Source organism: Hyla sarda, chromosome 6, assembly GCF_029499605.1.
Source record: "Hyla sarda isolate aHylSar1 chromosome 6, aHylSar1.hap1, whole genome shotgun sequence".
In the NCBI taxonomy this organism is placed as follows: Eukaryota; Metazoa; Chordata; class Amphibia; order Anura; family Hylidae; genus Hyla; species Hyla sarda.
Window position 1 is genome coordinate 139,215,198 of NC_079194.1, and position 72,089 is coordinate 139,287,286.

The 72,089-nt window shown below is 45.9% G+C and overlaps 1 protein-coding gene across 1 annotated transcript; it reads left to right on the forward strand.

Moving 5' to 3' along the window:
- The first annotated feature begins 5,392 nt into the window (after positions 1-5,392).
- On the forward strand, positions 5,393-52,629 carry LOC130276200 (inositol hexakisphosphate kinase 1-like). The gene is made up of 6 exons (XM_056525226.1): positions 5,393-6,072; positions 47,280-47,621; positions 48,698-48,905; positions 49,442-49,623; positions 49,717-49,892; positions 50,270-52,629. The coding sequence occupies exons 2-6, from the start codon at positions 47,399-47,401 to the stop codon at positions 50,699-50,701; spliced, it is 1,221 nt and encodes a 406-aa protein (XP_056381201.1). The 5' UTR covers positions 5,393-6,072; positions 47,280-47,398; the 3' UTR covers positions 50,702-52,629.
- The last annotated feature ends 19,460 nt before the right edge of the window (positions 52,630-72,089 follow it).

Below are 72,089 nucleotides of genomic sequence, written 5' to 3' on the forward strand. Positions count from 1 at the left end.
ATCTAGATCTCTGGAGATGGACTTGTAACTTTGAGATTGTTGATATTTTCCCACAATTTTGGTTCTCAAGTCCTCAGACAGTTCTCTTCTCCTCTTTCTGTTGTCCATGCTTAGTGTGGCACACATAGACACACAATGCAAAGACTAAGTGAATTTCTCTCCTTTTTATCTGCTTACATGTGCAATTTTTATATTGCCCACACCTGTTACTTGCCCCAGGTGAGTTTAAAGGAGACTCCCATGCTTGAAACAATCTTATTTATCCACAATTTTGATAGGGTGGCAATAATTTTGTCCAGCCCATTTTTGGAGTTTGGTGTGACATTATGTTCAATTAGCTTTTTTTCCTCCTTTTTTTTTTGTTTAATTCCAATACACACAGAGAATAAACATGTGTATAGCAAAGCATGTGTAACTGCAATCCTTTTCTGTGAGAAATACTTAATTTTCTTGAAAAATTTCAGGGCCATGACTGTATATAGTGTGATACTGTGGCAAGGAAAGGGCGTATTTCCTTGGCTCACCCTGGAGAAACCTCCACCTGTGGCCTAATGAATGAGGCAGCAGAGAGGGGAGGTGTTTATAAGGAAGAGATTCAGAGTAATCTTGGCTCTCCCTAGGAAATAGCAGTCTGGTTGTAAGGGGGAGACACGGGCCCTGTTGAGAAAAAACACAATCGGAGCTGTGAATGGTCCAAGAAGTGGTGTGAACTGTGAGTAGCAGGTTGCAGGAGGCACATGTTTAACTGGCTGAGGGTAGCTCACCAGTTAGTAGTCAGGGCATGCTGATATGTGTAGTCAGTGACCAGTAGGTCTAGGATTTTATTTTGTTTGTGCGTTATCTTAGTTTTTTCCTGTAACCTGTCTAAATATAGCTGGCAAGGTGCCAGACTTGCATGAATAACCGTTGCCTGCCGATTTATTGAGAGGAAACGTGTCCCGTGGCAGTGTCCAGGACGATCCCAGAGCTATTCCCAAGGAGGAATCCTTACAATATATATATGTATACAGTGGGGCAAAAAATAATTTAGTCAGCCACCAATTGTGCAAGTTCTCACACTTAAAAAGATGAGAGAGGCCTGTAGTTTTCATCATAAGTATACCTAAACTATGAGAGACATAATGAGAAAAAAAATCCATAAAATCACATTGTCTGATTTTTTTAAGAATTTATTTGCAAATTATGGTGGAAAATAAGTATTTGGTCACCTACAAACAAGCAAGATTTCTGGCTCTCAGAGATCTGTAACTTCTTCTTTAACCACTTAGGGACCACGGGCGTACAGGTATGCCCTGACACCCTGGTACTTAAGGACCAAGGACGTACCTGTACGCCCGTGGGAATATCTGTCCCCACCGCGCGGGGACCGGAGGGGGATCCCTGCTGAAATCATTCAGCAGGCATCCCTTGACAATGCCTAGGGGGGTCCCGAGACTCCCCCATGAATTCACACCTGCGGTTCCGATCATACGGTAGTACACACTGCTAATCACTTCCAGTAGCTAGGGGGAGGTGGCAATCCCGTCACTCCCCCAGGAGCGCTGCTGCTTAATGTCCCCTTCTCTCAGCTCTGCTCCCCCACCGCGTTCAGTCAGTGGGCAGAGCTGTGAGAAAGAGCCAGGGGGACCCCCCCCTCTTCTGAGATCTGTGCCTCTCAGGGCTGAAGAACTGTCCTCCTGTGTCCAGTAGTTCAGGGTAAGTTTTTTCTGCAGGGACAGGTAGGAGTTGAGTAAAAAAAAGTTAAAAAAAAAGAAAACAGGCCCTGGGCCACCATTTTTTTTTTTTTTTTTTTTGGGCCGCAGCATTTTTTTTTAGTATAATGGTGTGTGACTTATAATCACACACCTTTATATAAAGTATACACCAAGCACATACACTACATACTTCCCCGCTTCCCCTCAACCACCTGTGGGGTGTAAATGCTCACTGTACCCCTTGTTACGTTCCTTGAAGGGTGTAGTTTCCAAAATAGTATGCCATGTGTTTTTTTTTTGTTTTTTTTGCTGTTCTGGCACCATAGAGGCTTCCTAAATGTGACGCCCCCCCAAAAAAAACATTTCAGCAAAATTCACTCTCCAAAATCCCATTGTCGCTCCTTCCCTTCTGAGATCTCTACTGCGCCCGCCGAACACTTTACATCCACATATGAGGTATTTCCTTACTCGAGAAAAATTGGGTTACAAATTTTGGGGGAATTTCCCTCCTTTACCCCTTGTAAAAATTCAAAAACTGCGAATATAAAAAATGAAGATTTTGAATTCTCTCCTTCACTTTGCTGCTATTCCTGTGAAACACCTAAAGGGTTAACGCACTTACTGAATGTCATTTTGAATACTTTGAGGGGTGCAGTTTTTATAATGGGGTCATTTATGGGGTATTTATAATATGAAGGCCCTTCAAATCCACTTCAAAACTGAACTGGTCCCTGAAAAATTCTGATTTAGAAAATTTTGTGAAAAATTGGAAAATTGCTGCTGAACTTTGAAGCCCTCTGATGTCTTCCAAAACTAAAAACATGTCAACTTTATGATGCCAACATAAAGTAGACATATTGTATATGTGAATCAATATATAGTTTATTTGGTATGTCTATTTCCCTTTCAAGCAGAGAGCTTCAAAGTTAGAAAAATGCTAAATTTTCACCAACAAATGATGCAAGTATCGGCGAAAATTTACCACTATGTTAAAGTAGAATATGTCACGAAAAAACAATCTTGGAATTAGAATGAAAAGTAAAAGCATCCCAGAGTTATTAATGCTTAAAAATTGACAGTTGTCAGATGTGCAAAAAACACTCTGGTCCTTAAAGGGGTACTCCGGGATAAGACATCTTATCCCCTTTTCGCCGCTGGGGACCCCCGTGATCTTGCACGCAGCACCCCGTTAGAATCAGTCCCCGGAGCGTGTCCCGAGCGGCAGGACCCCCTCGATCAGGCATCTTATCCCCTATCCTTTGGAGTACCCCTTTAAGGTGAAAATGGGCTTGGTCCTTAAGGGGTTAAGAGTCTCCTCTTTCCTCCACTCGTTACCTGTATTAATGGCACCTGTTTGAACTTGTTATCAGTATAAAAGACACCTGTCCACAACCTCAAACAGTCACACTCCGAACTCCACTATGGCCAAGACCAAAAATAAATGTGTAAAAATATTTTTTAAATCACCCCCATGTTCAAAATAAAAAACACTGTAATAAAAAAAAAAGCAGAAATAAACATATTTGGTATTGCTGCCTGCATTATTGTTCAAACAGTTATGACATTACTTTTCCTGCACGGTGAAATGCAAAAATATTCCAAACGCCAAAATTACTGATTTTTGGTCACATGGCATTGAACAACCTTTTTTTTTTTCTTTTTCAAGTTACCATGAATCGAAAGAAAAAAAAATCCAAGTTTGGCATCACTGGAATCATACTGACCGATACAACAAAAAAGGGAGGGGATAGAAAACCTCAAAATGTAGATGTGCGACCATGTCTGTTTTCTCTACTTGAATTCACATTGTGTTTTCTATCCCCTCCTTTTTTTGTTTTCACTTGGTCTGCACTCTGCCCCACCCCCTCAGCCCAACTCTATATAAAGTAGCAGGTAGCTACACAGGGCCCTTTAATTTCTGGCAGCCTCCCAGTCTGACTGGGAGAGCATGGTAAGTGAGCCATTACACCTTGTTCACACTGGTGTGGTGCTGTGCGGTGTCCGTTGCTGCCGTGGCGCCGTGTCTGCGGGTGGGTGCGGTCCATAGACTGGTTTGATTGGCATTGGGGCCGCTCTGCAGTGGGTCGTTCCCCCTGTGGGCACTGGTGTTGCAGCTGTGGTGGTCGCTGCCCAGTGCTACGCCATTTTATGCTAGGGACCGACTCTAAATAGGTGGCCTTGACGTGGCGAGTGGGCTTGTACCTTTTGATCAAAATGTATACTAACAACCTGTTAGTTTTTTAATTTATGGTGAGAAGCAATTAGATCAAAATGTAGATGTGCAACCATAATACACCTGGGGCGTAAAAACCCTCGGGCAGAATATAGAATATTTGACACAACCCTGACCTCAGTATCTGAGGAAAGGGATTTAGGAGTAATTATTTAAGAAGACTTAAAGGGGTATTCCGGGAAAAAACTTCTTATCCCCTATCAAAAGGATAGGGGATAAGATGTCTGATCGCGGGGGGTCCCAGCGGAGGCCGTTACGCCCCCTCCCATAGAAATGAATGAAGGGGGCGTGGCGTGACATCACGTCCCCATCTTGGAAGCCCGGCGGTTTCCGAAACTGCAGACGCAGCTGCGCATAGAATGCGGGCTGCTGCAAGGAGATCGTGGGGGGTCCCAGCGGTGGACCCCCTGCGATCAGACATCTTATCCCCTATCCTTTCGATAGGGGAGAAGATGTTTTTGCCCGGAATACCCCTTTAAAGGTAGGAAGACAATGTAATAGAGCAGCAGGAAACACTAGCAGAATGCTTGGATGTATGGGGAGAGGTATAAGCAGTAGAAAGAGAGAAGTGCTCATGCCGCTGTACAGAACACTGGTGAGACCTCACTTGGAGTATTGTGTGTAGTACTAGAGGCCGTATCTCCAAAAGGATATAGATACTCTAGAGAGAGTTCAGAGAAGAGCTACTAAACTAGTACATGGATTACAGGATAAAACTTACCAGGAAAGGTTAAAGGACCTTAACATGTATAGCTTGGAAGAAAGAAGAGACAGAGGGGATATGATAGAGACTTTTACATACATAAAGGGAATCAACACGATAAAGGAGGAGAGCATATTTAAAAGAAGAAAAACTACCACAAAGGACATAGTTTTAAATTAGAGGGGCAAAGGTTTCTGCAGTAATACCAGGAAGCATTACTTTACTGAGAGAGTAGTGGATGCATGGAATAGCCTTCCTGCAGAAGTGGTCGCTGCAAATACAGTGAAGGAGTTTAAGCATGCATGGGATAAGCATAAGGCTATCCTTCATATAAGATAGGGCCAGGGACTATTGATAGGATTCAGATTATTGGGCAGACTAGATGGGCCAAATGGTTCTTATCTGCTGACACTTTCTATGCTTCTATCAATGCTATGCTATAAAATAACATTGTACAACAGTGTTAGTAATTGAATGATTGCTTGTAATAGTGCCCTTCAGTGACCTCAAAAATGTGAATAAAATTATTTAAAAAAATAAGTCCTGCCCTTAACAAATTTGAAATCTCTGCCTTTTTTCATTTTCCAAAAAAAAATATGTAAGAAAAAAAAAAAAAACATACATTTTTGGTATCACAGCAAATATCATAACTACAGTATTAATATAACGTTAATAAAATCGCATGGCAAATGGCGTAAACATTAAAAAAAATAAAGCGCCAGAATTAGTGATTTTTGGTCAATTCATAAATACATTTTTTTTTTAATTAAAAGTAATCAAAAAGTCCCATCTAAATAAAAGTGATACTGATAAAGTATAGATGACATCACAACAAATGATTCCTCACTACCACGTATACAGAAAACATAAGTTACAGGAGTCAGAATAAGGCAATTTTAGGTCTTTTTAAAGAAGACCACCCCCTCTGAAGACCACTTCTTAATTCAATTTTGGATGGTCTACGGCGCACAGAGGTTTCCCTGTATATCACTTACATGGTCCACCAACAGGAGGAGCCAGAACCTAATTCGGGGCGTAATCTCATAGCCCGCAGTCTTCCTCTTCATCCATTCGTAAGGCACAAACCTACATCACGTGACTGTGACCATGAGAAAGGATCTGTCAGCGAGTGACAGCAGGTCTAGTGGGTGGAGCAATTGAAAGTGATTGACACAAACTCCATCAAATCAGAGGCGGCCTCACTGTTGTGGGAGAACCTATACATTGCTATGATTGGCGCAGCGGAGAAGAGGGGCAGGGAAGGTAAACCGTGTTGCCATGACAGCGAGTACCCGAGCCGCCTCTTTCCCGGCTGGCCGCCATCTTGTTGTTGATTGGAACAGGTCAGTAGCGGGTGAGAAGAGCCGGCTCTGGGAGGAGACACCCGCGGGCTGCCGCCCCCCAAGTCCCGACCGGGAGCAGTGCCCGGGAGGTGGTGACAGGTGAGGAGATGTGCTGGATGAGTAGGATTCGGCAGTGGTGAGGAAAGATGGAGGCAGCTCCAGTCACAGCGGTCCCGGCTATAGTCATGGCTGCCAAGGGGTCTTACCAAGGGCGAGCGGCCTGAGGAGGGGCTGATAAAATCGGCTGGGCTGAGTATGGGAGGAGGTGACCGCAATGGGGAGGGGCTTGTGAAATGGGAGGAGTCTGTACATTGGGAGGAGCTAATGAAAGGATGTCAGGGAGGGGCTTAGTAAGTAAATGAGTAACGATGATTTGGGGAAGCTTTATTTGTAGGGGAGGTGCTCTGTGTGGGGCAACATAAGAAAAGTGGGTGATGATGGGGTGTATGATAATCATGGTGGGAGTCATGTGCCGCCATACAGTCACACAGACAGCGGAATAGGCCTTGGGCTGGACATATGGCACAGGTTCCTGAATACATTCCCATTCTCCATTAGCGATGGATGAGTTATCTGGAGTCAGAGGCGCAGAACATGTGACCTAGTGACACATTGTTAACGTATGAGGACACGGCTATTTTTTGTTCAGTTCGTTTTCAGGACAGTTCTGTCTTTCCGTTCAGTTTTTAATGTCGACCTTTATTTCACCATAAAACGTAACACAAAAGAAAAAGTTGTCAAAAGGCAATTTATACACTAACACACATATATATATGCCCTGGATGGTGCCTGCATAGCTCAGTGTGGAGAGGTGCACCTCACTATGGTCAGTTCGGTGCCCAGCAAATTCCGTGCACGAGCATTGAGGGGGCGGGGTGTGATGAGGGGGTAGTGCTGTGACATCACGATACTCCGTCCCCTGAAAAATGAGGGTTCTGCAGGAGAGATTGCGAGGTCCCCAGCAGGGGGATCCCTGCGATCTTACCTCTTATCCCCTATTCCTTTTGATAGGGGATGAGATGTTTAGCACTGGAGTACCCCTTTAAGGGAAGTCACTTACTCCAAGTGCTCCCTCCCACGTGACTGCGCTGCACAGTAGAGCAAAGCAACAACACCAGAGAGTGTGCAGACTATACTATACCAGGCCAGGAGAGTGTGCAGACTATACCAGGCCAGGAGAGTGTGCAGACTACACTATACCAGGCCAGGAGAGTGTGCAGACTATACTATACCAGGCCAGGAGAGTGTGCAGACTATACTATACCAGGCCAGGAGAGTGTGCAGACTATACTATACCAGGCCAGGAGAGTGTGCAGACTATACTATACCAGGCCAGGAAAGTGTGCAGACTATACTATACCAGGCCAGGAGAGTGTGCAGACTATACTATACCAGGCCAGGAGAGTGTGCAGACTATACTATACCAGGCCAGGAGAGTGTGCAGACTATACTATACCAGGCCAGGAGAGTGTGCAGACTATACTATACCAGGCCAGGAGAGTGTGCAGACTATACTATACCAGGCCAGGAGAGTGTGCAGACTATACTATACCAGGCCAGGAGAGTGTGCAGACTATACTATACCAGGCCAGGAGAGTGTGCAGACTATACTATACCAGGCCAGGAGAGTGTGCAGACTATACTATACCAGGCCAGGAGAGTGTGCAGACTACACTATACCAGGCCAGGAGAATGTGCAGACTACACTATACCAGGCCAGGAGAGTGTGCAGACTACACTATACCAGGCCAGGAGAATGTGCAGACTATACTATACCAGGCCAGGAGAGTGTGCAGACTACACTATACCAGGCCAGGAGAGTGTGCAGACTATACTATACCAGGCCAGGAGAGTGTGCAGACTATACTATACCAGGCCAGGAGAGTGTGCAGACTACACTATACCAGGCCAGGAGAATGTGCAGACTATACTATACCAGGCCAGGAGAGTGTGCAGCCTATACTATACCAGGCCAGGAGAGTGTGCAGCCTATACTATACCAGGCCAGGAGAGTGTGCAGACTATACTATACCAGGCCAGGAGAATGTGCAGACTATACTATACCAGGCCAGGAGAGTGTGCAGCCTATACTATACCAGGCCAGGAGAGTGTGCAGCCTATACTATACCAGGCCAGGAGAGTGTGCAGACTATACTATACCAGGCCAGGAGAGTGTGCAGCCTATACTATACCAGGCCAGGAGAGTGTGCAGACTATACTATACCAGGCCAGGAGAGTGTGCAGACTATACCAAGCCAGGAGAGTGTGCAGACTATACCAGGCCAGGAGAGTGTGCAGACTATACTATACCAGGCCAGGAGAGTGTGCAGACTATACTATACCAGGCCAGGAGAGTGTGCAGCCTATACTATACCAGGCCAGGAGAGTGTGCAGACTATACTATACCAGGCCAGGAGAGTGTGCAGACTATACTATACCAGGCCAGGAGAGTGTGCAGACTATACTATACCAGGCCAGGAGAGTGTGCAGACTATACTATACCAGGCCAGGAGAGTGTGCAGACTATACTATACCAGGCCAGGAGAGTGTGCAGACTATACTATACCAGGCCAGGAGAGTGTGCAGACTATACTATACCAGGCCAGGAGAGTGTGCAGCCTATACTATACCAGGCCAGGAGAGTGTGCAGACTATACTATACCAGGCCAGGAGAGTGTGCAGACTATACTATACCAGGCCAGGAGAGTGTGCAGACTACACTATACCAGGCCAGGAGAGTGTGCAGACTATACCAGGCCAGGAGAGTGTGCAGACTATACTATACCAGGCCAGGAGAGTGTGCAGCCTATACTATACCAGGCCAGGAGAGTGTGCAGCCTATACTATACCAGGCCAGGAGAGTGTGCAGACTATACTATACCAGGCCAGGAGAGTGTGCAGACTATACTATACCAGGCCAGGAGAGTGTGCAGCCTATACTATACCAGGCCAGGAGAGTGTGCAGACTATACTATACCAGGCCAGGAGAGTGTGCAGACTATACTATACCAGGCCAGGAGAGTGTACAGACTATACTATACCAGGCCAGGAGAGTGTGCAGACTATACTATACCAGGCCAGGAGAGTGTGCAGCCTATACTATACCAGGCCAGGAGAGTGTGCAGACTATACTATACCAGGCCAGGAGAGTGTGCAGACTATACTATACCAGGCCAGGAGAGTGTGCAGACTATACTATACCAGGAGAGTGTGCAGACTATACTATACCAGGCCAGGAGAGTGTGCAGCCTATACTATACCAGGCCAGGAGAGTGTGCAGACTATACTATACCAGGCCAGGAGAGTGTGCAGACTATACTATACCAGGCCAGGAGAGTGTGCAGACTATACTATACCAGGCCAGGAGAGTGTGCAGACTATACTATACCAGGCCAGGAGAGTGTGCAGACTATACTATACCAGGCCAGGAGAGTGTGCAGACTATACTATACCAGGCCAGGAGAGTGTGCAGACTATACTATACCAGGCCAGGAGAGTGTGCAGACTATACTATACCAGGCCAGGAGAGTGTGCAGCCTATACTATACCAGGCCAGGAGAGTGTGCAGCCTATACTATACCAGGCCAGGAGAGTGTGCAGCCAATACTATACCAGGCCAGGAGAGTGTGCAGACTATACCAAGCCAGGAGAGTGTGCAGCCTATATGATACCAGGCCAGGAGAGTGTGCAGACTATACTATACCAGGCCAGGAGAGTGTGCAGACTATACTATACCAGGCCAGGAGAGTGTGCAGACTATACTATACCAGGCCAGGAGAGTGTGCAGCCTATACTATACCAGGCCAGGAGAGTGTGCAGACTATACTATACCAGGCCAGGAGAGTGTGCAGCCTATACTATACCAGGCCAGGAGAGTGTGCAGCCAATACTATACCAGGCAAGGAGAGTGTGCAGACTATACCAAGCCAGGAGAGTGTGCAGACTATATGATACCAGGCCAGGAGAGTGTGCAGACTATACCAAGCCAGGAGAGTGTGCAGCCTATATGATACCAGGCCAGGAGAGTGTGCAGACTATACTATACCAGGCCAGGAGAATGTGCAGACTATACTATACCAGGCCAGGAGAGTGTGCAGACTATACTATACCAGGCCAGGAGAGTGTGCAGACTATACTATACCAGGCCAGGAGAGTGTGCAGACTATACTATACCAGGCCAGGAGAGTGTGCAGACTATACTATACCAGGCCAGGAGAGTGTGCAGACTATACCAAGCCAGGAGAGTGTGCAGCCTATATGATACCAGGCCAGGAGAGTGTGCAGACTATACTATACCAGGCCAGGAGAATGTGCAGACTATACTATACCAGGCCAGGAGAGTGTGCAGACTATACTATACCAGGCCAGGAGAGTGTGCAGACTATACCAGGCCAGGAGAGTGTGCAGACTATACCAGGCCAGGAGAGTGTGCAGACTATACTATACCAGGCCAGGAGAGTGTGCAGACTATAGTATACCAGGCCAGGAGAGTGTGCAGACTATACTGTACCAGGCCAGGAGAGTGTGCAGCCTATACTATACCAGGCCAGGAGAGTTTGCAGCCTATACTATACCAGGCCAGGAGAGTGTGCAGACTATACCAGGCCAGGAGAGTGTGCAGACTATACCAGGCCAGGAGAGTGTGCAGACTATACCAGGCCAGGAGAGTGTGCAGACTATACCAGGCCAGGAGAGTGTGCAGACTATACCAGGCCAGCAGAGTGTGCAGCCTATACGATACCAGGCCAGGAGAGTGTGCAGACTATACGATACCAGGCCAGGAGAATGTGCAGACTATACTATACCAGGCCAGGAGAGTGTGCAGACTATACTATACCAGGCCAGGAGAGTGTGCAGACTATACTATACTATACCAGGCCAGGAGAGTGTGCAGACTATACTATACCAGGCCAGGAGAGTGTGCAGACTATACTATACCAGGCCAGGAGAGTGTGCAGACTATACTATACCAGGCCAGGAGAGTGTGCAGACTATACTATACCAGGCCAGGAGAGTGTGCAGCCTATACTATACCAGGCCAGGAGAGTGTGCAGCCTATACTATACCAGGCCAGGAGAGTGTGCAGCCTATACTATACCAGGCCAGGAGAGTGTGCAGCCTATACTATACCAGGCCAGGAGAGTGTGCAGACTATACTATACCAGGCCAGGAGAGTGTGCAGCCTATACTATAGCAGGCCAGGAGAGTGTGCAGCCAATACTATACCAGGCCAGGAGAGTGTGCAGCCTATACTATACCAGGCCAGGAGAGTGTGCAGACTATACCAGGCCAGGAGAGTGTGCAGACTATACCAGGCCAGGAGAGTGTGCAGACTACACCAGGCCAGGAGAGTGTGCAGACTATACCAGGCCAGGAGAGTGTGCAGACTATACCAGGCCAGGAGAGTGTGCAGACTATACTATACCAGGCCAGGAGAGTGTGCAGACTATACTATACCAGGCCAGGAGAGTGTGCAGACTATACTATACCAGGCCAGGAGAGTGTGTAGACTATACTATACCAGGCCAGGAGAGTGTGCAGACTATACTATACCAGGCCAGGAGAGTGTGCAGACTATACTATACCAGGCCAGGAGAGTGTGCAGACTATACTATACCAGGCCAGGAGAGTGTGCAGCCAATACTATACCAGGCCAGGAGAGTGTGCAGCCAATACTATACCAGGCCAGGAGAGTGTGCAGACTATACTATACCAGGCCAGGAGAGTGTGCAGACTATACTATACCAGGCCAGGAGAGTGTGCAGACTATACCAGGCCAGGAGAGTGTGCAGACTATACTATACCAGGCCAGGAGAGTGTGCAGACTATACTATACCAGGCCAGGAGAGTGTGCAGCCTATACTATACCAGGCCAGGAGAGTGTGCAGACTATACTATACCAGGCCAGGAGAGTGTGCAGACTATACTATACCAGGCCAGGAGAGTGTACAGACTATACTATACCAGGCCAGGAGAGTGTGCAGACTATACTATACCAGGCCAGGAGAGTGTGCAGCCTATACTATACCAGGCCAGGAGAGTGTGCAGACTATACTATACCAGGCCAGGAGAGTGTGCAGACTATACTATACCAGGCCAGGAGAGTGTGCAGACTATACTATACCAGGAGAGTGTGCAGACTATACCAGGCCAGGAGAGTGTGCAGACTATACTATACCAGGCCAGGAGAGTGTGCAGACTATACTATACCAGGCCAGGAGAGTGTGCAGACTATACTATACCAGGCCAGGAGAGTGTGCAGACTATACTATACCAGGCCAGGAGAGTGTGCAGACTATACTATACCAGGCCAGGAGAGTGTGCAGACTATACTATACCAGGCCAGGAGAGTGTGCAGACTATACTATACCAGGCCAGGAGAGTGTGCAGACTATACTATACCAGGCCAGGAGAGTGTGCAGACTATACCAAGCCAGGAGAGTGTGCAGCCTATATGATACCAGGCCAGGAGAGTGTGCAGACTATACTATACCAGGCCAGGAGAGTGTGCAGACTATACTATACCAGGCCAGGAGAGTGTGCAGACTATACTATACCAGGCCAGGAGAGTGTGCAGACTATACTATACCAGGCCAGGAGAGTGTGCAGCCTATACTATACCAGGCCAGGAGAGTGTGCAGACTATACTATACCAGGCCAGGAGAGTGTGCAGCCTATACTATACCAGGCCAGGAGAGTGTGCAGCCAATACTATACCAGGCAAGGAGAGTGTGCAGACTATACCAAGCCAGGAGAGTGTGCAGACTATATGATACCAGGCCAGGAGAGTGTGCAGACTATACCAAGCCAGGAGAGTGTGCAGCCTATATGATACCAGGCCAGGAGAGTGTGCAGACTATACTATACCAGGCCAGGAGAATGTGCAGACTATACTATACCAGGCCAGGAGAGTGTGCAGACTATACTATACCAGGCCAGGAGAGTGTGCAGACTATACTATACCAGGCCAGGAGAGTGTGCAGACTATACCAAGCCAGGAGAGTGTGCAGCCTATATGATACCAGGCCAGGAGAGTGTGCAGACTATACTATACCAGGCCAGGAGAATGTGCAGACTATACTATACCAGGCCAGGAGAGTGTGCAGACTATACTATACCAGGCCAGGAGAGTGTGCAGACTATACCAGGCCAGGAGAGTGTGCAGACTATACCAGGCCAGGAGAGTGTGCAGACTATACTATACCAGGCCAGGAGAGTGTGCAGACTATAGTATACCAGGCCAGGAGAGTGTGCAGCCAATACTATACCAGGCCAGGAGAGTGTGCAGCCTATACTATACCAGGCCAGGAGAGTGTGCAGCCTATACTATACCAGGCCAGGAGAGTTTGCAGCCTATACTATACCAGGCCAGGAGAGTGTGCAGACTATACCAGGCCAGGAGAGTGTGCAGACTATACCAGGCCAGGAGAGTGTGCAGACTATACCAGGCCAGGAGAGTGTGCAGACTATACCAGGCCAGGAGAGTGTGCAGACTATACCAGGCCAGCAGAGTGTGCAGCCTATACGATACCAGGCCAGGAGAGTGTGCAGACTATACGATACCAGGCCAGGAGAATGTGCAGACTATACTATACCAGGCCAGGAGAGTGTGCAGACTATACTATACCAGGCCAGGAGAGTGTGCAGACTATACTATACTATACCAGGCCAGGAGAGTGTGCAGACTATACTATACCAGGCCAGGAGAGTGTGCAGACTATACTATACCAGGCCAGGAGAGTGTGCAGACTATACTATACCAGGCCAGGAGAGTGTGCAGCCTATACTATACCAGGCCAGGAGAGTGTGCAGCCTATACTATACCAGGCCAGGAGAGTGTGCAGCCTATACTATACCAGGCCAGGAGAGTGTGCAGCCTATACTATACCAGGCCAGGAGAGTGTGCAGCCTATACTATACCAGGCCAGGAGAGTGTGCAGCCTATACTATACCAGGCCAGGAGAGTGTGCAGTCTATACCAGGCCAGGAGAGTGTGCAGACTATACCAGGCCAGGAGAGTGTGCAGACTATACTATACCAGGCCAGGAGAGTGTGCAGACTATACTATACCAGGCCAGGAGAGTGTGCAGACTATACTATACCAGGCCAGGAGAGTGTGCAGACTATACGACACCAGGCCAGGAGAGTGTGCAGACTATACTATACCGGGCCAGGAGAATGTGCAGACTATACTATACCGGGCCAGGAGAATGTGCAGACTAGACTATACCAGGCCAGGAGAGTGTGCAGACTACACTATACCAGGCCAGGAGAGTGTGCAGCCTATACTATACCAGGCCAGGAGAGTGTGCAGACTATACTATACTATACCAGGCCAGGAGAGTGTGCAGACTATACTATACCAGGCCAGGAGAGTGTGCAGACTATACCAGGCCAGGAGAGTGTGCATACTATACTATACCAGGCCAGGAGAGTGTGCAGCCTATACTATATCAGGCCAGGAGAGTGTGCAGACTATACTATACCAGGCCAGGAGAGTGTGCAGACTATACTATACCAGGCCAGGAGAGTGTGCAGCCTATACTATACCAGGCCAGGAGAGTGTGCAGCCTATACTATACCAGGCCAGGAGAGTGTGCAGCCAATACTATACCAGGCCAGGAGAGTGTGCAGACTATACCAAGCCAGGAGAGTGTGCAGCCTATATGATACCAGGCCAGGAGAGTGTGCAGCCAATACTATACCAGGCCAGGAGAGTGTGCAGACTATACTATACCAGGCCAGGAGAGTGTGCAGACTATACTATACCAGGCCAGGAGAGTGTGCAGCCTATACTATACCAGGCCAGGAGAGTGTGCAGCCTATACTATACCAGGCCAGGAGAGTGTGCAGCCTATACTATACCAGGCCAGGAGAGTGTGCAGCCTATACTATACCAGGCCAGGAGAGTGTGCAGACTATACTATACCAGGCCAGGAGAGTGTGCAGCCTATACTATAGCAGGCCAGGAGAGTGTGCAGCCAATACTATACCAGGCCAGGAGAGTGTGCAGCCTATACTATACCAGGCCAGGAGAGTGTGCAGACTATACCAGGCCAGGAGAGTGTGCAGACTATACCAGGCCAGGAGAGTGTGCAGACTACACCAGGCCAGGAGAGTGTGCAGACTATACCAGGCCAGGAGAGTGTGCAGACTATACCAGGCCAGGAGAGTGTGCAGACTATACTATACCAGGCCAGGAGAGTGTGCAGACTATACTATACCAGGCCAGGAGAGTGTGCAGACTATACTATACCAGGCCAGGAGAGTGTGTAGACTATACTATACCAGGCCAGGAGAGTGTGCAGACTATACTATACCAGGCCAGGAGAGTGTGCAGACTATACTATACCAGGCCAGGAGAGTGTGCAGACTATACTATACCAGGCCAGGAGAGTGTGCAGCCAATACTATACCAGGCCAGGAGAGTGTGCAGCCAATACTATACCAGGCCAGGAGAGTGTGCAGACTATACTATACCAGGCCAGGAGAGTGTGCAGACTATACTATACCAGGCCAGGAGAGTGTGCAGACTATACCAGGCCAGGAGAGTGTGCAGACTATACTATACCAGGCCAGGAGAGTGTGCAGACTATACTATACCAGGCCAGGAGAGTGTGCAGCCTATACTATACCAGGCCAGGAGAGTGTGCAGACTATACTATACCAGGCCAGGAGAGTGTGCAGACTATACTATACCAGGCCAGGAGAGTGTACAGACTATACTATACCAGGCCAGGAGAGTGTGCAGACTATACTATACCAGGCCAGGAGAGTGTGCAGCCTATACTATACCAGGCCAGGAGAGTGTGCAGACTATACTATACCAGGCCAGGAGAGTGTGCAGACTATACTATACCAGGCCAGGAGAGTGTGCAGACTATACTATACCAGGAGAGTGTGCAGACTATACCAGGCCAGGAGAGTGTGCAGACTATACTATACCAGGCCAGGAGAGTGTGCAGACTATACTATACCAGGCCAGGAGAGTGTGCAGACTATACTATACCAGGCCAGGAGAGTGTGCAGACTATACTATACCAGGCCAGGAGAGTGTGCAGACTATACTATACCAGGCCAGGAGAGTGTGCAGACTATACTATACCAGGCCAGGAGAGTGTGCAGACTATACTATACCAGGCCAGGAGAGTGTGCAGACTATACTATACCAGGCCAGGAGAGTGTGCAGACTATACCAAGCCAGGAGAGTGTGCAGCCTATATGATACCAGGCCAGGAGAGTGTGCAGACTATACTATACCAGGCCAGGAGAGTGTGCAGACTATACTATACCAGGCCAGGAGAGTGTGCAGACTATACTATACCAGGCCAGGAGAGTGTGCAGACTATACTATACCAGGCCAGGAGAGTGTGCAGCCTATACTATACCAGGCCAGGAGAGTGTGCAGACTATACTATACCAGGCCAGGAGAGTGTGCAGCCTATACTATACCAGGCCAGGAGAGTGTGCAGCCAATACTATACCAGGCAAGGAGAGTGTGCAGACTATACCAAGCCAGGAGAGTGTGCAGACTATATGATACCAGGCCAGGAGAGTGTGCAGACTATACCAAGCCAGGAGAGTGTGCAGCCTATATGATACCAGGCCAGGAGAGTGTGCAGACTATACTATACCAGGCCAGGAGAATGTGCAGACTATACTATACCAGGCCAGGAGAGTGTGCAGACTATACTATACCAGGCCAGGAGAGTGTGCAGACTATACTATACCAGGCCAGGAGAGTGTGCAGACTATACCAAGCCAGGAGAGTGTGCAGCCTATATGATACCAGGCCAGGAGAGTGTGCAGACTATACTATACCAGGCCAGGAGAATGTGCAGACTATACTATACCAGGCCAGGAGAGTGTGCAGACTATACTATACCAGGCCAGGAGAGTGTGCAGACTATACCAGGCCAGGAGAGTGTGCAGACTATACCAGGCCAGGAGAGTGTGCAGACTATACTATACCAGGCCAGGAGAGTGTGCAGACTATAGTATACCAGGCCAGGAGAGTGTGCAGCCAATACTATACCAGGCCAGGAGAGTGTGCAGCCTATACTATACCAGGCCAGGAGAGTGTGCAGCCTATACTATACCAGGCCAGGAGAGTTTGCAGCCTATACTATACCAGGCCAGGAGAGTGTGCAGACTATACCAGGCCAGGAGAGTGTGCAGACTATACCAGGCCAGGAGAGTGTGCAGACTATACCAGGCCAGGAGAGTGTGCAGACTATACCAGGCCAGGAGAGTGTGCAGACTATACCAGGCCAGCAGAGTGTGCAGCCTATACGATACCAGGCCAGGAGAGTGTGCAGACTATACGATACCAGGCCAGGAGAATGTGCAGACTATACTATACCAGGCCAGGAGAGTGTGCAGACTATACTATACCAGGCCAGGAGAGTGTGCAGACTATACTATACTATACCAGGCCAGGAGAGTGTGCAGACTATACTATACCAGGCCAGGAGAGTGTGCAGACTATACTATACCAGGCCAGGAGAGTGTGCAGACTATACTATACCAGGCCAGGAGAGTGTGCAGCCTATACTATACCAGGCCAGGAGAGTGTGCAGCCTATACTATACCAGGCCAGGAGAGTGTGCAGCCTATACTATACCAGGCCAGGAGAGTGTGCAGCCTATACTATACCAGGCCAGGAGAGTGTGCAGCCTATACTATACCAGGCCAGGAGAGTGTGCAGACTATACTATACCAGGCCAGGAGAGTGTGCAGCCTATACTATAGCAGGCCAGGAGAGTGTGCAGCCAATACTATACCAGGCCAGGAGAGTGTGCAGCCTATACTATACCAGGCCAGGAGAGTGTGCAGACTATACCAGGCCAGGAGAGTGTGCAGACTATACCAGGCCAGGAGAGTGTGCAGACTACACCAGGCCAGGAGAGTGTGCAGACTATACCAGGCCAGGAGAGTGTGCAGACTATACCAGGCCAGGAGAGTGTGCAGACTATACTATACCAGGCCAGGAGAGTGTGCAGACTATACTATACCAGGCCAGGAGAGTGTGCAGACTATACTATACCAGGCCAGGAGAGTGTGTAGACTATACTATACCAGGCCAGGAGAGTGTGCAGACTATACTATACCAGGCCAGGAGAGTGTGCAGACTATACTATACCAGGCCAGGAGAGTGTGCAGACTATACTATACCAGGCCAGGAGAGTGTGCAGCCAATACTATACCAGGCCAGGAGAGTGTGCAGCCAATACTATACCAGGCCAGGAGAGTGTGCAGACTATACTATACCAGGCCAGGAGAGTGTGCAGCCTATACTATACCAGGCCAGGAGAGTGTGCAGACTATACTATACCAGGCCAGGAGAGTGTGCAGACTATACTATACCAGGCCAGGAGAGTGTGCAGACTATACTATACCAGGCCAGGAGAGTGTGCAGCCTATACTATAGCAGGCCAGGAGAGTTTGCAGCCTATACTATACCAGGCCAGGAGAGTGTGCAGACTATACCAGGCCAGGAGAGTGTGCAGTCTATACCAGGCCATGAGAGTGTGCAGACTATACCAGGCCAGGAGAGTGTGCAGACTATACCAGGCCAGGAGAGTGTGCAGACTATACTATACCAGGCCAGGAGAGTGTGCAGACTATACTATACCAGGCCAGGAGAGTGTGCAGACTATACTATACCAGGCCAGGAGAGTGTGCAGACTATACGACACCAGGCCAGGAGAGTGTGCAGACTATACTATACCGGGCCAGGAGAATGTGCAGACTATACTATACCAGGCCAGGAGAATGTGCAGACTAGACTATACCAGGCCAGGAGAGTGTGCAGACTACACTATACCAGGCCAGGAGAGTGTGCAGCCTATACTATACCAGGCCAGGAGAGTGTGCAGACTATACTATACTATACCAGGCCAGGAGAGTGTGCAGACTATACTATACCAGGCCAGGAGAGTGTGCAGACTATACCAGGCCAGGAGAGTGTGCATACTATACTATACCAGGCCAGGAGAGTGTGCAGCCTATACTATATCAGGCCAGGAGAGTGTGCAGACTATACTATACCAGGCCAGGAGAGTGTGCAGACTATACTATACCAGGCCAGGAGAGTGTGCAGCCTATACTATACCAGGCCAGGAGAGTGTGCAGCCTATACTATACCAGGCCAGGAGAGTGTGCAGCCAATACTATACCAGGCCAGGAGAGTGTGCAGACTATACCAAGCCAGGAGAGTGTGCAGCCTATATGATACCAGGCCAGGAGAGTGTGCAGCCAATACTATACCAGGCCAGGAGAGTGTGCAGACTATACTATACCAGGCCAGGAGAGTGTGCAGCCAATACTATACCAGGCCAGGAGAGTTTGCAGCCTATACTATACCAGGCCAGGAGAGTGTGCAGACTATACTATACCAGGCCAGGAGAGTGTGCAGCCTATACAATACCAGGCCAGGAGAGTGTGCAGACTATACTATACCAGGCCAGGAGAGTGTGCAGACTATACTATACCAGGCCAGGAGAGTGTGCAGCCTATACTATAGCAGGTCAGGAGAGTGTGCAGCCTATACTATACCAGGCCAGGAGAGTGTGCAGACTATACTATACCAGGTCAGGAGAGTGTGCAGCCTATACTATACCAGGCCAGGAGAGTGTGCAGACTATACTATACCAGGCCAGGAGAGTGTGCAGCCTATACTATAGCAGGCCAGGAGAGTGTGCAGCCAATACTATACCAGGCCAGGAGAGTGTGCAGCCTATACTATAGCAGGCCAGGAGAGTGTGCAGCCAATACTATACCAGGCCAGGAGAGTGTGCAGCCTATACTATACCAGGCCAGGAGAGTGTGCAGCCAATACTATACCAGGCCAGGAGAGTGTGCAGCCAATACTATACCAGGCCAGGAGAGTGTGCAGACTATACTATACCAGGCCAGGAGAATGTGCAGACTATACTATACCAGGCCAGGAGAGTGTGCAGACTATACTATACCAGGCCAGGAGAGTGTGCAGACTATACTATACCAGGCCAGGAGAGTGTGCAGACTATACCAAGCCAGGAGAGTGTGCAGCCTATATGATACCAGGCCAGGAGAGTGTGCAGCCTATACTATACCAGGCCAGGAGAGTGTGCAGACTATACCAGGCCAGGAGAGTGTGCAGACTATACCAGGCCAGGAGAGTGTGCAGACTATACCAGGCCAGGAGAGTGTGCAGACTATACCAGGCCAGGAGAGTGTGCAGACTATACCAGGCCAGGAGAGTGTGCAGACTATACCAGGCCAGGAGAGTGTGCAGACTATACTATACCAGGCCAGGAGAGTGTGCAGACTATACTATACCAGGCCAGGAGAGTGTGCAGACTATGCTATACCAGGCCAGGAGAGTGTGCAGACTATACTATACCAGGCCAGGAGAGTGTGCAGACTATACTATACCAGGCCAGGAGAGTGTGCAGACTATACTATACCAGGCCAGGAGAGTGTGCAGACTATACTATACCAGGTCAGGAGAGTGTGCAGACTATACTATACCAGGCCAGGAGAGTGTGCAGACTATACTATACCAGGCCAGGAGAGTGTGCAGACTATACTATACCAGGCCAGGAGAGTGTGCAGCCAATACTATACCAGGCCAGGAGAGTGTGCAGACTATACTATACCAGGCCAGGAGAGTGTGCAGACTATACTATAGCAGGCCAGGAGAGTTTGCAGCCTATACTATACCAGGCCAGGAGAGTGTGCAGACTATACTATACCAGGAGAGTGTGCAGACTATACCAGGCCAGGAGAGTGTGCAGACTATACTATACCAGGCCAGGAGAGTGTGCAGACTATACTATACCAGGCCAGGAGAGTGTGCAGACTATACTATACCAGGCCAGGAGAGTGTGCAGACTATACTATACCAGGCCAGGAGAGTGTGCAGACTATACTATACCAGGCCAGGAGAGTGTGCAGCCTATACTATACCAGGCCAGGAGAGTGTGCAGCCAATACTATACCAGGCCAGGAGAGTGTGCAGACTATACCAAGCCAGGAGAGTGTGCAGCCTATATGATACCAGGCCAGGAGAGTGTGCAGACTATACTATACCAGGCCAGGAGAGTGTGCAGACTATACTATACCAGGCCAGGAGAGTGTGCAGACTATACTATACCAGGCCAGGAGAGTGTGCAGACTATACTATACCAGGCCAGGAGAGTGTGCAGCCTATACTATACCAGGCCAGGAGAGTGTGCAGACTATACTATACCAGGCCAGGAGAGTGTGCAGCCTATACTATACCAGGCCAGGAGAGTGTGCAGCCAATACTATACCAGGCAAGGAGAGTGTGCAGACTATACCAAGCCAGGAGAGTGTGCAGACTATATGATACCAGGCCAGGAGAGTGTGCAGACTATACCAAGCCAGGAGAGTGTGCAGCCTATATGATACCAGGCCAGGAGAGTGTGCAGACTATACTATACCAGGCCAGGAGAATGTGCAGACTATACTATACCAGGCCAGGAGAGTGTGCAGACTATACTATACCAGGCCAGGAGAGTGTGCAGACTATACTATACCAGGCCAGGAGAGTGTGCAGACTATACCAAGCCAGGAGAGTGTGCAGCCTATATGATACCAGGCCAGGAGAGTGTGCAGACTATACTATACCAGGCCAGGAGAATGTGCAGACTATACTATACCAGGCCAGGAGAGTGTGCAGACTATACTATACCAGGCCAGGAGAGTGTGCAGACTATACCAGGCCAGGAGAGTGTGCAGACTATACCAGGCCAGGAGAGTGTGCAGACTATACTATACCAGGCCAGGAGAGTGTGCAGACTATACTATACCAGGCCAGGAGAGTGTGCAGACTATAGTATACCAGGCCAGGAGAGTGTGCAGCCAATACTATACCAGGCCAGGAGAGTGTGCAGCCTATACTATACCAGGCCAGGAGAGTGTGCAGCCTATACTATACCAGGCCAGGAGAGTTTGCAGCCTATACTATACCAGGCCAGGAGAGTGTGCAGACTATACCAGGCCAGGAGAGTGTGCAGACTATACCAGGCCAGGAGAGTGTGCAGACTATACCAGGCCAGGAGAGTGTGCAGACTATACCAGGCCAGGAGAGTGTGCAGACTATACCAGGCCAGGAGAGTGTGCAGACTATACCAGGCCAGCAGAGTGTGCAGCCTATACGATACCAGGCCAGGAGAGTGTGCAGACTATACGATACCAGGCCAGGAGAATGTGCAGACTATACTATACCAGGCCAGGAGAGTGTGCAGACTATACTATACCAGGCCAGGAGAGTGTGCAGACTATACTATACTATACCAGGCCAGGAGAGTGTGCAGACTATACTATACTATACCAGGCCAGGAGAGTGTGCAGCCTATACTATACCAGGCCAGGAGAGTGTGCAGACTATACTATACCAGGCCAGGAGAGTGTGCAGACTATACCAGGCCAGGAGAGTGTGCAGACTATACCAGGCCAGGAGAGTGTGCAGCCTATACTATACCAGGCCAGGAGAGTGTGCAGACTATACTATACCAGGCCAGGAGAGTGTGCAGACTATACTATACCAGGCCAGGAGAGTGTGCAGACTATACTATACCAGGCCAGGAGAGTGTGCAGACTATACTATACCAGGCCAGGAGAGTGTGCAGACTATACTATACCAGGCCAGGAGAGTGTGCAGACTATACTATACCAGGCCAGGAGAGTGTGCAGACTATACTATACCAGGCCAGGAGAGTGTGCAGCCTATACTATACCAGGCCAGGAGAGTGTGCAGCCTATACTATACCAGGCCAGGAGAGTGTGCAGCCTATACTATACCAGGCCAGGAGAGTGTGCAGCCTATACTATACCAGGCCAGGAGAGTGTGCAGCCTATACTATACCAGGCCAGGAGAGTGTGCAGCCAATACTATACCAGGCCAGGAGAGTGTGCAGACTATACCAAGCCATGAGAGTGTGCAGCCTATATGATACCAGGCCAGGAGAGTGTGCAGACTATACTATACCAGGCCAGGAGAATGTGCAGACTATACTATACCAGGCCAGGAGAGTGTGCAGACTATACTATACCAGGCCAGGAGAGTGTGCAGACTATACTATACCAGGCCAGGAGAGTGTGCAGACTATACTATACCAGGCCAGGAGAGTGTGCAAACTATACTATACCAGGCCAGGAGAGTGTGCAGACTATACTATACCAGGCCAGGAGAGTGTGCAGACTATACCAAGCCAGGAGAGTGTGCAGCCTATATGATACCAGGCCAGGAGAGTGTGCAGACTATACTATACCAGGCCAGGAGAGTGTGCAGACTATACTATACCAGGCCAGGAGAGTGTGCAGACTATACTATACCAGGCCAGGAGAGTGTGCAGACTATACTATACCAGGCCAGGAGAGTGTGCAGACTATACTATACCAGGCCAGGAGAGTGTGCAGACTATACTATACCAGGCCAGGAGAGTGTGCAGACTATACTATACCAGGCCAGGAGAGTGTGCAGACTATACTATACCAGGCCAGGAGAGTGTGCAGACTATACTATACCAGGCCAGGAGAGTGTGCAGACTATACTATACCAGGCCAGGAGAGTGTGCAGACTATACTATACCAGGCCAGGAGAGTGTGCAGACTATACTATACCAGGCCAGGAGAGTGTGCAGACTATACTATACCAGGCCAGGAGAGTGTGCAGACTATACTATACCAGGCCAGGAGAGTGTGCAGACTATACTATACCAGGCCAGGAGAGTGTGCAGACTATACTATACCAGGCCAGGAGAGTGTGCAGACTATACTATACCAGGCCAGGAGAGTGTGCAGACTATACTATACCAGGCCAGGAGAGTGTGCAGACTATACTATACCAGGCCAGGAGAGTGTGCAGACTATACTATACCAGGCCAGGAGAGTGTGCAGACTATACTATACCAGGCCAGGAGAGTGTGCAGACTATACTATACCAGGCCAGGAGAGTGTGCAGACTATACTATACCAGGCCAGGAGAGTGTGCAGACTATACTATACCAGGCCAGGAGAGTGTGCAGACTATACTATACCAGGCCAGGAGAGTGTGCAGACTATACTATACCAGGCCAGGAGAGTGTGCAGACTATACTATACCAGGCCAGGAGAGTGTGCAGACTATACTATACCAGGCCAGGAGAGTGTGCAGACTATACTATACCAGGCCAGGAGAGTGTGCAGACTATACTATACCAGGCCAGGAGAGTGTGCAGACTATACTATACCAGGCCAGGAGAGTGTGCAGACTATACTATACCAGGCCAGGAGAGTGTGCAGACTATACTATACCAGGCCAGGAGAGTGTGCAGACTATACTATACCAGGCCAGGAGAGTGTGCAGACTATACTATACCAGGCCAGGAGAGTGTGCAGACTATACTATACCAGGCCAGGAGAGTGTGCAGACTATACTATACCAGGCCAGGAGAGTGTGCAGACTATACTATACCAGGCCAGGAGAGTGTGCAGACTATACTATACCAGGCCAGGAGAGTGTGCAGACTATACTATACCAGGCCAGGAGAGTGTGCAGACTATACTATACCAGGCCAGGAGAGTGTGCAGACTATACTATACCAGGCCAGGAGAGTGTGCAGACTATACTATACCAGGCCAGGAGAGTGTGCAGACTATACTATACCAGGCCAGGAGAGTGTGCAGACTATACTATACCAGGCCAGGAGAGTGTGCAGACTATACTATACCAGGCCAGGAGAGTGTGCAGACTATACTATACCAGGCCAGGAGAGTGTGCAGACTATACTATACCAGGCCAGGAGAGTGTGCAGCCAATACTATACCAGGCCAGGAGAGTGTGCAGCCAATACTATACCAGGCCAGGAGAGTGTGCAGCCAATACTATACCAGGCCAGGAGAGTGTGCAGCCAATACTATACCAGGCCAGGAGAGTGTGCAGCCAATACTATACCAGGCCAGGAGAGTGTGCAGCCAATACTATACCAGGCCAGGAGAGTGTGCAGACTATACTATAGCAGGCCAGGAGAGTGTGCAGACTATACTATAGCAGGCCAGGAGAGTGTGCAGACTATACTATACCAGGCCAGGAGAGTGTGCAGACTATACTATACCAGGCCAGGAGAGTGTGCAGACTATACCAGGCCAGGAGAGTGTGCAGACTATACCAGGCCAGGAGAGTGTGCAGACTATACCAGGCCAGGAGAGTGTGCAGACTATACCAGGCCAGGAGAGTGTGCAGACTATACCAGGCCAGGAGAGTGTGCAGACTATACCAGGCCAGGAGAGTGTGCAGACTATACCAGGCCAGGAGAGTGTGCAGACTATACCAGGCCAGGAGAGTGTGCAGACTATACCAGGCCAGGAGAGTGTGCAGACTATACCAGGCCAGGAGAGTGTGCAGACTATACCAGGCCAGGAGAGTGTGCAGACTATACCAGGCCAGGAGAGTGTGCAGACTATACCAGGCCAGGAGAGTGTGCAGACTATACCAGGCCAGGAGAGTGTGCAGACTATACCAGGCCAGGAGAGTGTGCAGACTATACCAGGCCAGGAGAGTGTGCAGACTATACCAGGCCAGGAGAGTGTGCAGACTATACCAGGCCAGGAGAGTGTGCAGACTATACCAGGCCAGGAGAGTGTGCAGACTATACCAGGCCAGGAGAGTGTGCAGACTATACCAGGCCAGGAGAGTGTGCAGACTATATGATACCAGGCCAGGAGAGTGTGCAGACTATACTATACCAGGCCAGGAGAGTGTGCAGACTATACTATACCAGGCCAGGAGAGTGTGCAGACTATACCAGGCCAGGAGAGTGTGCAGACTATACCAGGCCAGGAGAGTGTGCAGACTATACCAGGCCAGGAGAGTGTGCAGACTATACCAGGCCAGGAGAGTGTGCAGACTATACCAGGCCAGGAGAGTGTGCAGACTATACCAGGCCAGGAGAGTGTGCAGACTATACCAGGCCAGGAGAGTGTGCAGACTATACCAGGCCAGGAGAGTGTGCAGACTATATGATACCAGGCCAGGAGAGTGTGCAGACTATACTATACCAGGCCAGGAGAATGTGCAGACTATACTATACCAGGCCTGGAGAATGTGCAGACTATACTTTAGCAGGCCAGGAGAGTTTGCAGCCTATACTATACCAGGCCAGGAGAGTGTGCATACTATACCAGGCCAGGAGAGTGTGCAGACTATACCAGGCCAGGAGAGTGTGCAGACTATACCAGGCCAGGAGAGTGTGCAGCCTATACTATACCAGGCCAGGAGAGTGTGCAGACTATACTATACCAGGCCAGGAGAGTGTGCAGACTATACTATACCAGGCCAGGAGAGTGTGCAGACTATACTATACCAGGCCAGGAGAGTGTGCAGACTATACTATACCAGGCCAGGAGAGTGTGCAGACTATACTATACCAGGCCAGGAGAGTGTGCAGACTATACCAGGCCAGGAGAGTGTGCAGACTATACCAGGCCAGGAGAGTGTGCAGACTATACCAAGCCAGGAGAGTGTGCAGCCTATATGATACCAGGCCAGGAGAGTGTGCAGACTATACTATACCAGGCCAGGAGAATGTGCAGACTATACTATACCAGGCCAGGAGAATGTGCAGACTATACTATACCAGGCCAGGAGAGTGTGCAGACTATACTATACCAGGCCAGGAGAGTGTGCAGACTATACTATACCAGGCCAGGAGAGTGTGCAGACTATACTATACCAGGCCAGGAGAGTGTGCAGACTATACCAGGCCAGGAGAGTGTGCAGACTATACCAGGCCAGTAGAGTGTGCAGACTATACTATACCAGGCCAGGAGAGTGTGCAGACTATACTATACCAGGCCAGGAGAGTGTGCAGCCTATACTATACCAGGCCAGGAGAGTGTGCAGACTATACTATACCAGGCCAGGAGAGTGTGCAGTCTATAGTATACCAGGCCAGGAGAGTGTGCAGCCAATACTATACCAGGCCAGGAGAGTGTGCAGCCTATACTATACCAGGCCAGGAGAGTGTGCAGCCTATACTATACCAGGCCAGGAGAGTTTGCAGCCTATACTATACCAGGCCAGAAGAGTGTGCAGACTATACCAGGCCAGGAGAGTGTGCAGACTATACCAGGCCAGGAGAGTGTGCAGCCTATACGATACCAGGCCAGGAGAGTGTGCAGACTATACTATACCAGGCCAGGAGAATGTGCAGACTATACTATACCTGGCCAGGAGAATGTGCAGCCTATACTATACCAGGCCAGGAGAGTGTGCAGACTATACCAGGCCAGGAGAGTGTGCAGACTATACCAGGCCAGGAGAGTGTGCAGACTATACTATACCAGGCCAGGAGAGTGTGCAGCCTATACGATACCAGGCCAGGAGAGTGTGCAGCCTATACGATACCAGGCCAGGAGAGTGTGCAGACTATACTATACCAGGCCAGGAGAATGTGCAGACTATACTATACCAGGCCAGGAGAATGTGCAGCCTATACTATACCAGGCCAGGAGAGTGTGCAGACTATACTATACCAGGCCAGGAGAGTGTGCAGCCTATACTATACCAGGCCAGGAGAGTGTGCAGACTATACTATACCAGGCCAGGAGAGTGTGCAGACTATACTATACTAGGCCAGGAGAGTGTGCAGACTATACTATACCAGGCCAGGAGAGTGTGCAGACTATACTATACCAGGCCAGGAGAGTGTGCAGACTATACTATACCAGGCCAGGAGAGTGTGCAGACTATACTATACCAGGCCAGGAGAGTGTGCAGCCTATACTATACCAGGCCAGGAGAGTGTGCAGACTATACTATACCAGGCCAGGAGAGTGTGCAGACTATACTATACCAGGCCAGGAGAGTGTGCAGACTATACTATACCAGGCCAGGAGAGTGTGCAGACTATACTATACCAGGCCAGGAGAGTGTGCAGACTATACTATACCAGGCCAGGAGAGTGTGCAGACTATACTATACCAGGCCAGGAGAGTGTGCAGACTATACTATACCAGGCCAGGAGAGTGTGCAGACTATACTATACCAGGCCAGGAGAGTGTGCAGCCAATACTATACCAGGCCAGGAGAGTGTGCAGCCTATACTATACCAGGCCAGGAGAGTGTGCAGCCTATACTATACCAGGCCAGGAGAGTTTGCAGCCTATACTATACCAGGCCAGGAGAGTGTGCAGACTATACCAGGCCAGGAGAGTGTGCAGACTATACCAGGCCAGGAGAGTGTGCAGACTATACCAGGCCAGGAGAGTGTGCAGACTATACCAGGCCAGGAGAGTGTGCAGCCTATACGATACCAGGCCAGGAGAGTGTGCAGACTACACTATACCAGGCCAGGAGAGTGTGCAGACTATACTATACCAGGCCAGGAGAGTGTGTAGCCTATACTATACTATACAGAATAGGCTCCCTATGTCAGAATTGGCTCCCAGAGCTGCTGTTTGGATGTAAAGTGCCTCCCACCCTCATAGATCTTTTGCTTGAGGATGCTCCAAAGGTTCTCAATAGGATTGAGGTCAGGGGATCCCCATAGCAGCTATTGATGCAGAGGTATTCTTTGCAGCATGAGATGGTGCATTGTCGTGCATGAAGATGATTTTATTACAGAAAGCATAGTTCTTCCTCCTGTACCAGGGAAGAAAGTGGTCAGTCAGAAACTTAGCAGAGGTCACCTTTACACCCCTAAAGGGGCCGACCAGCTCTCTTCCCATGAGTTGTGCCCAAAACATAACTCCACCACCTTGCTTACGTCGCAGCCTTGCTGGAACAGGGTGGCCGTCCACCGACCATCCACTACTCGATCCATCTGGACCATCCAGGGTTGCACAGCACTCATCAGTTAACAGCACTGTTTGAAAATGTATCTTCATGTATTTTGCTGCCCAATGCAGCCGTTTCTGCTTGTGAGCATTGGTTAGTGGTGGTTGAATAGAAGTTTTATGCACAGTTGCAAGACTCTGGAGGACTCTACACCTTGATGTCTGTGAGACTCCAGAGGCACCAGCAGCTTCAAATATCTGTTTGCTGCTATGTTATGGTATTTTAGCAGCTGCTCTCTTGATCCGATGAATGGATCTGGCAGAAATCTTCCTCAATTTGCCTTTATCTGCCCAAACCTGTCTGTGCTCTGAATTGGCCACAAATCTGTCACTAATAATTGGCCACTAATAGTGCGATGATCAGGCTTAAGTTTTCGTGAAAAATCTTATGTTTTCATACCTCATCCAAGGCATTGAACAATTTCACTCTTTTTGGCAGCTGAGAGATCCTTTTTCTTCCCCATATTGCTTGAAAATGGTGCTCTGCTTAAAGGGGTACTCCACTAGAAAAAAATTTTTTTAAATCAAGTAGTGCCAGAAAGTTACAGATTTGTAAATTACTTCTATTTAAAAATCTTTATTCTTTTTGAATTTCCTTTCTGCCTGATCACAGTTCTCTCTGCTGACTCCTGACCATGTCAGGAACTGTTTAAAGTAGGAGCAAATCCCCATAGCAAACCTCTCCTGCTCTAGACAGTTCCTGACATGGACAGAGGTGTCAGCAGAGAGCACTGTGGTCAGGCAGAAAGGAAATTCAAAAATAAAAGAACTTCCCTCTGTAGTATGGATCGACCGATATCGTTTTTTTAGGGCCGATACCGATAATCTTTGGAGGTTAGGGCCGATAGCCGATAATTTATACCGATATTCCGGTATAAGTTATCGGCTGTTTATCACCCCGCGACACCGCTGCAGATCCTTGATTTAAAATGGGTATATAAAATGGGAGGATTTCGCCATTTGTTTATTATATCGCAATCACATATCAAAATTTGCAATATTTACCTCTATATAATCGCTATCGCACATTTTACCCATATCGTGCTGCCCTAGTTTGGACACTTATGCACACGGTGATCCCAAATATGTGAATTTTTTAACAGTTTATTTTTATTTTTTTTGTAAAATGGGATAATACGAGTGATTTACATTTTTTTTTTATTAGGTGAGGGGGTTTTATATAATTTTACAAACCTTTTTTTTTAAATGTTATACTTTTTAAGTCCCCATAGGGGACTTGTATATACAATCATTAGATTGCATTTACTTGCTATGCATAACATTACACAGTATGATCGTCAATCCACTACTATAGCCTGGCTACCTCATTGGATTGGCGATTGCTGATAGGAGTCAGGTAAGGGGACCCTCCTCTGCACGTTGCAGGGGTTTTGTGAGTTCCACTGAGCAAACGTCAACTATCACTTTCAATAAAGGGTTATATGCCGGGCGGCATTGAGATCTAGATATGATTGACGCAAATTGGCAGCCGTGCATAAACCATTTGGATAATGCCTTAATTGTTAGCTACTACAAAACTACTGGTTAGCTGTAGGGGTCCTTATCACCATCCCTTCCTCAACTTCCTTCCTTTGTGAGTTTTGTCGGTTCCCCCTGGTGTGTGTGTGTGTTGTTCATTTTTCCAGTGATCTTCCAGGAGGTTTACTTATGTCTTAAAGGGGTACTCCAGACACATTTGTAAATTACTTTTATTAAAAAATCTTAATTCTTCCAGTACTTATTAGCTGCTGAATACTACAGAGGAAATTATTTTCTTTTTTCAACACAGTGCTCTCTGCTGACATCTCTGTCCATTTTAAGAACTGTCCAGAGCAGGAGAAAATCCCCATAGAAACATATGCTGCTCTGAACAGTTCCTAAAATGGACAGAGATGTCAGCAGAGAGCACTGTGGTCATGATGTCAGCAGAGAGCCCTGTGTTCCAAAAAGAAAATAATTTCCTATGTAGTATTCAGCAGCTAATAAGTACTGGAAGGATTAAGATTTTTTTAATAAGTAATTTACAAACCTGTTTAACTTTCTGGCACCAGTTGATTTAAAAAAAAAAAAAAAGTTTTCCACCGGAGTACCCCTTTAAGTAAATTTTATATGATATACAGTTATGGACATCACTTTTGGCAACTTTGTTCCTCCTTTTTTCTGCTTCCTTTTCGATTATTCTAAATCTGAAGTGGAGTGGCCTACTTTATTGTTATGGCTATAGTCAATTGTTAGGTACACATGCCTTATGGATACCTGTGATTGTACTTTTGCCTATGCCCTTGTTTGATATGCATTATTTTGCTTAGAAATTGCTTGATTTGTATGGAAAATCGTTAATAATTTTTTTTTTTAAATATCATGTGTACCCAAAAATAGTCTTGCTAAACATGTGTATAGTGTAAATGTAATAAATATTGAAAAGAAATATAGACCTGAGGTACTGACCTGAATAATAAAATTAACATCATTCATACCCCACTATGAATACCATTCAGTGGTATTCATAGTGGGGTATGAATGATGTTAATGTTAGTTTTGATCACTTTTTATTTCAGTAGGATTAAAGTGTACCTCTCATGAAACAAACTTTTTTATATTAAAGATAAAGCCCTATTACGGGTCTATTGTGACCCGGTGACCCGGAATAGAAGGGGGATCGCGGTTGTCTAAGACACCCACGAGCCCCCTGTAGGCATAGGAGTGAGGTGGCAGGGTTGCCACCCCTCCTATCCCTGCTATTGGTCTGCTATTGATCGTCAGAGGCGACGACCAATAGCAGACCGGGGGCGGGGAGGTTAACTTTCGTTTTCCCCGTCCTGCCCACGCACAATAGGCGGGGCAGAACGGGGAACCGAAGGGGACCGGGTGCCGACGTCCACTTACCCGTCCGAAGGCTGCGGCGACGTTGACCGGCGGGCGGCGTCACGTGCGTCTGAAGAGGACGGCTGCAGGGATCCTATGGAAGTCGGTAAGTAGATCTGGAGGGCTACAGTCTGAGACCGTGGTCTCTAACTGTAGCCCTCCAGATGTTGCAAAACTACAACTCCCAGCATGCCCAGACAGCTGTTTGGGCATGCTGGAATATGTAGTTTTGCAACAGCTGGAGGGCTGCAGTTTGAGACCACTATACAGTGGTCTCTAAACTATATCCCTCCATATGTTGCAAAACTACAACTCCTAGCATGCTCACATAGCTGTTTGTTGTCTGGGCATGCTGGGAGTTGTAGTTTTGCAACATCTGGAGGTCCACAGTTTGGAGATCACTGTGCAGTGGTCTAAAAACTGTAGCTCTCCAGATGTTGCAAAACTGCAATTCCCAGCATGCCCAGAAAGCAAACAGCTGTCTCGGCATGCTGGGAGTTGTAGTTGGGTACCTCCAGCTGTTGCATAATTACATCTCCCAGCATGCCCTTCTGTTATTAGTACATGCTGGGAGTTGTAGTTTTGCAGACAGCTGGAGGCACACTGGTTGGAAAATATTGAGTTAGGTAACAGAACCTAACTGAAGGTTTTCCAACCAGTGTGCCTCCAGCTGTTGCAAAACTACAACTCCCAGCATGCACGGTCTGTCAGTACATGCTGGGAGTTGTAGTTTTGAAACATCTGGAGGTTTCCCCCCCCCCCCCCCCCCCCATGTGAACGAACAGGGTACATTCACATAGGCGGGTTTACAGTAAATTTCCTGCTTCAAGTTTGGGCTGCGGCAAATTTTTCGCCGCAGTGCAAACTCCTAGCGGGAAATTCACCGTAACCCGCCAGTGTGAATGTCCCCTAAAAACACTACACTACACTAACACCTAATAAAGGGTAAAACACTACATATACACCCCTTACACTGTCTCCCCCCCCCCCCCCCCCCCGTCTTGTACGGCAGGGTTTCCAAAAAGGAGCCTCCAGCTGTTGCAAAACAACAACTCCCAGCATTTCTGGACAACCACTGACTGTTCAGGCATGCTGGGAGTTTAGCAACAGCTGGAGGCACCCTGTTTGGGAATCACTGGCGTAGAATACCCCTATGTCCACCCCTATGCAATCCCTAATTTAGTCCTCAAATGCGCATGGTGCTCTCTCACTTCGGAGCCCTGTCGTATTTCAAGGAAACAGTTTAGGGCCACATATGGGGTATCTCCGTACTCGGGAGAAATTACACTACAAACTTTGGGGGGGCTTTTTTTCCTTTTACCGCTTGTGAAAAGGAAAAGTTGGGGTCTACACCAGCATGTTAGTGTAAAAAAATTAAAAAATTTACACTAACATGCTGGTGTTGCCCCATACTTTTTATTTCCACAAGCGGTAAAAGGAAAAAAAGCCCCCCAAAATTTGTAACGCAATTTCTCCTGAGTACAGAAATACCCCAGATGTGGGCGTAAAATGCTCTGCGGGCACACAACAAGGCTCAGGAGTGAGAGCGCACCATGTACATTTGAGGCCTAAATTGGTGATTTGCACAGGGGTGGCTGATTTTACAGCGGTTCTGACAAACGCAAAAAAAATAAATACCCACATGTGACCCCATTTTGGAAACTACACCCCTCATGGAACGTGACAAGGGGTATAGTGAGCCTGAACACCCCACAGGTGTTTGACGAATTTTCATTAAAGTTGGATGGGAAAATGAGAAAAATTATATTTTTTCACTAAAATGCTGGCGTTACCCTAAATTTTTCATTTTCACATCGGGAAATAGGAAAAAAGCCCCCCCAAATTTGTAACCCCATCTCTTCTGAGTAAGAACATACCCCATATGTGAATTTAAAGTGCTCTGCGGGCGAACTACAATGCTCAGAAGAGAAGGAGCGCCATTGGGATTTTGTAGAGAAAATTTGTCCGGAATTGAAGGCCACATGTGTTTACAAAGCCCCCATAGTGCCAGAACAATGGACCCCCGACACGTGACCCCATTTTGGAAACTACACCCCTCACGTAATGTAATAAGGGGTATATTGAGAATTTATGCCCCACAGGTGTCTGACAGATTTTTGGAACAGTGGTCCGTAAAAATGAAAAATAAAATTTTTAATTTGCACAGCCCACTGTTCCAAAGATCTGTGGGGTGTAAATACTCACTGCACCCCTTATTAAATTTTGTGAGGGGTGTAGTTTCTAAAATGGGGTCACATGTGGGGGTTCCACTGTTCTGGCACCACGGGAGCTTTGTAAATGCACATGGCCCCTGACTACCATTCCAAACTAATTCTCTTTCCAAAAGCTCAATGGCGCTCCTCCTCTTCTGAGCATTGTAGTTCGCCAGCAGAGCATTTTACGTCCTAACATGGGGTATTTCCATACTCAGAAGAAATGGGGTTACACATTTTGGGGGTCATTTTCTCCTATTACCCCTTAGGGTAAATTTAGGAGGGAAACTGCATTTGAGTAAAAAAAAAAATTTTTTTTTTCATTTACACATCCAAATTTAATGAAATTTCGTTAAACACCTGTGGGGTGTTAAGGCTCAGCGGACCCCTAGTTACGTTCCTTGAGTGGTGTAGTTTCCAAAATAGTATGCCATGTGGGTATTTTTTGCTGTTCTGGCACCACAGGGGCTTCCTAAATGCGACATGCCCCCAAAAAACCATTTCAGCAAAAGTTGCTTTCAAAAAGCCAAATGTGACTCCTTCTCTTCTGAGCATTGTAGTTCGCCCGCAAAGCATTTTATGTCCTAACATGTGGTATTTCCTTACTCAGAAGAGATGGGGTTACAAATTTGGGGGAGCATTTTCTCCTATTACCCCTTAGGGTAAATTTAGGAGGGAAACTGCATTTGAGTAAAAAAAAAAATTTTTTTTTTCATTTACACATCCAAATTTAATGAAATTTCGTTAAACACCTGTGGGGTGTTAAGGCTCAGCGGACCCCTAGTTACGTTCCTTGAGTGGTGTAGTTTCCAAAATAGTATGCCATGTGGGTATTTTTTGCTGTTCTGGCACCACAGGGGCTTCCTAAATGCGACATGCCCCCAAAAAACCATTTCAGCAAAAGTTGCTTTCAAAAAGCCAAATGTGACTCCTTCTCTTCTGAGCATTGTAGTTCGCCCGCAAAGCATTTTATGTCCTAACATGTGGTATTTCCTTACTCAGAAGAGATGGGGTTACAAATTTGGGGGAGCATTTTCTCCCATTACCCTTTGTAAAAATGGAAAATTTAGGGGAAAAACTGCACTTTAGTGAAAAAATTTTTTTTTTCATTTACGCATCAGACTTTAACGAAAAGTCGTCAAACACCTGTGGGGTGTTAAGGCTCACTGGACCCCTTGTTGCGTGCCTTGAGGGGTCTAGTTTCCAAAATGGTATGCCATGTTGGGGTTTTCTGCTGTTCTGGCACCATAGGGGCTTCCTAAATGTGACATGCCCCCCAAAAACCATTTCAGCAAAATTCCCTCTCCAAAATCCTATTGTCGCTCCTTCCCTTCTGAGCCCTCTAGTGCATCGGCCGAACACTTGACATACACATATGAGGTATTTCCTTACTCGAGAGAAATTGGGTTACAAATTTTGGGGGGATTTTTCATCTATTACCCCTTGTAAAAATTCAAAAACTGTGTCTACAAGAAAATGCGAGTGTAAAAAAATGAAGATTTTGAATTTTCTCCTTCACTTTGCTGCTATTCCTGTGAAACACCTAAAGGGTTAACACACTTACTGAATGTCATTTTGAATACTTTGAGGGGTGCAGTTTTTATAATGGGGTCATTTGTGTGGTATTTCTAATATGAAGGCCCTTCAAATCCACTTCAAAACTGAACTGGTCCCTGAAAAATTCCGATTTTGAAAATTTTGTGAAAAATTGGAAAATTGCTGCTGAACTTTGAAGCCCTCTGGTGTCTTCCAAAAGTAAAAACATGTCAATTTTATGATGCAAACATAAAGTAGACATATTGTATATGTGAATCAATGTATAATTTATTTGGAATATCCATTTTCCTTATAAGCAGAGAGCTTCAAAGTTAAAAAAATGCAAAATTTTAAATTTTTTCATAAAATTTTGGAATTTTTCACCAAGAAATGATGCAAGTATCGACAAAATTTTACCACTAACATAAAGTAGAATATGTCACGAAAAAACAATCTCGGAATCAGTATGAAAGGTAAAAGCATCCCAGAGTTATTAATGCTTGAAGTGACAGTGGTCAGATGTTCAAAAAATGGCCGGTATATTTGGGCTGGGTATAAATTTTTGAAAATTTTGTCTGTTTTTAATGGGAGGGGTCTTGGGTGGGGACTTTAGGATGCATTTGTGCATGTGCAAAGTAAAAACCGTATACGGTTTCCCATATGGAACTGTATACATGTGCGTTTCCCATTGACGTGCATGTTAAAAAAAAAAAAAAAAAGTATGCGGTTGCAGTCCGGTTTTTAAACCGGAGACAAAACGTGGTCAACCACGGTTTTGACTCCATATGTTTAAAAAAAAAAAAAATTAAAACGGACAGAACTGTATGCACTTTTAAAAACAGTATACAGTTTAAAAACGTTTACGGTTTACTTTTTCCCATACTGTTCCATCCTTTTTTTTTTTTTTTTTACCATACGGTTTTCTTTAGAAAAACAGTATGGCAAAAGCGTGATGTGAACCCAGCCTTAGGCTGGGTCCACATCACGTTTTCTCCCACACGGGAGCGCATACGGCAGGGGGGAGCTGAAACCTTGCGCTCCCGTATGTAATTCATTTCAATGAGCCGGCCGGAGTGAAACGTTCGGTCCAGTCGGCTCAACCACGAACGTTTCACTATGGCCGGCTCATTGAAATGAATTACATACGGGAGCGCATAGAAAGACATACGGGAGTGCAAGGTTTCCCCCTGCCGTATGTGCTCCCGTATAGGAGAAAACGTGATGTGAACCCAACCTTAGTCAGAGTCAGGGACATATAGGGAGGGGGATTAGGGAAAGTTTAGATGGTGATACTCTTTAACAGTATAGTTAATCCTGCTGAAATAAAAAAAAAACCTTACCTCTCCTTCCGTGCAGATCCCGGCTCTCGCATTGATAAAGCCTGGCAGGACAAGGCTTTATCGATCGAGTGCAGATCACACAGATCAATGAGTTTCTATGGAAGCACATTGATCTGTATGAGGAATCTAATGATTCCTCCTAAGTCTAGGACTAATAAAGTGTAAAAAAAATAAAAATTTGTAAAAGTGAAAAAAAACACACCCTTTTCCTAAATTCCATATAAAAACATAATAAAAATAAACATATGTGGTATCCCGCATGCATAAATGTCCAAACTATTAAAAATATATCGTAAATTAAACCGCACGGTCAATGGCGTACATGCAAAAAATTCCCAAGTCCAAAATAGTGTATTTTTGGTAACTTTTTATACCATAAAAAAATGAATAAAAAGCGATTAAAAAAGTCTGATCAAAACAAAAATGGTACCGCTAAAAACTTCAGATCACGGCGCAAAATATGAGCCCTCATATAGCCACGTACGCAGAAAAATGTAAAAAAGTTATAGGGGTCAGATGAGGACAATTTTAAATGTATTAATTTTCGTGCATGTAGTTATGTTTTTTTCCAAAAGTACAACAAAATCAAACCTATATAAGTAGGGTATCATTTTAATCGTATGGACCTACAGAATAAAGATAAGGTGTCATTTTTACCGAAAAATTTACTGCGTAGAAACGGAAGCCCCCAAAATTTTCAAAATTGCGTTTTTTTTTCTTCAATTTTGTCAATGATTTTTTTTTTTCCGTTTCGCCTTAGATTTTTGGGTAAAATGACTGATGTTGTTACAAAGTAGAATTGGTGGCGCAAAAAATAAGCCATCATATGGATTTTTAGGTGCAAAATTGAAAAGTGATGATTTTTTTAAGTGTAAGGAGAAAAAAACTAAAGTGCAAAAACAGAACGCTTGGTCCTTAAGGGGTTAAAATGGAATAAAAAGTCATGTTTGTCAAAAAATATCAGTGTCTCACTTGTACCCAAGAATGGTACTGATGAAAAAAAGGACAATGTCCATAATTGCTGATTTTTGGTGACATCACATTCTAAAAAAATGGAATACAAAGTACTCAAAAAGTCACATATACGCAAAAGTGGTAATGATAAAAACTACAGATCATGGCGCAAAAAATAAGCCCTCATACAGCTCCATATACGGAAAAAAATGTGTTATAGGATATAGCTTTTTCTTTTTCATTGCTCTTTATGTTGTATGGTAAAATGAAAGGTGTCAATACAAAGTACAATTGGTCACACTAAAAACAAGCCCTCATATGGGTCTGTGGTTAAAAATCAAACTGGATGTGTCCTTTAAAGGGGTACTCCGCCCCTAGACATCTTATCCCCTATCCAAAGGATAGGGGATAAGATGTTAGATCGCCGCGGTCCCGCTGCTGGGGATCCCCGGGATCCCCACTGCAGCACCCCGCTATCATTACAGCACAGAGCGAGTTCGCTCTGTGCGTAATGACGGGCGATACAGGAGAAGGAGCCGCGTGACGTCATGGCTCCGCCCCTCGTGACATCACGGCCCGTCCCCTTAATGCAAGTCTATGGCAGGGGGCGTGATGACCGCCGCGCCCCCTCCCATAGACTTGTATTGAAAGGGGCGGGCCGTGATGTCACGAGGGGCGGAGCCGTGACGTAACGATGCTCCGGCCCCTGTATTGTGTGTCATTACGTGCAGAGTGAACTCGCTCTGTGCTGTAATGATAGCGGGGTGCCGCAGCGGGGATCCCCAGCAGCGGCACCGCGGTGATCTGACATCTTATCCCCTATCCTTTGGATAGGGGATAAGATGTCTAGGGGCGGAGTACCCCGTTAAAGGAGTTGCCTGGTGGAAAACAACGTATTCTCTACCCACAGTATGCCGAATAAGTGTTCCGACTGCTGGGATCCCCTATGATCTGCGGAGTGCTGGGAATCCTGTTAGGATGAGGATTGTAAGAGCTGCAACTTGTCTCCAGACTCTTAATAATTCAGTGGAGTCACTTTCCGCGTCGGGTTCCTTTTTCCATCCAACTCTTCACCTGGTGACTTTAATCCTTTTAGAACGTTGATGCTGTTATATTGGTAGATGTTTTTCACTGCAAGTATTCTTCCATGATGCTCTGAGGTTTGAGGGTGTGTATCCGCCAAGTGACATCACGTGTGTGGGTGCACGACTTAAACCCCTTAAGACCAGGGGATTTTCCGTTTTTGCATTTTCGTTTTTTGCTCCTTGCCTTTAAAAAATCATAACTCTTTCAATTTTGCACCTAAAAATCCATATGATTGCTTATTTTTTGCGCCACCAATTATACTTTGTAATGTCGTCAGTCATTTTGCCCAAAAATCTACGGTGAAACGGAAAAAAAAATCATTGTGCGATAAAATTGAAAAAAAAACCCTCTGTTTTGTAACTTTTGGGGGCTTCCGTTTCTACGTAGTACATTTGTCGGTAAAAATGACACCTTATCTTTATTCTGTAGGTCCATACGATTAAAATGATACCCTACTTATATAGGTTGGATTTTGTCGTACTTCTGGAAAAAATCATAACTACATTGATAGGACTTATTGATCACTTTTTATTCATTTTTAAATGATATAAAAAGTACCAAAAATGCACTATTTTGTACTTTGGAATTTTTTTGCGTGCACGCCATTGACCGAGCGGTTTAATTAATTATATATTTTTATAATTCGGACATTTCCGCACGCGGTGATACCATATATGTTTATTTTTATTTACACGTTTTTTTTTTTATGGGAAAAGGGGGGTGATTCAAACTTTTAATAGGGGAGGGGTTAAATGATATTCATTCACTTTTTTTTTTCACTTTTTTTTTGCAGTGTTATAGCTCCCATAGGGACCTATAACACTGCACACACTGATCTTTTACATTGATCACTGGTTTCTCATAGGAAACCAGTGATCGATGATTCTGCCGCTTGACTGCTCATGCCTGGATCTCAGGCACTGAGCAGTCATTCGGCGATCGGACAGCGAGGAGGCAGGGCCTTCCCGCTGTCCTGTAAGCTGTTCGGGATGCCGCGATTTTGCCGCGGCTATCCCGAACAGCCCACTGAGCTAACCAGCAGCTTTTACTTTTGCTTTTAGCGGCTAAAGGGTTAATAGCGCGTGGCGCCGCGATCGGCGCTGCGCGCTATTAGCGGCGGGTCCCGGCTTCACTATGACGCCGGGCCCGCCGTGATATGATGCGGGGTTACCGTGTAACCCCGCGTTATATCACAGGAGCAGGACCAAGAACGTACCGGTACGTCCTTGGTCCTTAAGGGGTTAAAGGGGTATTCCGGGTTTATACATCTTATCCTCTATCCAAAGGATTGGGGATAAGATGTATGATAGCAGTGGTCCTGCCGCTGGGGACCCCCGTGATCTTGGTGCAGCCCTAGGGGGCTGATTGCCGGGGGCTGCACCGAGATTGCGGGGGTCTCCAGCAGCAGGACTCTTCCAATCATACATCTTATTCCCTATCCTTTTGGATAAAGGATAAGATGTATAAACCCAGAATACCCCTTTTAAAGGAGATATGTAGTAAAAACAAACTTCTTTTTCCCTGTGCCCGGGCTGCAAAAACAAATATAACAAACTTTAACTCGCCCTCCTACGTTCCCCCGTTGCGGAGATATCTGGTCCTGGTCCTCCGGTGCAGCAGGTCTTCTGGCTTTTTTAGGTTCGGAACGTCACAGCGCCGTCAGTGTATCGCCAGCCGCAGCGATGTCCCGCCTCAGCCAGTGATAGGCTGAGCGCATTGTCCTATCAGCAGCCCGGCCAGAGCTCCTTACGTGAGTTTGCTTAGCTGAGGCGGGACATTGAACGGGACCAGATATCTCTGCAACGGGGGGAACGTAGGAGAGTGAGTTAAAGTTTATTTTTCTTTTTGCAGCGCGGGCACAGGGAAAAAAAATTAATAGTTTTTACTGCGTATCTCCTTTAAAGACCTTTATCCTACAACCAGGTACAACAAGTTCTCAAATTTCCCACCAGATGTACACTAAATAGCATCTTTATTAGAGACAACTGTATGCAGGTTATACACGTGACCACATAAATGGAAAAATCTAGAGATCCGAGGAACTTGGAATGAGGCATGACCATCAGTTCTAGACAGGATTTCACAAACTGACAACATAAGGTTTTCTTGTGAAATTGTCGAGAATATACAGTGCATGGTGTATGTGAAGAAGAACAATTGGACATAAACAACCGGTCAGTGAATGGCGTCAGAGGAGGACATTGGCAATGGGTCGGCCAAGCAGGCAGTGCCCAGCTGAATACAACACTGGTTCTCACCTTTTCTATCTTTTTCTATCTTAGCATGGATACAGTATAACAGCTGAGTGTCCTAAGAAAAAACTTCTCCTGGTCAGATTAATGCAGATGTCTATGCCGTGACTTCGGCACAAGCAGAGAATTGATGAACCCTTCCTTTCAGGTGCCAAGAGTCTAGGCTGGCAGTGGGGAATGTTTTCTTGCACACCCTGGTTCCTCTGATACCTGGGGATGTCTGTAGACCACAATACCCTATTGTCCAAAGTTCATCCCTTTATGGCAGCTGTTAACCCCTTCATGACCCAGCCCATTTTCACCTTCAGGACCTGGGCATTTTTTGAAAATCTGACCACTGTCACTTTAAACATTAATAACTCTGGGATGCTTTTACTTATCATTCTGATTCCGAGATTGTTTTTTCGTGACATATTCTACTTTATGTTATTGGTAAAATTTCACTGATATTTGCATCCTTTCTTGGTAAAAAATCTAAAAATTTCATGAAAATGTTGAAAATTTAGCATTTTTCTAACTTTGAAAGTCTCTGCTTGAAAGGAAAATGGATATTCCAAATAAATTACATATTGATTCACATATACAATATGTCTACTTTGTGTTTGCATTAAAAAAATTGACAAGTTTTTACTTTTGGAAGACTCCAGAGGGCTTCAAAGTTCCGCAGCAATTTTCCAATTTTTCTCAAGATTTTCAAAATCGTAATTTTTCAGGGCCCAGTTCAGGTTGGAAGTGGATTTTAAGGGTCTTCATATTAGAAATACCCCATAAATGACCCCATTATAAAAACTGCACCCCCAAAGTATTCAAAATGACATTCAGTAAGTGTTTGAACCCTTTAGGTGTTTCACAGGAATGGCAGCAAAGTGAAGGAGAAAATTCTAAATCTTCATTTTTTACACTCGCATTTTCTTGTAGACCCAATTTTTGAATTTTTACAAGGGGTGAGAGATATCACCCTAAAATTTGTAACCCAATTTCTCTCGAGTACGGAAATACCTCATATGTGTATGTAAAGTGTTCGGCGGGCGCAGTAGAGGGCTCAGAAGGGAAGGAGCGACAATGGGATTTTGGAGAGTGAGTTTTTCTGAAAGGGTTTTTGGGGGGCATGTCCCATTTAGGAAGCCCCTATGGTGCCAGAACAGTGGACCCCCCCACATGTGACCCCATTTTGGAAACTATACCCCTCATGGAATTTAATAAGGGGTACAGTGAGCATTTACGCCCCACTGGCGTTTGACAGATATTTGAAACAGTGGACTGTGCAAATGAAAAATTTTATTTTTCATTTTCACAGACCACTGTTCCAAAAATCTGTCATACACCTGTGGGGTGTAAATGCTCACTGCACCCCTTATTACATTCCATGAGGGGTGTAGTTTCCAAAATGGGGTCACATATGGATATTTATTGTTTTGCGTTTGTCAGAACTGCTGTAACAATCAGCCACCCCTGTGCAAATCACCTCAAATATACATGGCGCACTCCCCCTTCTGGGCCTTGTTGTGCGCCCCCAGAGCACTTTGCGCCCACATATGGGGTATCTCCGTACTCGGGAGAAATTGCATTACAAATTTAGAGGGTCTTTTTTCCCTTTTACCTCTTGTGAAAATGAAAAGTATAGGGCAACACCAGCATGTCAGTGTAAAAAATTTATTTTTTTACACTAACATGCTGGTGTAGACCCCAACTTCACCTTTTCATAAGGGGTTAAAGAAGAAAAAGCCCCCCAAAATTTGTAAGGCAATTTCTCCCGAGTACGGCGATACCCCATATGTGTCCCAAAACTGATGCCCTGAAATACGACAGGGCTCCAAAGTGAGAGAGCGCCATGCGCATTTGAGGCCTGAATTAGGGATTTGCATAGGGGTGGACATAGGGGTATTCTATGCCAAACAGGGTGCCTCCAGCTGTTGCAAAACTCCCAGCATGCCTGGACAGTCAGTGGCTGTCCGGCAATACTGGGAGTTATTATTTTGCAACAGCTGGAGGCTCCGTTTTGGAAACAGTAGCGTACCAGACGTTTTTCATTTTTTTGGGGGAGGGGGGGCTGTGTAGGGGTATGTGTATATGTAGTGTTTTTTACTTTTTATTTTAGGTTAGTGTTAGTGTAGTGTAGTGTTTTTAGGGTACAGTCACATGGGCAGAGGTTCACAGCAAGTTTGCCGCTGGAAGTTTGAGCTGCAGCGCAAAATTTGCGCCATCTCAAACTTGCAGCACTCACTGTAAACCTCCGCCCATGTGAGTGTACCCTGTACATTCACATTGGGGGAGGAGGCAAACATCCAGGTGTTGCAAACTCCGAGCATGCCCTTTGGCTGTCCGTGCATGCTGGGAGTTGTAGTTTTGCAACAGCTGGAGGCACACTGGTTTGGAAACACTAAGTTAAGTAATAAACTTTCAAGTGTTTTGCAACCAAACTTTGTGTTTCCAAACCAGTGTGCCTCCAGCTGTTGCAAAACTACAACTCCCAGCATGCATGGTCTGTCAGTGCATGCTGGGAGTTATAGTTTTGCAACAATTGCAACAGCTGGAGGCACTGAGGTATGAAACGGACAATGTTTCCCAACTAGTGTGCCTCCAGTTGTTGCAAAACTACAACTCCCAGCATGCCCAGACTGCCCAGGCATGCTGGAAGTTGTAGTTCGGCAATATCTGAAGGATCAGATGTTGCCGAACTACAACTTCCAGCATGCTTGGGCAGTCTGGGCATGCTGGGAGTTGTAGTTTTGCAACATCTGGAGGTCCACAGTTTGGAGACCACTGTATAGTGGTCTCCAATCTGTGCTCTTCCAGATGTTAGAGAACTACAACTCCCAGCATGCCTGGACAGACTGAGCATGCTGGGAGTTGTAGTTTTGCAACATCTGGAAGAGCACAGATTGGAGACCATTATACAGTGGTCTCCAAACTGTGGACCTCCAGATGTTGCAAAACTACAACTCCCAGCATGCCCAGACTGCCCAAGCATGCTGGAAGTTTGTAGTTCGGCAACATCTGATCCAGCTGATAGCAGCGATTGCTGGGGGGGTGGGGGATGAAACCCCCCGTGGTCGCATGGTAAAATGGCTGGTTATCAGTGATAGCCACCATCTTACCGGGCGCTGCGGGATGCCGCGAGTAGCGGCAAAAATGTTCATGGCGTACCTGTATGTCATGGGTCGGGAACACCTTGCCACTCATGACGTACAGGTATGTCATAGGTCGGGAAGGGGTTAAAGAAGGACACTTTCAGCAGTACCGTGCATCATGCCACAAAGTTCCAGGAACATCATAGGTAGATTTCTTTGCTTCTCTGGCTTTCACAGTCCCCAGATCTTTATCATATACATCATTTCTGGGATGAGAGAGAACGGAAATAGAGCATTTCAGCTCCTTCTAATTTAGTGTCGTTTCAACACCTAGTGGAATCTATGCCATGATGAATTTCTGTTCTAAAGACCAAAGAAAGTCCAACATGCTTACTAGATGGCAATCTCTAATAAGGTGATGTAGTATTTATTCCAGCTGTAAATTCAGATGTTTGAGACAATTGTATTAACCCCTTAACGACATAGGATGTAAATGTACGTCCTGATGACCTGATACTTAAAGGGTACCTTTCATCAAAAAAGCTTTTGATATATTCTAGATTAATGTATGCAGAATAGCTTTCCAATTGCATGGTATTAAAAAATATGCTTGTTTCTATTCAATTTTCCACTTTGAAAAAATGACCACTAGGGGTCTCCATACCAGTGCTTTTTTATTGATTTCAGACTCATGCAGGAGTCCTAAATCTCAGACTGCAGCCGGGACACAGACAAACTCAGCACTGCTCCCTGCCATTGAGTTTGTCTGTGTCCCAGCTGCAGTCTGAGATTTAGGACTCCAGCATGAGTCTGAAATCTATAAAAAAAAAAAAAAAAAAGACTGGTATGGAGACCCCTAGTGGTCATTTTTTCAAAGTGGAAAATTGAATAGAAACAAGCATATTTTTTAATAACATTCAATTGGAAAGTTATTCTGCATACATTCATTTATAATATATCGAAAGTTTTTTTGATGAAAGGTACCCTTTAACGCACCAGGATGTACATTTGTGTCCTATACATTATGCGAGCACCGGATCGGTACTCGTATCATGCGCGGCAGGTTCCGGCTGCTATCAGCAGCCAGGGATCCGCTGGTAATGGCAGACATCAGCAATTGTGCTGATGCCCTCCATTAACCCCTCAGATACCGTGATCAATACAGATCACGGCATCTGCGGCAATGCAGTCGTTTAGATGGATCGTCAGCGGTGCTGCCACGGGGATCCTATCATCCAACATGGCAGCCTGAGGTCCCCTTACCTGCTCCAGCCGTCATCTTGGGGTCTTCTCCTCTAGTTTAACATTGAGCAGACTAGAGCAGACGATCGCTGATACTGCATAGACATAGCATCAGTATTATCTGCAATCTATTGATTGTTAGAAATAGTTACTTATAGGGACATACAAAATGTTAAAGTTTTTAAAAAAGCCCCTTCCCCAATAAAAATTTAAATGGCCCTTTTCCCCAATTTTATCGCAAAAAGCGTAAAAAAAAAAAAAATTAAGAAACATATTTGGTAGTGCCGCATGCGTAAATGTCTGAACTATCAAAATATAATTTTAATTATCACGTATGGTGAACAGCGTAAACATAAAAAAAAAAAAAAAAAAAAATTACTGCATTTTTGTGACATCACAGTCCAAATTTTTTGATAAAGCGATTAAAAAGTCATATACACAAAAGTGGTACCGATAAAAAGTAGAAATCACGGTGCAAAAAATCAGCCCTCATACAGCTTCATATATGAAAAATGAGAAGGTTCTAGTTTGTGAAAATAGAGGGATTTTAAACGCACAAATTTTGTTTAAAAATTTAGAGATTTTTTTTTAAAGCAGTACAGTAATAGAAAAGTATGTAACCATTGGTATCACTTTAATCATATTGACCCATAGAATAACGAAAATGTCATATTTACCGTAAATTGTACAGTGTGAAAACGAAAACTTCCAAAATTTGCAAAATTGTGTTTTTTTTTTCAATTTTCCCACACATAATAATTTTTGGTTGCGCCATACATTTTATGGTAAAATGATTGCTGACATAAGGAAGGACAATTGGTTGCACAAAAAAAAAACAAGCACTTGTATGGGTCTGTGGATGAAAATATAAGAGTTATGATTTTTAGAAAGTGAGGAGGAAAAATTGGCTGCGTCCTTAAGGCCAAAATGGGCCTGGTCCTTAAGGGGTTAAAGGGATACAGGCTTGTAGTGCGGTTGACACTGATGACTTGTGATACTTACAATCCACAGATCCGTGCCTCCGTTCATCCATAATTCCTGTTATATGGTAATGAGCCGGCATCCTCAAAGTAGTGTCTTCTCCCCTGTGCTGCAGAATGGAGCTCCACTCTGAATCTCATCTCCTTACCTCTGCATGCGCCACATCGCAGGCATTGATACATTTGTTTACTGTGAACTTTGGTGGAGGGGCTAATATTAGTGCTAACCTGAGTCTACATGTTCACGGATGTTATTAGGGTCATATGTTCTCTGAGCCTTTAAATAGTTTCCAGTGTTGTGGTGATGTTCAAATGTGAATTAACTTCATATATGGTACTTGATGACTGACCCCCACATAGCTACCTGAGACCTTTACATTTCAGGGATGTCTGGCAGTGGCTTTTCTAATGATGCCACTGAGGCTGCTCAGTTTATGGGCTGTGGTGCCACAGGTATCTTCCAACCTTTTAGCTTTACAAAAAATCCTGAATTCTGGAGGATCTGGTTACTGCTTGGTGTCAGCTGGTGATCTCAAGTTTGGGGTCCCTACATTCACCGGCCTATACACTGAGCTGTCCTTCCATTGTCTGATCACATGATCAAGGTGTCTTGGGGTTCACTGGTCCTGGCACTAGATTGGCATCAGAACCTGATCTCCCTGTGGTTTCAGTTCTGAGTTTGTCAGGGTCATTGGCAGACATTTAATATGTCATGTGATCATTGTGTGGGATATCTCCAAGAGCCACTTTAAGCAGAACAATGACTCCCTCCATGAAGGATACAGCCTCCGCTAGTGTGCTTAGCAGCCTGCGAGGTTGCATTGTCCTTGCAGCTCTGGGTAGTAGTGCTACAAGCCCCGACATGTATCACTGCCATTGTCTCTAATGTTGTTGCTTTCATCTTATACATTTATTTTCCTTTTTTCTCCTACTCTCCTAGATCCAAGGAACGACTCAGAGGTAAAGGAGCCACGGCTGCTCCCCTTCTTCCACTCCCTACTGCTGCCCAGCCCCTGCGCTACTTTCCATGCCCCGGCCGAGCATAGGGTGTCTAACGCAATGTGTGTTTGTCAAACCATGGAAGTGGGGAAGTACGTCCAGAGCGCAGTGTGCGACAGGGGCCGGGGGGTCCTACTGGAGCCATTCATCCATCAGGTGGGAGGACACAGCAGTATGATGCGATATGATGACCACACCGTATGCAAACCCCTTATCACTCGGGAACAGCGTTTCTATGAGTCTCTTCCCCCGGAGATGAAGGAATTTACCCCAGAATATAAAGGTGAGACCCCTGTAAACCTCACTGCTGGTTACCTGTACAGCCTTCTACTACACCTCACACTGGAGCTGATAATCTAAGCCTCACTGCTCCTCTTAACTCTCCTTAGTACCTGATGTCTTATAAATTACTGTGGGAAGACTGTATTAATACCTGGGAGCAAAAATAGTAACATTTTAGCACAATTAGCATAAGCTAACATTCGTAAAGCCAAGTTGGTGTTTTTTTTTTTTTTTTAAACAATGTTTTTTTATTTATTACATTTTCCAAACGTAAATTTTTTTTTTTATTATGGGGTATTGAGTGCAGTATGATGCGGGAAAACTTGTTTGTTTTTATTTTGGCACAAGGCTGCAACATAACAAAATGTGAAAGGGTCTGAAGAATTTATGAATGCATTGTATCTCTTTGAGCTATAAAGAATAGGGTTCATAGTTTGTCAGATGCTGTTGATGAGGGATCCGCCATCTCTGCTTATAACATGCGGGCCTGTACAACTGTCTGGTGTACAGGCCCGTTCACATGGGCAGATTATCAGGCAAATAAGCTTTCCTAGGAATGTTCATTGCGATCCTCAGCCCATGTAAAAGGGCCCGCTTTCATATGATGAATGGTCAAACGCTCGCTCGATGGCTGATTGTATCTTTTGAGCAGCCATTAAGTCACCGTTATCGGCTGCACACTAACATTAACAATGGGCCGCACAATTGATTTGAACCTTGTAAATGCTCTGCAAATGACCACCGATCTATCTGATCCAGTGTGGGGAAGGTGTTGTGTATTTCAGTGCAGGTAAACTGCAGCTGTCTTTGCATGTTCCTTAAAGGGGTATTCCGGCCAAATACATCTTGTCCCCTATCTAAAGGATAGGGGATAAGATGTCTGATCGCAGGGGGCTCACCGCTGAGACCCCGCGCGATCTCTGTGCAGCACCCCTTTGGATAGGGGATAATATGTATTTGGCCGGAATACCCCTTTAACCTCCAGTGATGTCTAGACTATGATGGTGGTAGGCTGCCAGGTTACTTTGTGGCTGTGCCCAAAGGTTAATGCTTTTGTGCTGTCTCTTCTCCTGGTAGGTGTTGTGTCTGTCTGCTTTGAAGGTGACAGTGATGGTTACATCAATCTTGTCGCTTACCCCTATGTGGAAAATGAGTCAGCTGATCATGAAGAATTTCCGGAGAGGGACCATCCAAGACGCAAGCACTCTCGTCGTAGCCTGCACCGCACCAGCAGCACTGACCATAAGGAAGAACGGCCGGCTCAAACAGGGGAGAACTCGGAGAGGTGACTGTCAGATTCTAAAGTAGGGCCCTGTACGTTTAGATTCAGCAGGCCCTATGTGATTTATAGTTGCAGACGGCACAAGATGTAGAGATCGTGACGGCACAGGTCAGGATGTGTATATTAAAGCGAGACGTCAGTTGTTATCTGCAGCCTTACATGCAGGACTTTTAAGTCCTACAGACCCAAAAGGGAAGATCTCAACCTAAACTTACCTTGATGCTTTGCACTGTGACTCCAGCTTAAATGCATTTTATCTTATGAGGCTAGGGTAGATAAGAAAGAAATGCTTTTTACTTCAGCCATAACTTAACTGTAAAGGGGTTGTCCCATTAGTTCGTATCAATGTCCTAGGGAGGAAGATTTATTGCTCGGGTCCTAGCAAAGGTGTGCTCCTTTAGTATAACACAGGTACCCCTTTATAATGACATGGTTCCTCTCTCCTGTCCTTTCACAAAAGATGTTAGAGGTGGAGTTCATAAAAGTTAGTGTGCCTGCTGCACTGTGTATGGTTTGTTTGACTCACTCCCTTTCTCCAGCATCCCAGAAATGAAGAGTCCCAGACTGGAGCTTCTGATGCAGTCAGATGTCCCCTTCCAGATGCTGGATGGTAACAGTGAAATGACCTCAGAGCGGATTAGCTACAACCCCTGGAGCCTGAGATGTCACAAGCAGCAGCTGAACCGCATGCGCTCTGAGTCCAAGGAGCGCAAGATGTACAGTATCCTTTTGTAGCTTAGTCTTTGCATATAGCTAGAGGAGTCTGATAAGAGTATTCCTCTTCCTCTGTTGTCATGTCTTAACTCAGTCCCAGAATTCCTCCTGCTTGAGAATGTTGTCCATCATTTTAAGTTCCCATGTGTCTTGGATCTGAAGATGGGAACACGGCAGCATGGTGACGACGCATCTGAGGAGAAAGCGGCCCGACAGATGAAGAAGTGTGAGCAGAGCACATCGGCCTCTCTGGGAGTGAGGGTGTGCGGCATGCAGGTACTGGCATTATTGGGGGTTTCCAGAATGCATTATTGGGCAGATGTGTTGATGGTATAGTTGACAACATTGCCAATGTTTGGGGTATTTCCTCGATACCTTGCAGAATGGTGCCAATATCCCTACAGATGTGGAAGCCATTGTGCTACAAAAATTATCCATCTATGCAGGGAGGATGAACAAACCCAGTTCTCCTTAGATCTGGAATTGCTGATATTGCATTCTTGTTACATACATGTGTGCGGGGTTTTTAAGTGAAGGGACATGAGCTCTGTCTGCTGGTCATAGTGTAAAGTGCAGGCTGCTGTGCTTGCTTGCTTTTTACCTATAATCCTTTACGCTAATTGATGCATTTCTGTATCCCGATTCTCCTCCAGGTCTTCCAGATGAACACAGGACATTACCTGTGCCTGAATAAATATTACGGACGAGGCTTAAGCACTGAGGGTTTCCGACAAGCTTTGTACCAGTATCTCCACAATGGTGTCAATCTCCGCACTGACCTGTTTGAGCCGATCCTGAGCAAACTTAAACGCCTGATCTCTGTGCTGGATGGCCAGGCTTCATATCGCTTCTACTCCAGCTCTCTACTTATTATCTATGATGGAATAGACCGTCCAAGGATGGCAGACCATGTGGCCCAGGAAACACCTCCCAAGGTGGATGTCCGCATGATTGACTTTGCCCACAGCACATACAAAGGCTTCCGGGATGATCCCACAGTGCACGATGGGCCAGATAAGGGATACGTGCTGGGCTTGCACAATCTGATCAGTATCCTGGAGCTTATTAGAGACGAAAACCAGTAGTTGGCTGGGGAGAAGTTTCATTGTTTGTACTCTGCAGTGTGTCCTGATTTCCACCCCCAACACCTCTTTCGTGTTCACCTGTTGGAGTATTCACAACGGAAAATGGCTGAAAAACGCACAGTAAAAAGCAGCGTGGAGGATCCTCGCCCTGTACATCAACCTCACATCATAAACTTGGTTTAAGCTGTATCTCTCTGGCACAAGTACTGTCATGGACATTCTGCCTCCGTGTCTGCTGAAAAAATATGACCTTAATAATACTGGGAACCACTAAATGTGCAGTGGAGTCATAGCTGAAGCCGACTACAGAGATAATACAGCCAACCGGAGACACAAGGTGTACTTCCAAATTTTGGGCCTTTCTTCCATATCTCCCCCTTTTTTAGTGGGAGAGAGTGGCTGTGGCTCTCCTAAAGGAAAGTGACATCACTGCATCATGGCAATGCTTCCTGGCCAGCCCGGGCCTCTCTTCTGGATTATTTTATGTTTCCTTGCACTTGAGCTTTGTTTTCCAGGAGCCAGCACTCCTGGAGCAGACTGACAGACTCCAGATTTCTGTACCGTTTCCGCTGCCCAGGGCCTGACTGTAGCTGTGGCCCCATTCCACATAATTGTATATATTTCTATCTAAATATCCATATATAGAGACCCATATATATCAGATGAAATCTATATATTAGAGCTATATTATCTACGCTTGTTTGTGTGCAATGGCATCTGCCCGCTCTGGAGCAACAGGGCTTTTAGTGTTCATCATTTCTTTTTTTTTTATGCAGAAACAGGGAGTGTCTTTGTGATGTAGTTTACAATGGAGGAGGGTTACATGGACCGTCCACTGACTACAGCGCCGGGGACATTGGACAACACAATGTAGCATGCACATTTTGTGTCTACCATGTGTCCTTTTAAGCTTTACTTTAGTTTTTGCTACTTTGTATTGGGTCTGACATTACAAGTTTATGCATCTGAAAGCCAAAATCTACATTGGCACCGCATGCCGACTACATGGCTGCCGATGACACTCAGTCTCAGGATGATCTGTGTTTATTTCTGGTACGACTGAAGCTGTTGCTTTGTGTTCTCGTTTCCGCTGATTTCCTTCTTATTGCAGCAGACTCAAAAGTTGCAGGGTGAAGTGGACAGGTGGTCAGGCCATGTTGTGGGTGGAAGGATAAAGGAGTACTTCGGCCCTAAGACCTCTTATCCCCTATCCAAAGTATAGGGGATAAGATGTCTGACTGGGGACCAGTTTCTCATGCAGCACCCAACTGTTTCAGCTGCACGCAGCGCTGGAGGCTCCTTACGATCACGGGGCTGGAGTATCGTGATGTCACGACTCCGCCCCCTGGTGACTTCACGCCCCGCTCCCTTAGTGCAAGTCTATGGGAGGGGGCGTGATGGCCTTCACGCCCCCTCCCATAGGCTTGCATTGAGGGGACCCCCGCGATCATACATCTTATCCCCTTAGGGCCGGAGTACCCCTTTAAACTGCCATTTTTTGCCTAAACCATTGCCATCCCCAGGAGCCTAGTCTGTATTTATGACTGTGTCAGTTGCAGGATGTTCTTCCTAAGGAAGACTAAAGATGGGATAAAGGAGAAATACCTGCTACCACTTTCAGATAAAGTCCTGACTGCAGCACCAATCGGCCGTCCCAGCAGCATTGAGTCTATTACATTATGATCGATTTTCCTATGGAAAATTGTTCTGCTTGTAGAAAAACTGAAAGATTAAAAGGTAGAAAATACCCCAGCCTTTGCTGCAATGATCAGTTACATCTCTCCAATTATAGAAGTGGATGTGGTCTGTTCACTTTGAGATTCATCCATCCTCTCTGAGCCACCTTCGTACTTCCAGGGGTGTTACAGCGTATTTGTAGAGTCGATTGTGACTCTAGGCCAGTGTTTCCCAACCAGTGTGCCTCCAGCTGTTGCAAAACTACAACTCCCAGCACTCCCGGACAGCCAAAGGCTGTCCGGGAGTGCTGGGAGTTGTAGTTTTGCAACAGCTGGAGGCACACTAGTTGGAAAACACTGCTCTAGACTGTGCTTGTTTGCTCTCGGTTTGGCCTATTTCTCAGTGTTCAAATCAAAGGAGACCATACAGTCAATTGACATTGACAAAGGAGACCATACAGTCAATTGGTCTCCCTGTAATTCGGTGTCAGTGAATGTTCCAGGGCTGGTTCTGCAGCTTTATTATGCGTGAAGGAAGTGGTTGTAGGATCTGCAGGGGAGATGTTGATATATTCCGAGATCCCGTATTTAGGTACTATCTTCTGCCTTGGTTGTTGTTTTTTTTCAGTCCTGATGTGAAAAACTTTGTTTCCTCCAATTCCCATATGGCTGTACGGAGTTTCAATATAGAGTGCACTAGAGGAGGTGATGCCCCAACTATAGGGAAGGTGCAAGGAGCAGTAAGGTGTGGGGGTTACGTTACATTTTGTAGGTCTGTCATTTCAAAAGTGAAATTCCCGTTGAATAATGAGAAATAGTGTCAGTTGTGTTGCATTATATACCCAAGTCCCTCCTTTAGATCCCTGTTGGCTCTAGGGTTGTGGTACACTCATGCTAGCTTTAGTTTGTGGAAGTTCTAGCATTTTCACCAGGCAATACGCAGAATTAAAGTGCTCCCAGAATAGAGTGCAGCAACATGTAATGCACAACTGGGTAGTCATTCAACTCTTCAGTCATCAGAATTGTCACTGCATTGTTAGATTTTACTGGTGCATAAGAAATAATGTAACTCAGGATCTGTAAAGTGTTTAGCGTTCCTCAGTGGTAGAGAGATATTATATTCAGGATATTGTGCAGTGTGGTATGTGGAGGTGGAGCTGCTCTTTACTGCTTTCCAGTCCTTCCCATTAGTGTATGCTCCATAATTAACATTCCGACGCAGAATCTGACTGGCATAGATGGGGGACAAGTTTGTGCTATCATTAGGTTTTCGGCAGCTTTGTCATCATATGGCGCCTTCGGTATGGGAATTCCTTGGTGGCACCATATGACTGATCAGCAGCAACAATCTTCATCCCCAGAAAAGCCATAAAAGCCAGCGGATGTCAACCACGGCCCGGCCTCCACTGGAAGCCCTAAAACAGCTGTGGGGTTATGTTGTGTCCCTTTAATGCATGAACCTTGGTGGGAGGAAGACTCCTCCTCTGCAGCCCAATGTATGTCTCTAATTCCCTACAGGGATGTGGGTAACCCAGCACCAAGGGGTACCAGGAGCAGTACAGTCAACCTGGCCTCGCCTCCTCCCATGATATGTTTCTGGTGGTAATGCCCATTTAAAGGTCAGTAGTGTGGATGTGTGGCTCCTGGCATTGCGGCACTGAATGTTCTTCAGATTTGTATGTGTCACTGGTTTATGTTTCACTTTTTTTTAATTAAATAATCACTGAATTCTGAGATTATTGCAGTTAATCACAATGACTGATCCTTGTTATACTATGTCTGCATTAAGGGATCTTTGGTTACTTTCATTTTGGGAAATTTTATTTTTACACCAGGCACTGTTCTGTCATCTGATGGTGTTTAAAAAAAAACTGCCTTCCCACAAACAGAATGTCAGTGAAGCTGTCAGTAAGCCTCCTGTTTCCAGTAACAACCAGCAAAATGGTGGTTACAGCTCTGAAGTATAATTTAGGCTTTAACTCATGATCAGTACAGCAGAAGTTATGTATGTGCACAGTGACTCAATCAGCAGAATAATGAGTGCAGATCTGGGGTATAATACAGGATCAGAATCAGTGCAGGATAGGTGATGTATGTGCACAGTGACCAGTAGAATAGGAAGCGTAACTTTGGATTTTATAACAAGACAAGACGCTCCTATTATGCTTTAAAACCTCTATTTATTGATCAGCAGCAAAATAAAAAAATATAATATTAAAGAAAAGAAAAACTTTGAATACATAGGGTATAGCACAACCTAACGTTTCTATGTCAATAACCAATCTTAGTACAATATATAGGTAACTGACGTCACCAAATCCTCCTCCTCCTTTTGCTGCTCAGCAGATGAGTATTGTTTCTCATTGTTTGTCATTTAGTTCAAATTTTTCACATTATATATATATATATATATAATATTGAATTTTCTTTATAAATATATATATACCATTTCTTGATATATTTTATTATTTTATATTGGTATATTTTCCTTTTTGTCCTTTTTTTTTACCTCTTTGTTCCCCATCCATTGTTTTTTTCCCCCCCTCTTATAACCCCCCCTGCTTCATTCTGTCTGTTTTCATTTATATGTTCATAAAATATATATGTACAAAAAAAAGAAGGTTGCAGCAGCACACTTGGTCAAAAATTGGAGGCTCTTAGCGCACTTTTTGATCAAAAAATTTCCCCCGTCCCCTGTCCCCCCCCCCCATCCACCACGCGGAGGTGGCCTCATTTCGGATGGGACCCTAACACAAATTCTAAGCCTAACACTCACCTCTGTTGGGCATATAGCCTCTGACTGGGTGACAAGCTGGATCCATTATCAATTTAAAACTCCTCCTGTGAAAAAAGGGAGGGGTTCAAGGCTACAGAGGGTGCCATTCCCCCTGAATTGTACAAAAAAGCAAAAAGAAAAGTAGCCAGCACAACTACCTAATACACGGGTGCACGCTGCTGTGGCAGATACAGAGTATACAAAAAAAGAAGGTTGCAGCAGCACACTTGGTCAAAAAATGGAGGCTCTTGGCCTCCATTTTTTGACCAAGTGTGCTGCTGCAACCTTCTTTTTTTTTGTATACTCTGTATTTGCCACAGCAGCGTGCACCCGTGTATTAGGTAGTTGTGCTGGCTACTTTTTCTTTAACATTCCTCATAGTCTCTCTTCTTCTCTGACAGAGTAGTGATCACCTGTCAGTGTCTGCGGAGCGGCAGTGAATCCAGTATCACTACTGTATACTATAGTCTGTGGTGAATTTTACTAATATATAGCTTCAAATTCCTATTTCTAATCCTCTACTGCCACCCTGTGGACATTCTCCATATTGCACTGATCTATTTATATTTACCTGTCATACATTTACATATATACATACACAGTGGTCCCTCAACATACGATGGTAATCCGTTCCAAATGAACCATCGTTTGTTGAAACCATCATATGTTGAGTGATCCGTGCAATGGAAAGAATAGGAAGTTATATTCACCTGTCCTCGCCACTCCGGACCATCACCGCTGCCCTAGATGTTGCCCTCCATCGCTTTCGCCGCGTCCCCGGGTTGTCCCCGATGCTCTGGACGTCTCTGCTTCCCCGGGATCCTCGCTCTGTCGCCGCCATCACGTCACTACGCACGCCGCTCCTATTCGATGACGGGACGGCGTGCACGGTGACGTGATGAAGACGAAGGAGAGCGCCGGCAATGCGGGGGATCCTGAAGAGGACGCTCCGGAGCCCCGAGGACAGGTAAGAGACCATCACCGCAGCACACGGGGCACTGTAAACGGCTATCCGGCGGCAGCTGAAGCAGTCTGCGCTGCCAGATAGCCGTTGATGCGATGGCCCCGACATACAAAAGTATCGAAAGTTGATGCTGCCTTCAACATCCGATGGCCTCTGAGAGGCCATCGCATGTTGAAATTATCGTATGTCGGGGCCATCGTAGGTTGGGGGGGGTCACTGTATATGTATATTAATATATTACATTCCCTTTATATTAATTGATTTGAACCTATTTAATATTTACCAATTTACTTACTTTTGGAGAATTATATTACCTCACATATCATGTGTGAGGATAATTGAAATTCCCTCAGGGATTCTTGCCCTCAATTAATGGCTTCTGATACCATCAATCAAGACCACCTTTAAAATTATGGTGGATGAATCTGTCTCAAGATCAGTCCAATCCGCACTTTCAGTGCTAGAAGATAGCATCAATAAATCAGTTTCTTTGGCTTTATCACCCCCCATCCCAATTGATTCTAATGTGGTCGGACCATCCACACCTGAGCAATACTGGTCACCTGTGAATTCTGTATCCGTATTAGCCAGAGTCCATAAAATGCCTAAGAAGTCTACCTGTAAAAGGCATCATACTTCTGACGGCAACCACTCCCCTAAAATGACTGTCTTCAAAAGTGGGTACGCCAAGTCACTTTTATTGAAAACTGACCGTACACCGGTCATGATACCTGTGTAACATCTTTACACACCATACCCTCTGCCCAAGAGGAAGTTCACGTTAAACGGGATAGGAAATCCGCACAGCGGTTTAAACCTGACTCTCTTCCACAGATGAATCTATGGATAGTGATTGCTGATGATGATTGTGCATTCTCTTCTGAAAAAAGCGGAGAGTTGATTGATGACTAGAGATGAGGGAACTTACAGTAAATTCGATTCGTCACGAACTTCTCGGCTCGGCAGTTGATGACTTATCCTGCATAAATTAGTTCAGCTTTCAGGTGCTCCGGTGGGCTGGAAAAGGTGGATACAGTGCTAGGAAAGAGCCTCCTAGGAATGTATCCACCTTTTCCAGCCCCACGGGAGTACCTGAAAACTGAACTAATTTATGCAGGATAAGTCATCAACTGCCGAGCCGAGAAGTTCGTGACAAATCGAATTTACTGTAAGTTCGCTCATCTCTATTGATAACCCTGACACACAGGAAGATCTCACTGGGAAATCTGATTCTCCATTTTTTGATCCCACCCTAATTTGCCATCCTAGGCCAGGTAAATGGCTTCCGAATCCAAAGGTGGCTAAATACCTATTCTTATGGGTTAAAAAGAGCCTGGATAAGACTACCCGCAACAAACTTAAGGCTGAATGCCCTAGGCCTACTCTCCCACGTAATTCCTCTTTCACGCCTGAACTAGACCCTATACTAACAAAATTCCTAATGAAGTCAGGCAAGAACCCAAAGAAGGGTTGACAGAAGCTTCAAAGCCTGTCAGGACCAACTGATGGATCTACTTGGTCCTCTTACAAAGATTTTAGACTTTGGCCAAAGGCCTCTAACAATAATAAACCCGTTGATAAGGAAGTCCTTAGGGGATGGGCTCAATGTCTGCTTTTTTGGAAATGCCAACTCTGCTTTGTGTACTGAGCGAAGGGCTCTATCCTTATGAAAATCGACCCCCAGCTTACTAATCTGGCTACCAATGAATCTCTAAACCCTACTGAGGCTATGTTGTTTTGGGAGGATTTCACCCGTGACCTGGGAAAATAGGTAGGTTTATTTTCATCCATAACTAAAGCCCAATCCTCATTGAGGAAAGTTTCCCCCAAAAAATTTTGGTCTGGCCTGGAAAGGAAGGAGCCACTTCCCCGGCCGTTCAATTCCATATGGACAACAACCCAGAGGCTATCAATCCTACCAACCCACCTACTCAGGACCATCTACGAATCCTGCACCTTTCTTCCCTTATTGGGCCAGACCATGGCACACCAGAGGACAACGAGGCATGCCTTGTTCAAGACCGTCTTCAGGTAAGTCATCCATCTTCTTTCCAGAACATTCCATTAGGCGGAAGACTCATTCATTTTTTGAGGAATTGGAATATGATTACTTCTGACTCATGGATACTTAATGTTGTTTCAGGATACCAAATAGAGTTTGTCTGTCTGCCTTCCTCATTCCATAAAATTTTCTCTGCCAGACCAAAAAAATAATTAACTCAGAGATAAAAGAACTTTTTACAAAATGGGCCATTATTCCTGTTCCCATCAATTCTCTAGGTTTCATCAGCAACCTCTTTCTAGTGAAAAAAAAAGATGGAGGTCACAGACCTGTAATAAACCTAAGACTTCTCAACAATCTGGTGGTTTACAGACACTTCAAGATAGAAGGCATACATCTCATGCAAGATATCTTTCTAAAAGACGATTGGTTGATCAAAGTAGATTTAAAGGATGCCTACTTAACTGTTCCAATTCGTCCTTGGTCCCAAATTTTCCTTCAATTTCTATGGAAAAATCAAAAATGGCAATTCACTTGCCTCCCTTTCGGCTTTGGTGCTTCACAAAACTTTTGAAGCCTGTCATCGCCCTTCTTCAAAGTCGTGGGGTTCACCTTATATACCTCGCTGACATTATGGCTCAATCAGAGTCTCTTCTTCTTTGCCAAATTAATTGTACTTTATTCCTTCTAGAAAACTTGTGTTTTCTGATCAACCACAAAAAGTCCATGCTTCTACCATCTCAAGAGAGAGCATTTCTAGGTTTTCTGATCAATACTCGATCGACCACTTTGAGTCTCCCGCCCAGACTATTGAAAACCATTCAGAAGGAGGTTCGCCAAATACTTTGCAAGGATTTTATATCTCTCGGGGCCATTGCTCGAATTGTGGGCCTTCTTTCGGCATCCATTTAAGCGATTTTTCCAGCCCCTCTTCATTATCGAGCTCCAACGTTTGAAAATCTGTCACCTCAGGGAACGTCTGGGTTATTCAGACAAAATTCTTCTGATGTAAAGGAAGAACTTCATTGGTGGCTTTCTCACATTCTATCTTGGAATGGAAAAACAATCTTCCATCCGAACCCAGACTTTGTCATAGAATCAGACGCAAGTCTTCTAGGATGGGGCGCACGTTGCAGTTCTCTTCCTACTGGAGGGAAATGGTCTCCCTCAGAATTCTACACATCAACTGCTTAGAGCTTTTAGCAGGATCCTTTGCACTTAAGAGTTTTGAGAAAGATTCCTACCACATGCAGATATTGCCAAACATTTCTGGCATTTTTGTCTAGGAAGACAAATGTTATCCTGAAAGCAGAATACCTTCCAGGAATTTCAAATTCATTCGCGGATTGGAACTCTCGTTTTCTAACAGACTTCAGCGACTGGAGAGTACATCCTCAAGTCTTCAACCTTATCGAGCAATTATGGGGTCCACTCCATCTGGACATGTTCGCTTCATGCCTAAACCTTCAAATTGGTCTTCTGACTCCACTTTTAAAATATTTTATTTCAAACCTGATTCCCATGTTTCTATGTTTTTATTTTTTTTTGTTTTTATTCATAATACTGTAATTTTTTTAAAATTTTTGCTTAGCTTTAACCCCTTAACCCCTTAAGGACTCAGCCCATTTTGGCCTTAAGGACTCAGACAATTTAATTTTTACGTTTTCATTTTTTCCTCCTCGCCTTCTAAAAATCATAACTCTTTTATATTTTCATCCACAGACTAGTATGAGGGCTTGTTTTTTGCGCGACCAGTTGTCCTTTGTAATGACATCACTCATTACATCATAAAATGTATGGCGCAACCAAAAAACACTATTTTTGTGGGGAAATTAAAACGAAAAACGCAATTTTGCTAATTTTGGAAGGTTTTGTTTTCACGCCATACAATTTATGGTAAAAATGATGTTTGTTCTTTATTCTGAGGGTCAATACGATTAAAATGATACCCATTATTATATACTTTTATATTATTGTTGCGCTTTAAAAAAAATCACAAACTTTTTAACCAAATTAGTACGTTTATAATCCCTTTATTTTGATGACCTCTAACTTTTTTATTTTTCCGTATAAGCGGCGGTATGGGGGCTCATTTTTTGCGCCATGATCTGTACTTTTTTTTGATACCACATTTGCATATAAAAAACTTTTAATACATTTTTGATTTTTTTTTAATAAAATGTATTAAAAAAGTAGGAATTTTGGACTTTTTTTTTTTTTTTCGTTCACGCCGTTCACCGTACGGGATCATTAACATTTTATTTTAATATTTCGGACATTTACGCACGCGGCGATATCAAATATGTCTATAAAAAATGTTTTTTACGCTTTTTGGGGGTAAAATAGGAAAAAACGGACGTTTTACTTTTTTATTGGGGGAGGGGATTTTTTTTTAACTTTTACTTTTACATTTTTTTACATTTTTTTTACACTTCAATAGTCCCCATAGGGGACTATTCATAGCAATACCATGATTGCTAATACTGATCTGTTCTATGTATAGGACATAGAACAGATCAGTGTTATCGGCGATCTTCTGCTCTGGTCTGCTCGATCACAGACCAGAGCAGGAGATGCCGGGAGCCGGACGGAGGAAGGAGAGGGGACCTCCGTCCGGCGTTCTGAATGATCGGATCCCCGCAGCAGCGCTGCGGGCGATCCGATCGTTCATTTAAATCGCGAACTGCCGCAGATGCCGGGATCTGTATTGATCCCGGCACCTGAGGGGTTAATGGCGGACGCCCGCGAGATGCCCGCGGTTATGCTTAGGACGTAAATGTACGTCCTGGTGCGTTAAGTACCACCTCACCAGGACGTACATTTACGTCCTGCGTCCTTAAGGGGTTAAGGACCGGGGGGTTTTCCGTTTTTGCATTTAAATTTTTTTGCTTCTTGCCTTTAAAAAATCATAACTCTTTCAATTTTGCACCTAAAAATCCATATGATTGCTTATTTTTTGCGCCACCAATTCTACTTTGTAATGTCGTCAGTCATTTTGCCCAAAAAATGGTGAAACGGAAAAAAAAATCATTGTGAGACAAAATTGAAAAAAAAAACCCGCAGTTTTGTAACTTTTGGGGGCTTCCGTTTCTACGTAGTACATTTTTCGGTAAAAATTACACCTTATCTTCTGTAGGTTCATACCATTAAAATGATATATACTTACATAGGTTTGATTTTGTCATACTTCTGGAAAAAAATCATAACTTCATGCAGGAAAATTAATACGTTTAAAATTGTCATTTTCTGACCCCTATAACTTTTTAATTTTTCTGCGTATGGGGCGGTATGAGGGCTCATTTTTTGCGCCGTGATCTGAAGTTTTTAACAGTACCATTTTTGCATTGATAGGACTTATTGATTTTTATTCATTTTTTTTCATGATATAAAAAGTGACCAAAAATGCACTATTTTGGACTTTGGAATTTTTTTGCGCGTACGCCATTGACCGTGCGGTTTAATTATTGATATATTTTTATAATTCGGACATTTCCGCACGCGGCGATACCATATATGTTTATTTTTATTTACACTGTGTTTTTTTTATTTTTATGGAAAAACGGGGGAGGGGTTAAATGATCTTCACTTTTTTTTCACTTTTTTTTTTTTTTTTTTTGCAGTGTTATAGCTCCCATAGGGACCTATAACACTGCACACACTGATCTTTTACATTGATCACTGGTTTCTCATAGGAAACCTGTGATCGATCATTCTGCCGCTTGACTGCTCATGCCTGGATCTCAGGCACTGAGCAGTCATTCGGCGATCGGACAGCGAGGAGGCAGGTAGGGACCCTCCTGCTGTCCTGTAAGCTGTTCAGGATGCCGCGATTTCACCACAGCTATTCCGAACAGCTCCCTGAGCTAACCGGCATGGTTTCACTTTCACTTTAGAAGCAGCGTTCAACTTTGAACGCCGTGTCTAAAGGGTTAATAGCGCGCGGCACCGAGATCAATGCTGCGCGCTATTAGCCACGGGTCCTGGCCGTTAGAGGCTGGGCCTGACCCACTATGACGCGGGGCCACGCCATGGCCCCGCGTTATAGATCGGGAGCGGACACATGACGTTCCAGTACGTCATGTGTCCTTAAGGGGTTAAACTAGCAGAATAGGAGTGTCTTGTCTTGTTATAAATTTGGAGATTTTCCTATCCTTGATGATGGAAAATATAGATTTTATTAAAGACAAGACGCGAGTATTATCCATCCCTGTAATGTTTTTTTCTTTTCTCTTTTGTTTCCACAGCCGTTTAAGAATGTTACCTTCCATGATGTTGTCATAACGCTTTATTGTTACCCTTTCCATTTGGGAGATGTTTATCTTCTTGTTATCTAATACAGGAATTTAGGTGCACTACTGTGGTAGATGTAAACAATGACATTGGCTAACCCTCAAAGCTGATGTTAAAATTGAGACATTAGCCAGTATATCCTTATATGGAGGACACACCAGAGCCCGCACACCAACACCAAGGTTTCTCAAGTGGCACGGGACCTAACACTAAACCTACCTGTGCGTGATCAGCAAAACCAGGGGCCAGTGGGCAATTATGGCAGCATTAGGCCGACTCACAGCCTCCTCCCAGGTAACCTCCAGTGTGACTGAGCACACATACAATGGGAGGAGGGAGGCAGACTACAAGCCCCACCTAAGTTGGCTGATATAGTTGCCGGCCTCACAGGTGCATCTTAATGCTGCCTGGAAGATGTTCAAGGCGCATTACATATGGAGTTTACACACCTCCAAGTATAAAGTTTAAACAACCACAAAGATGTGGTCTCAAATGGCTGGAGGTGCTCAACCCCCAAAATGCATTTGTGCATTTATACTGGGGGAGCAGATCCTGCCCTTGTGGTCTGTTGCTGGGGCGATCCCCAGCATAAAAATGCATACAATGGAGGATGCCTGCAGCGGACTACAAGTGCCACAATAGAATCCTACACCAGATAGACGGTGTGGATGTGTAACAATTAGAATAATACAGGAATTTAGGCATTCAAATGTTTCCTTAACCTCTTAAGGACCCAGGGCGTATGGATACGCCCTCACACCCTGGGCCTTAAGGACCCAGGGCGTACTAGTACGCCCTGGCGTTTTCCGGTCTCTGCCGCGCGCCGGGCAGAGATCGGAACTGGATGCCTGCTGAAATCCTTCAGCAGGCATCCAGGGCAAACGCCGAGGGGGGCCATGTAGGCCCCCCATGTCGGCGATCGCCGCAAATCGCAAGGGAAATCGCCCTTGCGATCTGCGGCGATATCGGGCTGATCGGGTCTCTGGGACCCGACCGCCCGATAATTTCGCAAGATCCCGGCTGTCACAGACAGCCAGGACCATGCTAACGTATAGGAGCGAGGTGGCAAGCCTGCCACCTCCTCCTATACCCTGCGATCTGTCGGTTAACTAACCGACCAATCGCAGGAGGGGGGGCGGTTACTTCCTCCCGTCCTGCCCGGTCTCTGAAAGTCCGGAGAGGACGGGAGGAAGACCGGAGGACGCGGCGGGGGACGGGGGAGTGCTGGGGCCCGGTGCATTGCCGTGGAATGAGATTTGCCATAGAATGAGATGGTCCGCCTCCATCACATCCTATTGGCTCTCTCTTGTCACGTGACATATTTAAACGTCACGCATCGATGCGCACAGCAGTGTCAGTTTGGCTATCACAGGGAGAGGATCTACTCACCCTGTGATAGCTGAAGCTGTACGGAGCTCTCATGGCCTCTGTGGCCCCACAGAAGTTCACACATGTACGCAGCTCATATGGCTGCCTCATATACATTTACTGTTGATCCACAGCGCTATCGGGAGCCCGATGGCGCTGTCATCAGTGTGCGTCCCCGCGAGCGCCCCACTCCCGCAGCTCTACTCCCCGTCCTCCGCAGCTCTACTCCCCGTCCCCCGCAGCTCTACTCCCTGTCCCGTTAACGCTCAGGGAGCGGGGAACAGAAAGTAGAGCATCGGGCGCAGGTTAAGTTATTCGCGTAGTGCTGCGCATGCGCAGTACTACTTTACCTGCGCCCGATGCTCTACTTTCTGTTCCCCGCTCCCTGAGCGTTAACGGGACGGGGAGTAGAGCTACGGAGGGACGGGGAGTAGAGCTGCGGGCATGGGGCGCTCGCGGGGACGCACACTGATGACAGCGCCATCGGGCGTAGGAATCCCCATAGCGCTGTGGATCGCTCCCTGAGCGTTCACAGGGGACGGGGAGTAGAGCTGCGGGGGACGGGGAGTAGAGCTGCGGGGGACGGGGAGTAGAGATGCGGGGGACGGGGAGTAGAGCTGCGGGGGACGGGGAGTAGAGATGCGGGGGACGGGGAGTACAGCTGCGTAGGACGGGGAGTACAGCTGCGGGGGACGGGGAGTAGAGCTGCGGGGGACGGGGAGTAGAGCTGCGGGGGACGGGGAGTAGAGCTGCGGGGGACGGGGAGTACAGCTGCGGGGGACGGGGTGTAGAGCTGCGGGCGTGGGGATCCTGATGACAGCGCCATCGGGCATAGGGATCCCGATAGCGCTGTGGATGAACAGTAACTGTATATGAGGCAGCCGTATGAGCTGCGTACATGTGTGAACTTCTGTCGGGCCACAGAGGCCATGAGAGCTCCGTACAGCTTCAGCTATCACAGGGTGAGGAGATCCTCTCCCTGTGATAGCCAAACTGACACTGCTGTGCGCATCGATGCGTGACGTTTAAATATGTCACGTGACAAGAGAGAGCCAATAGGATGTGATGGAGGCGGACCATCTCATTCTATGGCAAATCTCATTCCACGGCAATGCACCGGCCCCCGGTACTTACCTCGTCCCTGAAGACCCGGATCCAGACAATGAAGACGGCGGCGACAGGTGAGTAGATCTTCAGCCGCGGCCGGGCCCTTTACAGCAATGCACGTCGCCGTAAAGCGACATGCATTGCTGTATTGGGACCCTGTAAACTACAACTCCCAGCATGCCCAGACAGCCCTTGGCGTCTGGGCATGATGGGAGTTGCAGTTTTGCAACATCTGGAGGTCCACAGTTTGGAGACCACTGTGCCCTTCCAGATGTTGCAAAACTACACATCCTCAGCATGCCCTTACTGTCCAGGCATGCTGGGAGTTGTAGTTCTGTAACATCTGGCCCTTCAGATGTTGCAGAACTACAACTCCCAGCATGCCTGGACAGTTGGGGCATACTGGGAGTTGTAGTTTTGCAATATCTGGAAGGGCACAGATTGGGAACCACTGTATTAGTGGTCTACAAACTGTAGTCCTCCAGATGTTGCAAAACTACAACTCCAAGCATGCTGGGAGTTGTAGTTCGGCAACATCTGGCTCTAAAGATGTTGCCGAACTACTACTCCCAGCATGCCTGAGAATGTTTGGGAGTAGTGGTTTTGCAACAACTGGTGGCACACTGGTTGGGAAACATTGTCTGTTTCCTAACTCAGTGTTTCCCAACCCGTGTGCCTCCAGCTGTTGCAAAACTATAACTACCAGCATGCACTGATAGACTGTGCATGCTGGGAGTTGTAGTTTTGCAACAGCTGGAGGTCCCCCCCCCTGTGAATGTACAGGATACATTCACATGGGCAGGGGGCTTACAGTGAGTATCAGGCTGCAAGTTTGCGATGCAGCAAATTTTGCGCGGCAGCTCAAACTCGCTGTAACCCCCCGCCCATGTGACTGTACCCTAAAAACACTACACTAACACAAAATAAAATAAAAAGTAAAAAACACTACATATACACACACCCCTACACAGCCCCCCTCCCTCCCTAATAAAAATGAAAAACGTCTGGTACGCCACTGTTTCCAAAATGGAGCCTCCAGCTGTTGCAAAACAACAACTCCCAGTATTGCTGGACAGCCGTTGACTGTCCAAGCATGCTGGGAGTTTTGCAACAGCTGGAGGCACCCTGTTTGGGAATCACTGGCGTAGAATACCCCTATGTCCACCCCTATGCAAATCCCTAATTTAGGCCTCAAATGCACATGGCGCTCTCACTTTGGAGCCCTGTCGTATTTCAAGGCAACAGTTTAGGGTCACATATGGGGTATCGCCGTACTCGGGAGAAATTGCCTAACAAATTTTGGGGGCTTTTTCTCCTTTCACCCCTTATGAAAATGTGAAGTTGGGATCTAAACCAGCATGTTAGTGTAAAAAAAAAAAAATTTTTACACTAACATGCTGGTGTTGCCCTATACTTTTCATTTTGACAAGAGGTAAAAGGGAAAAAAGCTCCCAAAATTTGTAACGCAATTTCTCCCGAGTACGGAGATACCCCATATGTGGGCGCAAAGTGTCCTGGGGGCGCACAACAAGGCCCAGAAGGGAGAGTGCACCATGTACATTTGAGGTGATTTGCACAGGGGTGGCTGATTGTTACAGCGGTTTTGACAAACGCAAAAAAAACAAAACCCCACATGTGACCCCATTTTGAAAACTACACCCCTCACGGAATGTAATGAGGGGTGCAGTGAGAATTTACACCCCACAGGTGTCTGACGGATCTTTGGAACAGTGGGCTGTGCAAATTAAAAATTTTGTACAGCCCACTGTTCCAAAGATCTGACAGACACCAGTGGGGGTAAATGCTCACTGTACCCCTTGTTACGTTCCTCAAGGGGTCTAGTTTCCAAAATGGTATGCCATGTGGGGGTTATTTTGCTGTCCTGGCACCATAGGGGCTTCCTAAATGCGAAGTGCCCCCCGAGCAAAATTTGCTCTCAAAAAGCCAAATATGACTCCTTCTCTTCTGAGCATTGTAGTTCGCTCGTAGTGCACTTCAGGTCAACTTATGGGGTACCTCCATACTCAGAAGAGATGGGGTTACAAATTTTGGGGGGTATTTTCTGCTATTAACCCATGCAAAAATGTGAAATTTGGGGGGAATCACACATTTTAGTGACATTGTATTTTATTTTTTTACATATGCAAAAGTCGTGAAACACATGTGGGGTATTAAGGCTCACTTTATTCCTTGTTACGTTCCTCAAGGGGTCTTGTTTCCAAAATGGTATGGCATGTGGGTATTTTTTGCTGTCCTGGCACCATAGGGGCTTCCTAAATGCAACATGCCCCCCAAAAACCATTTCAGAAAAACGTACTCTCCAAAATCCCCTTGTCACTCCTTCGGTTCTGAGCCCTCTACTGCGCCCACCGAACACTTTACATAGACATATGAGGTATGTGCTTACTCGAGAGAAATTGGGCTACAAATATAAGTATACATTTTCTCCTTTTACCCCTCGTAAAAATTCAAAAATTGGGTCTACAAGAACATGCGAGTGTAAAAAATGAAGATTGTGAATTTTCTCCTTCACTTTCCTGCTATTCCTGTGAAACACCTAAAGGGTTAAAAGGCTGACCGAATATCATTTTGTATACTTTGGGGGGTGCAGTTTTTATAATGGGGTCATTTGTGGGGTATTTCTAATATGAAGACCCTTCAAATCCACTTCAAACCTGAACTGGTCCCTGAAAAATAGTGAGTTTGGAAATTTTGTGAAAAATTGGAAAATTGCTGCTGAACTTTGAAGCCCTCTGGTGTCTTCCAAAAGTAAAAACTTGTCAATTTTATGATGCAGACATAAAGTAGACATATTGTATATGTGAAAAAAAAAATTAAAATATTTTGAATATCCATTTTCCTTACAAACAGAGAGCTTCAAAGTTAGAAAAATGCAAAATTTTCAAATTTTTCATAAAATTTTCAAATTTTTCACCAAGAAAGGATGCAAGTTACAAAATTTTTTTACCACTAAGTTAAAGTAGAATATGTCACGAAAAAACAATCTCGGAATCAGATTGATAACTAAAAGCATTCCAGAGTTATTAATGTTTAAAGTGACAGTGGTCAGATGTTCAAAAAATGGCCGGGTCCTAAGGTGTAAAATGGCTGGGTCCTTAAGAGGTTAATCTGAGATGTTATTCTTCGCCACAAAGGAGGAGGAGGATTTGGTGATGTCAGTTACCTATATATTATACATTGTAGTGTGATTGGTTATTGACATAGCAACATGTTTGCGCTATACCCTATGTATTCAAAGTTTTTCTTTTCTGTAATAAGATAGATATATACTTATTTATTTTTTTTTGCTTTTGCTACTGATCAGTAAATAGAAGTTTTAAAGCATAATACTCATGTCTTGTCTTTAATAAAATCTATATTTTCCTTCACCAAGGGTAGGAAAATCTCCAATTTCAGAAGCTCAGGCAGCCACTCTGTCTGTTTGTCAAGTCGTTTCTCCTTTTGTATTTGTCCTAATACGGGTATTTTGGCATAACACTTTTGATAAGTCCTCTGAAGTGCCGTTTCAGTGACTTCCGGTTCTTCATTGCTTGTCGCTTCTTGCTGCTTCTGCATCGAGGAGTTTACTGGCCGTAATGTCTGTCTCAGTCAGCTGGCAGGTCCTGCTCAAACTACTTGTCTCAGAAGGAGGAAGAAAAGACAAACAGCAGAGAACTGGAAGGGAACTGCAGGGGATCAGAATAGTTGTGTATAACCTTTTTTTCACATCATCCCCCTGACATCGGAATACCTCTTTAAAGGGGTACTCTGGTGGAAAACAAAATATACAGTATATATATATATATATATATATATATACACATTATTATTATTATTATTATTATTTTTTAAATCAACTGGTGCCGGAAAGTTTAAGATTTGTAAATTCCATTTAAAAATCGTAATACTTCCAGTACTTATCAGCTGCTGTATGCTCCAGAGGAAGTTGTTTTTCTTTTTAAATGTCTTTTCTGTCTGACCACAGTGCTCTCTGCTGAAACCTCTGTCCATGTCAGGAACTATCCAGGGCAGGAGAGGTTTGCTATGGGGGATTTGCTCCTACTCTGGACAGTTCCTGACATGGACAGAGGTGTCAGCAGAGAGCACTGTGGTCAGACAGAAAATACATTTAAAAAAAAAAAGCACTTCCTGTGGAGCATACGGCAGCAGATAAGTACTGGATGGATTAACATTATTCTATTGTATAAATTTACAAATCTGTTTGTTTAACTTTCTGTCAGCAGTTGATTTAGAAATAATAATAATAATTCTACTGGAGTACCCCTTTCGTGATTCCTACTCCAGTGCACCCAGTAATAGTGACCATTGCTCTGTTGCTATCACTCCATATGGATGGCAGTTCATAGGATTTGGGGAGATAAGAAATTTGTATTTGTGCAGAAGCCAAAAAGCATGATCGAAATTGTTGTTCATCAATCACATTTTGTGTACTATGCAGGATATAAGGGAAAAGGGACATTTTGGCAACATCAGATGAGTGAACTACCTGTATTTCCAGTATATCTTAAGTGGTTCCATCTCTCATTAAAGCACATTAGTTAGAAAAGATGTCAGCTGCCTCAGGGACCCTCACCAGACAATTCCCGCTGTAGTCATAGAGAATGAATAACGAAGTCCCATTAGAAAAGATGAATTTCCTTCCTGGGTGATGGCCGCTGTCACTCTGAACAAGCCTCTAACCGTAATACAGCCAAATGAAGATATCACTTCACCGGGTACGTTTATTTTCTTCTTCTCTAAACACCGTTTCACCTTTTACACCAGCACTAGGCACTTTATCAGACTCCTATCCCACAGCTAACAAGCACAGTTTATATCCCCCACATTGGTTTAGGATAAAGTTCAGTGAGGGCAATGCCAGAGGAACAGTATCCACCCATAGAAAGAATACAATTAAAAGATAAAACAATACCTGCTTACATAATCTTATCTCCCAAGGAGGCCAGAATGAAATGAATATTTGTTAAAAACGGATCGCCATCTCATTTATGTATCAGTATATTGTAAGTGCATTCCATCTATTCACCAGTAGAGGTCCCTGCAGTGCAGGGTTGGTTGTCTTCAGTGTTCTAGTCAACAGCTACTAGAGGTCCTCGTATTATGCTACCTCTCCAGTTATTGGGTATCAAGGTCACAGTAATGGGTAAACTATTAGCTTGATGCAGTATCTCACTTAAATAAGTACACCCCAGACATTTTTTTTTAACTTTTAATGTGCCAACACTGAAGAAATGACACTCTGCTACAATGTAAAGCAGTGAGTGCACAGCCTGTATAACAGTGTTTAATGTTGTGTCCCCTCAAAATAACTAAACACACAGACATGAATATCTAAACCTTGGATACAAAAGTGAGTGCACACCTAAATGGAAATGTTTCTAAATTGGACCAAAGTGTAAATATTTTGTGTGACGACCCATTATTTTTCAGAACTACCTTTAAAATGTACCGGTCGTTAACAAAAACTTTTTATATAATACTATATGTATATTTGTAATATACATTGGTTAAAAAAACCTTTGTCCCTACAGCTATTGCCTGTGTGTCTCTATGAGGAGTCCAAATACAAGTGAGGGCAAGCAGGGCTCTGTACACTGAGGACAAGCGGGGCTCTGTACACTGAGGACAAGCGGGGCTCTGTACACTGAGGACAAGCGGGGCTCTATGCACCGAGAACAAGCAGGGCTCTGTACACCGAGGACAAGAGGGGCTCTGTGCACCGAGAACAAGCTGGGCTCTGTGCACCGAGAACAAGCAGGGCTCTGTGCACCGAGGACAAGAGGGGCTCTGTGCACCGAGGACAAGAGGGGCTCTGCGCCGATGATAAGCAGTACTGTGTACACTGAGGCTCTGTGACATGCTCCCGTCTCACACAGCAGGATGATTGACAAGCCAGTTGCCTGCACAGAGCCCTGCTTGTCCTGCATTTGGACTCCTCACAGAGACACACAGGCAATAGCTGCAGGGACACCATTTTTTTAACCCAAAAATATAAAAATGTTTTAATCAAAGTATATTACAAATATATATATAATGGTATTACCTACATTATATGGAAAGGTTTTGTTAATGACAGGTACACTTTACTTCTCTTGGGCATGGAGTACACTGAAGGCCAGGACAACATCACATTTGAGAATTCCCCACAGATGCTTAATAGGGTTTAGGTCTGGAGATATGGTTGGCCTGTGCATCACCTTTAGGCTAGATCCACAATGCGGAATCTCAGGGCAGAAAATTTCCGCCCTGAGATTCAGAGTGCGGCCAGCGCCAACTCAATCAGTCTGCGCTAGGACCGCGCGGACACTGCAGTCTCCAATAGACTGCAATGTGTTCCGTGAGTATTTCAAGGGGATTTTCCTTTCACAAATTCCGCTTCACAAATTCCGAAGTGTGAATTTGTGAACGGAAACCCATTCACTATACAGTACATTTTAGCAAGCGGAATTTCTGCTTGCAATTTCAAAACGGAATTGTAGGCTGAAATTCCGTAGTGTGAACCTAGCCTTAGGGTACGTTCACACGTGCTGATTTTTTAGCGGGTTTTCCACTGCGTGTTTGAAAGTGGGCGGGCTGTTCTCAGCTGTCCGCTGCAGATTTTCCGCGCCGGAATTTACGCTGCGGAAAATCCGCCACTAGAGATGAGCGAATTTACAGTAAATTACATTAGTCACAAACTTCTCGGCTCGGCAGTTGATGGCTTATCCTGCATAAATGAGTTCAGCTTTCAGGTGCTCCCGTGGGCTGGAAAAGGTGGATACAGTCCTAGGAAACTCTTTCCTAGGACTGTATCCACCTTTTCCAGCCCACCGGAGCACCTGAAGGCTGAACTAATTTATGCAGGATAAGACATCAACTGCCGAGCCGAGAAGTTCGTGCCGAATCGAATTTACTGTAAATTCGCTCATCTCTATCCGCCACAGTCCCTACTGACTTCAATGGGGCTTGCGGCATATTTTCCAGAGTGTACATTCCGCTGCGGAAAATTGGCTGTGGACAGCCGAGAAGAGCCCGCCCACTTTCAAAAACGCAGTGGAAAACCCGCTAAAAAAATCTGCGCGTGTGAACGTACCCTTACTCTCATTTTCTTCAGCAAGGCAGTGTTTGTCTTGGAGGTGTATTTGGGCTCATGTTGGAATACTTGCCTGAGGCCCAGTCACCTTAGGGTATGTTCACACTGCGGA

Excerpts from the sequence above, each read along its gene's own strand:
- LOC130276200 (XM_056525226.1), top strand. The coding sequence starts at position 47,399 with ATGTGTGTTTGTCAAACCATGGAAGTGGGGAAGTACGTCCAGAGCGCA. Across the intron at positions 47,622-48,697 it reads ATTTACCCCAGAATATAAAG|GTGTTGTGTCTGTCTGCTTT; the intron begins GTGAGACCCCTG and ends TTCTCCTGGTAG. Across the intron at positions 48,906-49,441 it reads ACAGGGGAGAACTCGGAGAG|CATCCCAGAAATGAAGAGTC; the intron begins GTGACTGTCAGA and ends CCCTTTCTCCAG.